The 72,089-nt window shown below is 40.0% G+C and overlaps 1 protein-coding gene and 1 pseudogene across 1 annotated transcript; one reads left to right on the top strand and one right to left on the bottom strand.

Annotated features, from left to right (window-relative positions):
- Positions 1–1,339, top strand: part of LOC104213693 (uncharacterized) — a 3,446-nt pseudogene extending 2,107 nt beyond the window's left edge.
- Positions 1,340–40,655: 39,316 nt separating this feature from the next.
- On the bottom strand, positions 40,656–53,071 carry LOC138871525 (uncharacterized). The gene is made up of 3 exons (XM_070149406.1): positions 52,826–53,071; positions 45,084–45,353; positions 40,656–40,691 (listed from the first exon to the last, which is right to left on the bottom strand). The coding sequence occupies exons 1-3, from the start codon at positions 53,069–53,071 to the stop codon at positions 40,656–40,658; spliced, it is 552 nt and encodes a 183-aa protein (XP_070005507.1).
- Between the last annotated feature and the right edge of the window lie 19,018 nt (positions 53,072–72,089).

Consider the following 72,089-nt stretch of genomic DNA (forward strand, 5'->3'; position numbering starts at 1 on the left):
CGGTGTGCACTATAATAATCTTCGCATATCCATTTGATAGTGCTTAAGCACTCGTATCTGCTTTGTGATTTTCTTAATTTTGATTTGCATGTTCCATCTTTGCTGCTAAGAAATTATTGATAGAAATTAGTATATCTTTGCTTTAGTACTATTAATAAAGGTGCAATCTTTGCTGCTGCTACTCGTTAGTGGTTGTCGTATGATGCATCTGTGCTTTTGTTGCGGCTGTGTAAAGTGTAATCTTGAATTAAAAATTCTGCTGCTGGGTTAGAAATTTTGTTGTGCTGGGCTGCTACTCGTTAGTCGTAATTCTGCTGCTCGTAAAGCCTTTGTAGTAATTATGAATAATAGAATACTCAACTTTGCTTACTGGATTCCCTTTTTGTATGGTTTTTTAGGCTAACTTTGTTTCTGGTTTGAGGCTTAATCCTTATCCAGGAATTGAATTAGGCCAAAGCTATGCTGATAATTTGTGGAGTGCAGCCTCTGATGCAGGAAGGCTTTAGTATATACTATGTGTAGTTACAAGCATATTTGACATTTTCATCTTTGGATGGCTAGGTGCCACTTATATGTAAACAACAATTGTGGTTGATGATAATTTTTTATTGAGTTCTGATGCAGGTATTCTGTTTTTGCTTCTGCAGTTTTGCTTGCTTAGGCTCTAAAGTCTTAACAGTGTTATTAGCACAACGTGATTCTATTGTTGTTTTCGTTCAATAGCTGTCAGACATAATATTGTTTAGGTGATGTTGTTTTGGTTCAGTAGTTATCAGCCATAGTAGGTTCTGCATAGTCGTATTTATATATGATGTTTTGAGCAGGTTGAAAATTTTGCGATAGTCATATATACAAAGGAAACTCTGCCGAAAAATTTAAGAATTTAGAGAATTTGAAAATTTTCGAGTTATCAAATTGGTCATTCAATTACTTTGTGATTAAATTATTAGCAGTCAAATTGTTAAGCATTCCTGGTGTCATGCCAAGATTGACACCCATGCCCACTTTAGCTAGTAAAGGCATATGAATATGTGATTGCATTAATCCTAGAGTAGACAGTACTGGAGGCATCATCATTTGAGACTCCATGTTTCTTGCATTGCTTATTAACTGAATTTGTGCTTGAAGCTGCTTTAAGTACTTTATGACTCAATTATCCTAAAAATTTTGTTTGATTATTTCTCATTGTCTTTTGTAGGTGCAACGATTGTGGATGAAAGCAGTGGCGAAGACGTTACTTGAGTGTTGTTGATCGTTGTTAGACTTTCTATTATTATGTTTAAGGATATATTTTGGTTTAGAACTTTTTGTATGCAAACTATCTATTTTGACTTTTGAATTGTTGACCAAATAATGTATCCATATTTTGTTTTTGTATATAGATAATGCTAGTTGGATATGGTGTAAACAATTTCATGGAACAGGAAAATATTTCGTATTTTGCTTCCATAAATATTAGAAATTATAATTTGTTGCAATAGAGAATATAACCGTTTCAATAGACCTATTAAATATAAGAGAAACCCTTAATAACCGTTCCAATATGTCATAATATCCGTTGCAATAGGGTACTGATAATTGTTCCAATATATCACAAAAACTGCTGCAATAGACTTAAAAAATCAATTGAATTATTATATCAGGACAATTTATAACCGTCCCAACAGAAAAGAAAACCGTTCCTATAGATAGGACAATGGTGCAGTCCAAACCGTTACAATATCCCTATTTATGAAGACGGTTTTCAAACTGCTGCAAATAACCGTTCCAATAGACCTATTGTAACGCCGAATCCCAGAACGCGTCCAAATCCGTTCCAATATACCTATAGGGACGGTTAGCCTATCTATTGCAACGGTTTTAGAAGGGTTGCCATAGCTGTAATTTCTAGTAGCGGTGATTTAACGAACTGAAGGAGGGAATGCAGAAGAAATTGATGGTGGACGATATTGATGGACAAGAATTAGACAAGCTGGAGCTGATTGACAATTTACAAAGACTTGGACTGAGTTACCTCTTCAAGGAAGAAATCTTTCAAATTTTGAGGAGCATACACCAACAACAACAAACAACAACGACCCAGTATAATCCCACAAGTGGGGTCTGGGGAGGGTAATATGTACGCAGATCTTACCCCTACCCCGAAGGGTAGAGAGGCTGTTTCCAGGCTGAGGAGCATACACCAAAAACAAATATTACAGCAGGAAGGCAGAAACGTAGTCTCGGGAGAATATTCATTATTATACGCCACAGCTTTGAAATTTAAACTCTTGAGAGAATATGGTTTTGATATCTCTCAAGGTACTTACTGTTCATCTGTGCATGTTTTGGGGTCCTTTTTTATGCTCTTAAATTCTTTTGGTTATATTATGTCTTTTAACATAGACCAGTAAGGCAATAGTCTAACATGTTGACATACACATACATACATGTGAAGATGCGTCTGCATTAATGATTAACTTTAATTACACTAAACACTCATATTATGTGATTCAGTTCTAGATAGACCCCTTCAAAATCAAGGGGTCAATATTTACCCCATTTATAGTTTACTTTTGTCCCGTTATACTTTTCGTCCAAATTCAGCTCCACCGTTAACAAACTGTTGAAAATTGTCCCTAGCCTTAACGTCCCTCCACTGTCCCCTCTCTAATATTTTGTCTATGTCAACAACCAAATTAGCATGTCCCTACAGAGGCGGATCTGGGATATTAATAGGATGGGTACACTATTTGTAAAGAGGTGAATCTAGAAGTTATATTTTATGGGTTTAATTTTACTCTCTTACCATGAACTCACTACACTTTTGAAATTATAGGTTCAAAATTATATTCTTATTGAAATTTTAGTAGTATTCACATATATATGTATACTCCATGTCGAAAAAATACTGTTCGGAGTGGGATTTAAACCGCCAATTTCATTTGTAGAGGTGCACCTAATAATAATTGCATTATAGGAGTCTTTGAGCATAGATGCACATACATATATTTAAGTAATTTTGAAGAAATATAACATTGTTATACATGATTTAGGCACAGGAGTATGTTTTCACGTGAACCCATATCCATTAACCTAGATACGCCTCTAGTCCCACTAATTTAAAATGACCCATCTTGGTTGCTGACATGGACAAAATATTAACGGGCTCGGGTGCCACACTAGAGGGACGTTATTCGGCTGGGGTCAATTCTCAAAAGTTTGTTAAAGGTAGGGGTGAATTTGGATAAAAATATAACGAGGGACAAATATAAACTATATACCATAGTATAAGAGTAAATCTGGACCTTTTCCCATAAATTAAATACTTACCCACCTTATCCTATAGAAATCCTGGGCTTACACCCCATATGAGCTATATTTGTAATTAAGTATATTAAAATATAATTATTAACAAAACTAAATTCTAAATAAAATGTTTTTTTGTATCTATTTTTATGAAATTTTTAAAAGAAAAATGAACATATTTTTTCTGAATTTCTTATTCACGCCCTTGATTAAAAAAGAGAACAATTTTTTTTTTTGAAACATGTACTTTCGAAACTCATGTATAAGAAATAAGCATAAATACTTAGAACCTATTTGGCCAAGTTTTTTTCAGCCAAAATTATTTTTTTAAAGCACCTTTTTCCAAAGTTAAGGTGTTTGGTCAAGCTTTTAGAAAGGAAAAAGTGTTTTTGAGTACAAACAGTTTTTGAGAGCATAAAAAATATCTTTTCTGAAAATCACTTTTGAGAAAAAATATACTTGCAAGGAACTTTTTAAAAGCTTGACCAAACACTAGTTGTTGCTCATACTTTTCAAAATAAGCCAATTTTAGAAACTTGGCCAAACAAGCTATAATAACAACAACTAGTAATAACTTTCTTGCATTTTAAACATGTAAGATATTTGTATTTTCATTTAATTATTATATCTTAACATATATTTAAAATATCTCATTTCAGTTTTAGTTTATTTATTTGTTCTTCCACTTCAAAATTATCTTAAACTAGAGGGAGGTTGCTCGTGCTATGCACGGGCCCAACATGTTAGGTTTTATGTTTATTTTTTCCTTCAAGTTCTCTGTAAAAATAGCACAAGCTAGACAGTTTTCCGACTGGTCATTCAAAAATAGCCAGCATTTGTAAAGTCATTGAAAAATACCCAATATTTTGCTGCAACACAAAAAATTCCAGCATAATATTCTGGAGATCGATGCACTTGTATATGAACTTCCAGCATATTATGCTGGAACTCCAACATGCGGAAAGTTCCAGTATATTATGTTGTACCGATATATTGTACTGGAGCTCCAGTATATTATACTAGAGTATTTTTCCGGATTTTGAATAGTGTTTTCGTTTAGATTTATCTTTACATGAAAAGTGGCTAAATTTCGATTACTTTTGAAACCGTGGCTATTTTTGAATGACCACTTATAAATTTGGTTATTTTTGAATCTCTCCCAAGTTCTCTACTAGCAATACCAGTATAGCCTTTTACATAAATGACAATATGTAGGCCCAAATATATAGTCATAAATAATGAACTTTTCTTTGTAAACCTTATGCACAGTAGGAAAATTGTCTATACAATACTTGTCAAAGACAACATAAGAACTCTATCTATCAATTATTACAGCCAAATATTTGTCACGACCCAAAACCTCTCCGAAGGAGTTATGATGGTACCTACTCTCTAAACTAGGTAAGCCTAACATCAACAGAAATAGCAATTAATATTCACTAACTTTGAATTAGATAACTCTGAACAGTTACAATTTCCAAAACCGGTAGTATAGGTCATAAGCCTTTCTAGGAGTAGTTATATATAATAAATACATCATTGTTCCCGAACAAGAAGGAACCAATGAAAATAAATACAATTGAAGGTCACTCTGAGGCCTGCAAACATAGCAGCAGGTTTACCTTGAGTCTCCACAGCAACGATCCGTACAACCGCTAACGATCAAATACCTGGATCAATACTAAAATATACAGAAGTGTAGTATAAGCATACCACAGCGGTGCCTAGTAACTATCAAGACTAACCTCGATGGAGTAGTGACGAAGAACCGTCAAAGCACCTACTGGTCTAGTAAATTGAACATGATATAATAATAACTAACAAGATAAAGACAACAAAGTAATGCCAATAGCAGAGAGGAATCAATCTACAAATAGTAGAGACAATAAAGGGAAACATGAATAGTAACAAAAGATAACCAAGTAAATTAACATCGATATAGCTGGGACACAAACAAGTAAAATGTGCTCAAATAAGGAAGGCGACGTTAACTCAATCAATCGCATCACTTCTAACACATAATTCCGACCATCTTAATCCACGAAGTCTCATATCAAAATTAAAACTCCCAAACCTTTAACAAACATGGCACCTTGTGCCCACATATTTCCATCTCACTTTGCACAATAAAATCCTCGTGCTACTCAGTACATAATGCCCTGTAACAAACGCAAATTAAGATGTTCAAGGAGTCTCATTTATATAACATAAAGTATATTACAGTTTCTAAACCAAGTAGGAAATCAGTAAGAAAAGATGAAGTTATTTTTAGAAATTATTTGAGTGAAGAAAATAACCTTTTCAAATAAAAATACAACATCGAATGAGTTATTGCCTTTAATGTAGAATTTATTAAATTAAAAATTAATAGAAATTTCTTTTTAAATAAAATGCAACCTCAAGCGGGTTAAGGAAATTTACTTGAGAAACCAATTGAAATAGAATATAACAATTATTAGAATTTGTATTATTGAAATATATATATACGACGAGTTCTAATTTAAAAGTCATACAAAGTAGCGTAATATTAATTCCTTTATTTTAAATCACCATATTACTAACAACTCCGTAGAGTAGGAGGAAATGAATCAATGTAGTAAATTTACCTAGAAAATTAATTCACAAGAATAATAGTATCAGGGACAAAACTCAGGAATGACGGCAAGTCAATAAATCAATGTCAATAACTCGATCTTCAAAACTCAGTAAAATCAGAAATACAAATTATCAAAGTCATGTACGAATGAACTAAAGTCAATATAGTAAAACAGAGGATACCAAAATACAAGATGTGTATATTCACCCTTATTACTCCTTATCAATCCACCCTTATTCCTCCTGTTGCGGTGTGCAATCCGATCCCACATGAAAATATCAATATCATAATAATAAATATATTATGTTGCACCGCGCAATCCGATCCCACTGGATAATATCAATTCACCATTATTCCTCCTCAATATATCACCCTTATTCCTCCTGTTGCGGCGTGCAACCCGATCCCACCGGACAATATCAATTCACCCTTATTCCTCCTCAATATATCACCCTTATTGCTCATGTTTCGGCGCACAACCCGATCCCACCAGATAATATCAATTCACCTTATTCCTCTTGTTGCGGCGCGCCCCGATCCCACCGGATAATATCAATTCACCTTTATTCCTACTCAATATATCACCCTTATTCTTGCTATTGTGGCGCGCATCCCGATCCCACCGTACATAATCAAAATCAACAACAATAAATCCACAACCTAATTACAAGAATTTCTACCACCAAGAATATGAGTACACATCAACAAGATAATCATCTAAAAATCAGGGGAATATTACAACCTTTACAAAAGCAACAAGACATGAAAGGCACGTGATAACTACACAGGCAACCATAACAATTTGGACATGTAGCATATTTGCATAAAGTCATAGAGGAACTCACAATTAAGAAGTATCAAAAAAATAAGGAGGGCAATCACTTCAATTAAGGCAAATAAGGGCCAAATAACAAGTAAGAGGTATAGAAGTGCTAACAATATTGTATAGAGCATATAGAGGTGAAACTAGCAAATAGGAAACCCAATCATATCAGAACACTTCCCACTTAGGAAGCATAAGGACCTAAGAACTCTAAAATGCAAAATTTTCACAAATAAGACCGAGTACGCACTCGTCACCTCGCGTGCACGAACAACAATTAGCATAGATGACTCAAATCCTATGGGGAAACTCCCCATCCTCCCTTCACATAAGGTTAGGCAAGATACTTACCTCAAAGAAGATAAACCGATACTCAACAATGAGCTTCTCGGGTGAAAAGACCTCTAGACGGCTCAAATCTAACCAAAATAACTTCAAAGTACAAATAAAACACATAAGAAACTATTCCGGATCATAAAGCCTCAATCTTTATCAAATTCTAAAAATCAGTCCAAAAGTCGACCCCCGGACCCGCACCTCAAAGCCTGATAAATATTTCAAAAACTGAATACCCATTCCGATACGAGTTCACCCATATAGAAATTATCAAATTCCAATACCATTTGGTCCCTCAAATCATGATTTTTTCATTTTAGAAATTTCCTTCAAAAACCAACATTTTCCTCAACCCAAGGCATAATTTAAATGATAAAACTAAAGATAAAATCATGCGATATAATCAATTCTAGGTGAGGAACACTTACCCAATCATTATTCTTGAAAAACCTACAAAGAATCGCCCAAAACCGAGCTCTAGAACTCCAAAAATGGTGAAAATGGCAAACCCTCGGATAGATTACAATTTATTCTGCCCAACTCTCAAAGCATCGCGAACGCAGAGGGATACTCGCGTTCGCGAAGAAGAAAGATGAAGGCTGCCTATATGTGCTTCGCAAACACGACAATACGTCCGCGAACGTGAAGAAGTAAGTCTGATGGCCCAAAGACTGCTCTTTACGAACGCGTGAACTAGTACGCGAATGCGAAGAGTGGAATGGCATAACTACGCGAACGCGTAAGGGGGACGTGAATGCGATGAAGGAAAAGACAGAGCTCCGCGAACGCAAGGAGTTAAATGCAAACACAAAGAAGGATTTCGAGGTAGCCAACAACAACACATCGTGAACGCGAAAGGCTATTCATGATTGCGAAGAAGAACACCAGAAGCAGAAAGCAGCAGTTCAAATAATGGGAAAATGACATGTTTAGATTGAAAATGGTAATTACGATTAAATTTGATTTTGTGGTTCTAAAAATACGTGATCTATTTTATGCTAGTTATTAGGCAATGGATGCTAAGTAGGAGATTAGGAATCAAGATTATAGCTTGAAAACGATGTAATAATCAAACAAAATGGCTGGAGATCTAGGCCTCGAGCTGGCGTATACGGGCCTCGAGGCCGAGTCAGATGCTCAGCTAGGAGCAATCAAGGGGGATTAACAGTTATGATAGATTTTATGGAAGCCTTTTATGATCAATAAGGAGCAATAAATAGAAATAATGAAGAACAATAAATAGAACACGATGAATATAAGCAATAAATGCAAGTAATGAGATCAAGAGAATATGTTAGAGAGCAGAGAGAATGTTCTTGTGTATTTAATATTGAGCATGAGATCCCCTACAAAATGACAAGGATCCCCTTTATATATGAGGGGGAATCCTTACATAGTACAAATGCATTTGTTACCAAGATACATGGTTGACATAGCTATTTAATGCCACGGTACGGGCTTGAGCTACCCAAATAGACTAGGTAAGCTTTTAGTCATATGCCTTGGGAACTTCCCACTTTTTTCACTATAATTATCGATCTACATTGCCATACAGTTGGACGTCGGTAGCCCTTCGGGTGTGAATCTCGACCATAGCCTCGAGCTTTTGGGAACGTGCTTACGAAGCATCGTATGACTGAAAAATATGACCCTCTGATTTTACCGTGTACAGATAGTCCCCACGTTTCTTAGAATGAAATGATAAGAAACGACTTCGATATCCATCCCCTCGACCTTCCCGCGGTGATGCCATACTCATGACGTAAGCCTTTGCGATAACTGAGGCATCCCATCGATTCACCTTTCCAGAACCATTCAGTGTACCTTTCCATAATCGTTCGATGTACTGCCAATTCATATTCTCCAAAGTGATAATATCGTCGGTGGTCGAGTTACCCAAAACGTATTTATTGCGCTTGCCGGTACGTCTTTTGAAGACATTGATTGTGTCGTCGGTTACGCTGCCACCCTTCCTATAAATGGAAGCCTTCTTGAATCAAAACCTCATTCAAATGTTCTTCAATCAGCCCTTTACCCCTTTCTTCTCTTCATCTTCATCCATTGTTATTTCCTATGTTTGAGGCCTGTGGCCGTAAGGTTACATGGCAGTGTCCTCATCTATTGCGCTATGGCCTCTTTCTAGAGCTTTCCCTTCCTGAGCGAGATTGTACTGATTTGTTGTTATTGCTATTGTTGTTGTTGGCCCGAGGTAATGAGAGATAAATCTTAAATTACCTTCGCACTAAAGGATATATGGACCACGAACTTCTACTCGTCTTCCCTAATTACCCGGTGCGGTGCCTCGCTCCTTTTGCTTTCCATGGAGTGAGCTGGTGCTATCTGCTAACTATTTCATCCCACACCGGTGCAACGTCTCAAGAAGTGGTTCCACAATAGTAGTGCTAGCGAGACCCATAATCACCAGATTTTTCACCCAGCCACTTCTTCATCTTTTACTGCTTCTTCTTCATCATCGTTTTCTGCTTCTTCTTTAATCTTGAAGATACCGTTTGGATGATTTAGAGGAGGCCCTAAGGGAACGGTTCTCGAAGACACTACCCCCGAGGATGTATCCCAGATAATGGATTAGGCTCGTAGCTGTTACATACATTTTTTTCTTTTATCTTTGGCTTCTCTGTTTTTGTGTAAGGACCCTTCGTGGAATTTTGTAATCATGTGTTTATGAATATAAAGATGTTTCTTCAATTTGTCTCTGATTTATTCTATATTTCCCTTTATCTGTGTTTGTGAATAATCTAAATGCATGACTATACTAATTGGCATGAATACCAAACCGGGGTGTAAGTGTTTCCCCGATCCTTGATTGGTTAATACGATATCTTGCAGAGCCGTTATCGTTCCTCGGGCTGAGCCCGAATTGAGTTTATACGAGCTTAGGCCGTCGGGGCCCCCAATTTTGGATCAAGTGAGAATAGGGCTTTGAAAATTTTAGAACGAAACTTAACCTTTTAGGACCTAGTGATAGCCCTCGAGGGGGAACTTGTTTGGCTATCTGGGAAAAAGATAACCTTTAGGATTTCGAGAGCAGTCCCCGAGCGAGAGTTCGCTCAAGCTTGGGCGACCTGGAAATTTGTTTTGAACTTAGAGTGAAGATTGCCTTAAGGCGTTGCAGATAGATCTCGGATGACGGTTCACCCGGATTTAGATGGTCCGTGGGCTAAAGTAATCGGGAGGATGGTTTTAACTCGACCCAAGGACTCAGATAGCTCAAGGACCGGAGGGTCGGGTAAATAACCCGTACTTTCAATAGCAGAAATCCTCGAGGTAGGGTACCACCTTGAGGTCAAGCCCATATGAGTAGGTTTGTAGAGCTTATCTTCTGTTTGACAGAGATCCTTGAGATCGGGTACCATCTCGAGGCTTGCAATGATGTCAATGGCTTCTTAGGGCCTATCTTCTTCTTGATAGAGATCCTCGAGATCGGGTACCATCTCGAGGCTTGTAATGATGTCAATGGTTTCTTAGAGCCTACATTCTTCTTGGCAGTGGTCCTTGAGATCGGGTACCATCTCGAGGCTCGTAATGATATTAATGGCTTCTTAGCACATACATTCTTCTTGGCAGAGGTCCTTCAGATCGGATAGCATCTCGAGGCTTGTAATGATGTCAATGGCTACTTAGAGCCTATCTTCTTCTTGACAGTGATCGTCGAGATTGGGTACCATATCGAGGCTTGTAATGATGTCAATGGCTTCTTAGAGTCTACATTCTTTTGGTAGAGGTCCTCGAGATCGGGTACCATCTCGAAGCTCGTAATGATATTAATGGCTTCTTAGCGCATACATTCTTCTTGGTAGAGGTCCTCGAGATCGGGTACCATCTCGAGGCTCGTAATGATATTAATGGCTCCTTAGCACATACATTCTTCTTGGCAGAGGTCCTCGAGATCGGGTACAATCTCAAGGCTCATAATGATATAGGGGTTTTTGATCCCCGAAATATCATAAGGCAGCGTTAATTGCATGACATGGTTGTGAAGCGACTAAGGCAATTTCGCCGGTACATCTTCCCAAAGCAAAAAATGGCTCAGTCAGCATTTTTAATTGGCCTTTGAGGTAGGCAGATAGTCGCCGCTTTCTCCACATATAGGGTTGTATTCCTTCTTTTGAGGATTCCGCTATTACGAGTAGTTATCCTCTTCTATAGAGTTTTTCTTTCCTGCATTAGGCCCTTCACTATTTCAACTTTGAAGCCTTCACTCAAATTCCCGCTCCAATTCTCTAGTTTTACGATAGTTATAGCTGCTACACCAGGGTCCGCTCGGCAAGGAGAGGGAATTCCGCCCTTGAAGGCTTTTTTAACCAAAATGCTCGGGGTCATTGGGAGTATGCCTCGAAGTTTATTTCTTTAATAGGATAGGGGCGCCTTGAGTCAGTGTGCGGATGGGGTTTTTTTTGAACGTGTACACGTACCCCTTTACGCTGGGCCCCCCTAATAGGGTTGTGCTCGACTTCTGTCGAAAGTAACATGTTACCTTGGCGTAGGTTCACCCGTTATTGATACCCAATTTTTTCCTATGTATTTTTATATACAAAATACTTTCAAAATAGCATATATATGCATACATAAGTATACCCAAGTGTTTTAGTATTTTTCCAATCTTTTGAAGAGTTTTTAATATCAATTTACTATCCATTTTAACAGCACAAAATCCATAATTATTTCTAAAATCATCAATGTTGGTGAATAATTTATTTTATTCCCATATTTATACCAAAATATAGATAAGATAATTTTTGTACATTTTTACAAATTTATTTGGTATTTAAAAGACTAAATTGCATATAATTGCAATTCTAGCCTACTTTAAGATTAATAGCATTTTATAATTGTAAAATTGGTTCCAGTATTTTAAAATTGATATTTATATATTATTAATTGGCTTAGTACTTTTAATTTTCTTTTTAAAATCATTTTTACTATTTTTTATAAAATAAAAGGAAAAACTGGCTATTTAACATTTAGCCCCATTCCATTTCAATTACAGCCCCATTTCATTTCAATTTTAGCCCTTAAATTGACCCAATCTAAACCCCAACCGGACCGGCCAATTTTTCTATTTGACCGAACCCATAACCCAATCCAAATGGCCCTACCCGATTCCCATCTACCCTTTTAGATCTAGGCCGTTGATCATGCAAATCAACGACTATAATTCACCCTTCCATAATTAAACTCAAATGACATACCCTAATCCTTCATTTCCATCTCTCAGCCACCTCTGAACTCTCAAACTCTCTCAGACTCTCTCAAAACGCTTCGGAACCCTAGCCTCCTCCTACCCCTTTTCAACCGCCTTTCACCGGAATCCATGGCTTCTCAAGCCATGGATGGTTGGTACTCACCCCCTCCACCATCAAACCATGGTTGTTCGAAGCTTCGAGGCCCGACTTCGATGGCTCTCTTTATATCCTTCTCAGATCTGCAGTTCTATGGCTTCTCCGGCCATGCTCCGGTATATTCAAGCATTAGGAGCCTCATTCTAACTCATCCGACTCAAGATCAGACCTTCTTCCAAGCCTTTATCATTTCTAGGGTTTCACCAAAACCCTAAGTTATTCAAGGTTTTTCTCTGCATGTTTTCTTAGATCTATGCTATATCTGTGTTCTACTGGAATTTTTAAAACGTTTTCCCCAATCTTCTCTTTCAATATTTGTTTCTCTTCAATTTAGGGTTTCTGAAAAAGTTTTAAAATGTTTTTTGAATCCTCTTCCTCTTTTCTTTGTGTGAATCTATCTATGCTATGTTTTTATGTTCTCTTTTCTACCTCACATGTCCTTATCTTGTGTTCTTAGGTTCGCCTTATTATGCATATTCTTCTACTGTGCTCCGTTCTTTCTTCTACTGGTTTCTATATTATGCTTTCACACATTTATCTTATGCGTTTGTTTAACACTTTGTTCCATTACTATAATATCTACTAAGCTCTTAGTTCTTATTTGCCTTCTTCTGGACTTTGTTTGAGTTCTTTCTAAACATGTTTCATCTACTGTTTCCTTAAGTTTATGCTACCTCTTTGCCTTCTGAACTTGTTTAAGTTCCAAGCTTTTCTTAAAACATGTTCTTTACGCTTCAAATCAGCTTTTTCACTATGTTTGTTTCGAACCTGCTATTTTACCTGTTTGTTTTCTCATGAGCCTATGAAAGAGACCTTTGAGACTGTTTCAGTTATTTGTCTTCTCGTTTGTGCATCTGATTCGAGTTGAAAACCCTAGGATTTGGGGTTTTTTGGCGAGTTTGATCTTATGTTTGGACTAGGGTTCTATTATGGAACCCTGGATTCTCTCGAACTAAGTCTGAGTCTATGTACTAAATTTGAGCCTCTGTGTTTGTGACTCTGAACTTTCCTATGCTAGATTCTTTCTAATTAGCATGATAGTTCTTTCTTGTTTGACATGTCTGTATGCTTTATATATGAGGAATTCTTCCTTCAAAAGAGGTTTTGCCAACTATCGATTGATTCTGAATTCCTTTTAATAGGGTTTGATTGATTGTTACTGATTTTCTTTAATTAAACCTTTCTTCACCTTTTCTGGTTGGATTCATTCATACCAAAACTCAATTTCTGATTTTACTAGCTGATGATTGATTGCCTTTCCTTATTTGCACAAACTGTGTTGCTATTAAACTCTTTCCTTACATAGTTTCTATGTATTTGCCCTTCTTGTACTACTTTGGAAAAGATTTTAATCCAATTCTTTCCTTAATTGTCTTCTATCCGTTTGAAATCAGAATCCCTTAACTAAAGGGAGATTCTGTGTGATTGATTGCAAACTATTCCCTTAGCTTTTATTACTTGTTTTCTGCACTATAAAAGGGGCACGACCTTTCTGCACTTAGACACCTTGATCCTTCAGTTCAACACTTCGAATTCAACACTTTACGCACACAACTCTCAAATATAATACTCTTTCAATACTCTACTCTCTTCTGAGATATTTTGTACTGTTTGCTTGCAATTTGGTTTACAAGACTTCAACTTTCACTTATTTGTTTCCCTGAAACTGGTATGCCTTAATTTCGATTTCAGCACCATCCCTATGTGTTTATTTTACAGTTGCTACACTCCTGTCTACTTTGCTATTCATGTTATGTATTGAATATGCTACTCTCTCTTTGCATCTGTTGTTTGTTATGAACCGCCTATACCCCCACCCCCTTCTATGTGTTTGAGTTAAGGTTCATGGCCTGACAACATCCAAATTGCTGCTTAGGTCTGAACCTGATCCTCAATGGATCCCAAGTCTCAAAATGTGGCTAATAGGCTAGTCAGGGTGTGCCATCACTCCTGATTGCTGGGCACGACCACCAGCCTGCCATGGCTTCCCCTAATTCCCCCTCTATGCACTTACACTTACTCTTACATTCTAAGTTCTGCCCCCATCTTATGAGCCTTGCTTTGGGACCTTGAGTTCCCTCTGAACTTGGACATCTGTGGGATGACATTTCCACACTGCACTATACTCTTAATTCTGCAATATATTTGGGTTGTAAGCACTTCCCGGAGTCCATTTGAGGCTCTTGAGGAACTTTAACACATCCCAAATAAGAGTAGGCTTTGGAAACCTAATCCTAGAAGTTGGTTCACCTCATATTGTTGGACTTTGAGTCTGAATTAGGCTCCTTGGTTGTAGCTTAATTTTTGATGTAATTTTACTTTTCTTAATTCATTCTGGCCTGTAATATATTGGTATAACTTATGGGGTTCTAGTGAAGATGGTAGGGTCACTTCTGTATGCAAAGGATAAACAACATGCTCATGGGCATTACTATTCACAAGTTCTGCACTTTCGCATATCATATAGAAATCTTGCCTATAAGTTTTCTGTATATATGCATGTCATATAGAAATCCTGCCTATAGGTTTTCTGCATCTATGCACATCATATAGAAACCCTGCCTATAAGTTTTCTGCATTCATGCACGACATATAGATACCCTGCTTATAGTTTCCGCACTTCTGCATTTTTTATCTGTCATTAGGCAAACGGTTATAGGTTAAAACAATAATCAACTGCCTTCTAGATACCATGTCCATAGGACTCCCTGCACTTTTATAATCGTCTTAAAATCAACAACTTCAAGAAATCATGCCTATAGGAGTAACCAGTTGAATCTGATTCGTTTATTTCATCTACAAGTCTAAAATCAGTAGTAATGTCATCTAACATCTGCAGAACTTATGTGTTTTTCCACAATCAGTAAGCCTTCTTTAAAATCGGAGTAAGCATTGTTAGATATCATGCTTATAAGTTTCACCTAGGCAAGCCAGTAGATAATTGATTAACTGCATCAGTCTTTGATAAATTACAACCAGGGAAGGCTAATTTGGACTCCTCATCTGAGAAATATGTGATGAATCAGCCTATCCTACGCTTTAATTTAATTCAGACCATAACTAGTACTTGTAAGTCATGCTAGCCAATTTGTCTCTTTAAGTGAGGAGGCCTATTTGAACCCTTTAAACTGTTATGTGTTCTCCCCATACCTGCCTTATATGTTTTGATTGTCGCCCTAGAATTTTATCCTTTTAAGACTCTGGAAAGCCAAATTTCCCTTCCCTTTAGGACTAGTAGTCCTAAATGCCTCCGAGACATATAGAATTGGGGCGGGTACTAGCATGCAATAAGTAACGACACCATTCTTCGCTTTACTACCTTAACGGGGTGGGAAGGGTAGATATGGATATGATGACCGGTGCGCTAATACAACGTGCAACCCCTCTCCTGAGGCGCGATTGCCGGGTATTTCATTGATATGATCCATATTGTTTGTAAACCTAGGACTCCCTTTCTTTTAACTTGTTTTATTGTCCGAAAAATATCTGCTTTCCTTATTCTCTTCAAACTTTCAATTTGCTTGCAATAATATGTGAAAATCCCCTTCTATTTGAGGCCCTTAATTGCTTATTTGATTATGTGAAGTCACAATTGTAACATGGCCGGGAACCACACTAGTGGATCTTGAGGGGTGCCTAACACCTTCCCCTCGAGATAATTTCCAGCCCTTACCCAAACTCTGGTTCTTCAAACTCAAACCCTTCTTAGTGTCCTAATGCACTTAATCATTAGGTGGCGACTTTTCAAGTTCCAAAACCCAATTCCCAAGAGGGAGTGAGTTGTCCTCCCAAATGTCACAAGCCCGATTTCGCAAGAAAAAGAGGGCGCGACAGCATGGCGACTCTGCTGGGGAATTTCTTTTAGGCTTTTACCAGTTCATGTTATTTGTGACTTTACTGCTTCTTTATTGCCTTTATTTAATGTCTTTATTTCTCTTCTATTACGAAACTGACTTGGCTCTTTATTTCTTTTCTCTAATGCTTTCTTTTACCGCTTTCCTCCAATACTGTTGTTATTATGCGCAATTATTGTAATCATTACTTTATGAACGTGCAAATACATGGCAGCTTGTTTCATTCTTGTAACTGCATATTCAACATCATATTCCACTCGTGCCAAATAAAATACCATAGCAATGCTTATAATGAGTGGTTGCGCCCTTTCGATATCATTACCCCTTAAATTTGGAAAGGCGTATTTGCGGTAAAACCAGTCGATCAATAGTGTAGTCGACGGTTCCATGCCTTTCCCTCTTGAGTTGTCCGCTCAAGGGTACCAGTCTAATACCTTATAGAAGCTCTACTCTATTCAATTGTGCATGCATCACTGTCAAAACCTAGCCGAGTCAGTTATGTTGTCCACATAATGACTCTTTAAGATAGCCTTGTCCAAAGTCCATTGGGTTTCCTGGGAACCCAAACGGACGTTACCATATTCTGTGCATTTATTTGAGAGCTAAATGCTGCTTATACTAATTATTGATTTAAATAGTCGAGTCCGGCGGGGTAAGGGTCTAACACTTTGTTTTGCAGAAATGAGGCACGAAGTCCCCAGATTTGGCATGGTCACCAACATCTACCCGAGGTTGCTAAGATGGTGGGAGGATCTTTACTCCAGTGATCAGGCTCTTGTCCTGAAATACCTAGGAAATTTGCCTTCTCTCCTGGAGGTCCAACCCGACAACAAAATCATAGAAGCTGCTACTCTGTTCTGGGACTGTGATAGGTCTATGTTTCATTTCGGGGAGATTGAGATGGCACCTCTGCTCGAGGAAATATGAGGATTAGCTGGTATTTCGTGGGAGACTCCGGGTTTTCTTATGCTAGAAAATCGCAAGGGTAGGGGTTTTCTCAAAATGATGGGACTAAAGAAAAACACAGACTTGACCTATTTGAAGGATTCCTACATTCCTTTAGACTATCTGTACGAGAGGTACGACCATAGTAAGTCCTACCACACTTACCCAGATGAATTCGCCCTCACCTCATTGGGGCATATCCAAAGAAGGGTCTTTGTCTTTATGTTCTGCTTCTTGGGGATGATAGTGTTTCCTATGAAGAAAGTAAGGATTCACACCAGGCTAGCTATGGTCACTAAAACCTTAATGGAGGGAATTGGTGGGCAACCCTTTAACATAGTGCCCATGATCGTTTCAGAAATGTACCGAGCCTTGGAAAAGTGTTAATAAGGAGCCCCACACTTTGAAGGCTGCAACTTGCTACTCCAGCTCTGGCTCATGGAGCATATCCAAAGGGGTGAATATCGGCAAGAGATTCAACGGAGAGACTGGGACGATCATATAACCTTCCATCAACCAAGGCGAATGAACTACATGCCAGACATGTTCGCTCAGCCAGAAGATGCCAAAGGATGGGTGGAGCTATTTGAAAATCTGACTGAGGATCAAATACAATGGATGTTTGAATGGTTCCCTACTGACGAGTTCATCGCCCGATCCAGGGACGCGCCGTTTCTGATACTGATCGGTTTAAGAGGAACCTACCCGTATTTCCCCCTCCGGGTCATGAGACAGGCTGGTAGGAAGCAGGTTATACCAAGGGTCGATAAGATGAGTCACTTCCGAGCTGATTTCCAAGCTGATGACAGTCCTTATAAGTGCCAAACTCAGCATATGTGGCATTGCAATATCATCATGGGAAGAGATACTATCGAGCCAGACAGATACCACGCTGGTTGCACCCCATACTATTCAGGATGGCTGGAGGATAATCACAATGGTCTGGGCCAACCTGGGTTTATTCGAGGTCACAGGATCATCGATGAAAAGGCTAAAGCATAGGTCAAGTACAACCAATTGCGCAATTGGATTGAAAACTGCCAGAATTTTGAGGGAAGCGAAGGAGGACACTTGGCTAGAGCCTATTTGCTGCTGGGACTGCGTGAGCTAGTGAAGCTGTTCGATGGAGCTAAAGATGCCGAGTCTGGGGAAGGTCCTTCTGGGACCAAGTAGTTAGGAGTTTTTTCTTTTGCTTTAAAAATGTAATAAGGCCAACGACCATTAGTGACATTTTATTTTTTTCTACTATTTTAGTGTCATTTTGGGATTCGTCTTATTTTTATCAATAAAATGAGGCATTTAGCGTTATAAGTTCTCCAAATCAACTTGTCGCTAGGCCTACCTCGGGCACAAAAAGTCTCCCAAATTAGGACATGATTTATTTTTTTCAACTATGTGTTTAAATATTGCAACGTTTTCTTCTCCTAATCCGCACTAACTTGCTACCCTTTTGTTTTTATCTTTTGTTTATTCCCCTCCCCAAAGGTTAGTTCATGAACTCTGGCATCGTCATCATACTCCACAAGATCTAAGGGCCCTCCACCTCCTCCTCCTCCGAGTCCTATCAAAAACAAGAACAAGGGAAAGATGGAAGATTTGAGCAACATCAGAAAGGAGAACTCAGTTGAAAGTGTAGAGGTTCCTCAGGGTATTCAGGTTTCCAAGGAAAGTGCCTCCCAGCTCGAACATAAGTTATTGAAGTTTCAGGAAGAACTGGACCAAGTTTGGAACTTGGAGAATTTGTCATTTTCCCTCACTACCCCAAATGTCAACTTTACCAACACTCAAAACCCCACACCTCCACAAAGCATCCCGAAACCACAAAACCAACCCGCTCTCCATTACCACTGCAACATATGCCACACTTCAAACAACACCCTACTGCTCATTCCTGAACCACTAAACTCCACAAATGATCATCCCCACAACACCCCAATCTATGTGGAAACCACACCACACTATACTCAACCTATTTCAAGCACACCAGAGTCTGACTCTCTTATCAAAAATCTGGCCGCGGAACTCAAGAAACTGACTAGCCGAGTTCAGGGTGTCGAAGGAAGCAAGGAGATTGAGGGACTGAATTACAATGACCTTTGCATTCAGCCAGATGTCGAACTTCCTGAGGGGTACAAACCTCCCAAGTTCGAGATGTTTGAAGGCACATGGGATCCCAGAGTCCATTTGAGGACGTACTGCGACAAGCTGGTCGGAGTAGGAAGGGATGAAAAGATTCGCATGAAACTCTTTATGAGAAGTCTGACAGGATCAGGTTCAACGCGGAAAATGCACCAAACGTGTTCTACATCCAGAACTTAAAGAAGAAACCCTCGGAGACATTCCGTGAGTATGCTACTCATTGGAGATCAGAAGCCGCTAAGGTCAGACCGACTTTAGAAGAAGAACAAATGAACAGGTTTTTTGTCCAAGCTCAAGACCCACAGTACTATGAAAGGTTAATGCTGATTGAAAGCCAGAAATTTTCTGACATCATCAAGCTAGGGGAAAGGATCGAGGAAAGTATCAAAAGTGGTATGGTCACTAACTTTGAAGCTTTGCAGGCTACCAACAAGGCTCTACAGTCTGGTGGCACGTCCAAGAAAAGGGACGTGAGCGCCGTGATGGTTGCACAAAGAACAAAAACCCCAATTGAATACCAAACCTACCCGATACCTCCACTCACATATCAACCTACCCCAAATTACCAAGCACCCTCGCCCTCCTACCAAGCTCCACCACCTAGTTACCAATCGCCTCTGCTGCCCACATATCAGCCCACTTCGCCCAGATATTCCCAACCCGCACATGTCTATCAAGCCTATAATACTCAACCCTCTCACTGTCAACTACCTCCCATCCGCCAAAACTTTCCTAGACCCCGACCAAACTTCGACCGCAGACCCCCCAAACAGTATACCGCCATTGCCGAACCTATCGACCAACTGTATGAAAGGCTCAAAGCTGTTGTTTACATCACCCCTATCCCTGCCATAAACCCTGAAAACCCATCCCAATGGGTCAACCCAAACAAAACCTGCGCATACCATTCCGGCATAAAGGGGAATACTATTGATGAGTATCGCTCTCTGAAGGATAAGATCCAAGCTTTGATTGACAACAAGATCATCATAGGAAAGGAGCCAACTCTGAATGTCCGCAACAACCCTCTGCCTGACCACAAGGGTAGGGGCGCTCACATGATTGAGATAGAGGATGATTGGGACCCCAAAGGATCGATCGGATTGATCGCTGAAGGTGATGAGCCAAAGGAACCAATGGTTACACTTAATCCGATTGTGGTCCAGATCCAGCCTTCTGAAAATGCTGAAGTAGACATGTCCATACCACTTGAGTTTGAAGCACCTTCTTCTATAAAGACGCCAGGACCTATTGAGGTCGAGTTTGGGTCTCCAAAGACACTTGTACCATTCAAAGTGGCTGTGTTATCATCTAAGGCAAAGGTACCCATCCCGGTGGCTATGATAGCCGTAACACTGTTCCACCCAAAGGCCATACCATGGGATTACACCGCCTAGGCGAGAAGGAAAGGGAAAACCAAATATGTAGAAGCAATTGCAGCACAGGGTATGACAAGAACCGGTAGAGTTTATACCCCAGAACACCTAGCCGAGTCCAGTAAGCAGGCTTCTGGATGACTAACCATCACTGAAACTGGGCCTGATGATCTCTGGAGAAAGATACAAGCCAAAGAGTATTCGGTCATTGATCAGTTGAACAAAACGCCAGCCCAGATCTCTATCTTGGATCTGCTACAAAGCTCTGACGCACATAAGAATGCCTTATTGAAGGTACTGAGCGAGGCATATGTACCCAACAACATAACAGGAGGAGAAATGGCAAACATGGTGGGGCAAGTATTGGAGAGTCACAAAATCACTTTCCACGAAGATGAGCTGCCACTTGAAGGGCTAAGCCACAACAAGGCCTTGCACATCATTGTGTAGTGCGAAGATCATTTCATCACCAGAGTCTTGATTTATGGAGGGTCCAGCCTTAATATTTGTCTATTGGTAACTCTCAGAACATTGGGAAAGAGCCTGCATGAGATCAAGGATGGAGCCATCAATGTCAAATCTTTCGATGGATCCCAAACGTCCACTATTGGGGAAATCAATTTGTGTCTGCAAATAGGACCGACTTGGTTCGATGTTGATTTTCAAGCGATAGACGTCCCAGCATCTTACAACTTGCTATTGGGATGGCCCTGGATCCATGCCGTTGGGGCTGTGTCATTAACCCTACATCAAGTAGTGAAATTCAAGTGGAACCACCAAGAGGTAATTATTGATGGCGACAGTAGCAATCCCATATACAGTCGCCAGACCATCCCAACAATCGGAAGAAGAAGGAAGATAGGCGGAGAAACCTACCATCACATTGAGCGAGTCAACGCTGTGGACAAGGACAAATGGTGGGATAGCGAAATTGAAAGTATACTGAATTGGTGCGGATATGAACCTGGCAAGGGACTTGGCAAGAATCTCCAAGGAATCGCTAAGCCTATCAAGTTGAAAAAATACGGTACCACTCTTTGTCTGTGATATGAATACACTTGGGAGGAATTTAACCGCTGGTCACCACCATGGCGCAGTCTATACTACCCATTGGAGAATCCAATACCTCGCTTGGAACAGACTTTCCAGCCCGCCAATGTCATATATGGGTTGGGAGAAGAGGAAGCACTAGCAGCGACAAGGAATTTGTTTTTGGAAGATGATAATATGGACTGTTGTGTCATTTTCGCGGAAGAAGGGGGAGGAAATCCCTTCTATACAGGCTGTGAGCCAAGGAGCATGCCTCAACAATTGGTGCATCGGAACCACCAAGGTCGGGAAAGCTTCAGGCATTACTATTACTTATATTGATGAACCGATGATTGTGACGTGCAACGAGGCAACGCAAAAAACGGATATGGACTCAAAAGAAGATGATATACCAGAAGAGGTTGTTAAAGAGGTTGAGGATTTTGTGAATAGACCTAAGACTAACCTGGACGAAACTTATATTGTCAACCTGGGAGATGCAGAAAAAGTCAAAGAAACACGAATCAGCGTTCATCTGTCACCATTAGAAAAGAAAGAGTACATGGAATTTCTAAGGGAATACGAGGACATATTCGCCTGGCCTTATGATGACATGACTGGTCTCAGTACATCTATTGTAGCTCACAAACTGCCAACCGATCTGACATGTCCACCAGTAAAACAGAAGCTCAGGAAGTTCAAACCTGACATGAGTTTGAAAATCAAGGAAGAAGTCACCAAGCAAGTCAAAGCCAATGTTCTCAGGGTAGTAGAGTATCCAACATGGTTAGCCAATATTGTGCCAGTGCCAAAGAAGGATGTGAAGGTTAGAGTCTGTGTCGACTACCGCGCCAGTCCGAAAGATAACTTCCCCTTGCCAAACATACACATTCTAATTGACAACTGCGCCAAGCATGAACTGTAGTCGTTCATTGATTGTTTTGCTAGGTATCATCAGAAATGGATGGATGAGGAAGACGCGGAGAAAATAGCTTTCATTACACCGTGGGGGATGTATTGTTACAAGATGATGCCATTCGGGTTAAAGAATGTTGGGGCCACCTACATGAGGGCCATGACTGCTATTTTTCATGACATGATACATAAAGAGATCGAGGTATATGTAGATGATGTCATCATCAAATCCAAGAGAGCCAATGACCACATGGAAGATCTGAGGAAGTTCTTCAACAGACTAAGAAGGTACAACTTGAAGCTGAATCTCGCCAAATGTGCATTCGGGGTTCCTGCCGGAAAACTACTCGGGTTCATTGTGAGTCCTAGAGGAATAAAACTGGATCCATCAAAGGTCAAAGCCATCCAAGAATTGCCATCAGCGAAGAACAAGAAAGAGGTTATGAGTTTCTTGGGAAGTCTTAACTACATTAGTCGGTTCATAGCTCAATCCACTGTTATTTGTGAGCCAATCTTTAAGATGTTGAAGAAGGACGTCGCTACCAAATGGACTGATGATTGTCAGAAAGCCTTTGATAGAATCAAAGAATACCTGTCAATGCCGCCAGTTTTGGTCCCGCCCGAGCTGGGTAGACCTCTATTACTCTACCTTGCAATATTGGATGGAGCTTTCGGTTGTGTTCTGGGGCAGCATGATGAAACGGGAAGAAAGGAGCAGGCCATCTATTATCTCAGCAAGAAGTTCACCCCGTACGAGGCCCGGTATTCTCTATTAGAACGCACCTGTTGTGCCCTGACTTGGGTAGCTCAGAAGATGAGACACTATTTCTATGCCTATACCACTTACCTCATATCAAGAATGGATCCTTTGAAGTACATCTTTTAGAAGCCCATGCCCACTGGTAAGCTAGCCAAGTGGCAAATCCTGCTGAGTGAATTCGACATTGTTTACGTGACTCAAAAGGCAATCAAAGGACAAGCACTAGCAGATCATCTTGTTGAAAATCCCGTAGATGGAGAATACGAGCCTCTAAAGACGTATTTTCCTGATAAAGAGGTATCTTTCATAGGAGAAGACATTGCAGAATCCTATGACGGTTGGAGAATGTTTTTCGATGGAGCAACAAATTTCAAAGGAGTTGGCATAGGAGTAGTCCTAGTATCAGAAACCAGTCAACATTATCCGGTATCTGCCAAGCTCAGGTTCCCGTGCACCAACAACATGGCCGAGTACGAAGCCTGCATCTTAGGGCTCAAGATGGCCATTGACATGAACATTCAGGAATTGCTAGTGATCGGAGATTCAGACCTATTTATACATCAGGTCCGAAAAGAATGGGCAACCAAGAACTCCAAGATACTCCCTTATCTGCATCATGTACATGAATTGAGGAAAAGGTTCACAAAGACAGAGTTCCAACATGTTCCTAGAGTTCAGAATGAGTTTGTCGATGCATTGGCTACCCTATCGTCCATGATACAACACCTCGACAAGAACTTCATTGATCCTATTCTGGTAAAGATCTATGATCAGCCAGCTTACTGCACTCATGTAGAAGAAGAAGCAGATGGAAAACCTTGGTTTCATGATATCAAGGAATATTTGACGAAAGGAGAATATCCAAAACTCGCAAATCCTACTCAGAAACGCATACTTCGGAGATTATCCAACAACTTCTTTCATAGCGGAGGAATCCTGTATAGGACGAATCCTAATTTGGGTTTATTAAGGTGTGTCGACGCAAAGGAAGCGTCCAGGCTATTAGAGAAAATTCATGCAGAGACCTGCGGTCCGCATATGAACGGCTTTGTCTTTTCTAAGAAAGTACTCCGAGCTGGTTATTTTTGGATGACTATGGAAACGGACTGCATCCAGTATGTCCGAAAATGCCATCGCTGTCAGATACATGCAGACATGATAAAGGTGCCTCCAAACGAGCTTACTGCAACAAGCTCGCCATGGCCGTTCGCTGCTTGGGGAATGGATGTTATCAGACCTATCGATCATGCCGCATCAAACGGGCACAGGTTCATTCTAGTGGCAATTGATTATTTCACCAAATGGGTTGAAGTAGCATCGTACAAAGTAGTGACTAAGAAAGTGGTAGCAGATTTTGTCCGCGACCGTATTGTTTGTCGGTTTGAAATTCCAGAGTCAATCATCATTGATAATGGTTCCAATCTCAACAACGACCCGATGAAAGCCATGTGTGAAACCTTCAAGATCCAACACAAGAATTCTACAGCTTACAGACCTCAGATGAACGGAGCTGTAGAAGCCGCCAATAAGAATATCAAGAAGATACTAAGGAAGATGATAGATAAGCATAAGCAATGGCATGAGAAGTTATCATTTGCTTTATTGGGATACCGCACCACAGTCCGCACATCAACCGGGGCAACTCCCTATATGTTGGTTTATGGTACAGAAACAGTCATTCCTGTCGAGGTAGAACTTCCCTCCTTAAGAATCATACGGGAAGCAAAACTTGACGATGCATAATGGGTAGAGAGTCGCTAAGAGCAGCTAACTCTTATAGATGGAAAGAGAATGAGTGTAGTTTGCCACGGCCAGCTCTATCAAAACAGAATGTCTAGAGCCTTCAACAAAAGAGTCAAGCCGAGACAGTTTACACCGGGACAGTTGGTGTTAAGGAAGATTTTCCCGCATCAAGATGAAGCCAAATGGAAGATCTCTCCCAACTGACAAGGTCCATACATGGTTCACCGGGTTCTAACCGGAGGAGCCCTCATACTTGCAGAAATGGACAGTGAAGTTTGGCCGAAGCCGATCAATTCAGATGCAATGAAGCGATACTATGTGTAACTCTTACGATTTCCTGCATAATGTATTTGAACTACGCCTGACCTGATTTTCATTTAAGAGGGGATACGTAGGTAGCCATATGGGTTCGGTCATAATTCAATAAAATTTTCATTTCCCCCCGCTATTGGAAACTAGGGCAGAATTTTGAGGAGGACCCTCAAAATTCCGAAGTGATTTCAACCATTTGACGCAAGCAGCCGTTGGAAGAAGCAGCCTGATAAACTGGGGTAGAATTTTGAGGAGGACCCTCAAAATTCCGGAGCGAGAGAGTTGCAGTATCTTGACCACGTCGCTGTCGTCAGTTCATCTAAAGAAAACTATTCTTAATTATGTATTTATTGTCACATTTCCTTACTAAATCATGCACGTCTGTTACCAAAATTTCTTCATTTAGCAATGCTACCCCAATGATACGCCCAATATCAGTGGAACAGAGCCGAGAAGGTCAAGCAGAGCCAGCGAGAATACGAACTAACCTCCCCTCTTTACAAAACTCACAATTTTTCTTTGAATGCAGACACTTGAGTTGCAAAATCATCAAATATACTATACACTCATGAGACTCACATTGCTCAGGAATATAACTCTCAGAACTGTTGCACTTACTCACAGCTGCCATCCGCACATAGTGCTCCCAACAGACACAATATCCCCAGCAGTCGCAATGTCTCGATCCGCTATCGGCTAAGAAAATTCTATCATCATTTTGCCCTTTTACTCCTTGCATAAGGCTACCTTTCTGCCTTCCGAGACTAAGCATTGTCTCCATCTGCATTCCTGCATTACATAAGGCTACCTTTCTGCCTTCCGAGACTAAGCATTGTCTCCATCTGCATTCCTTCTTGCATAAAGCTACCTTTCTGCATTCCGAGACTAAGCATTGTCTCCATCTTCATTCCTGCATTGCATAAGGCTACCTTTCTGCCTTCCAAGACTAAACATTGTCTCCATCTGCATTCCTCCTTGCATAAAGCTACCTTTCTGCCTTTCGAGACTAATCATTGTCTCCATCTGCATTCCTCCTTGTATAAGGCCACCTTTCTACCTTCCGAGACTAAGCATTTCCTCCATCTGCATTCCTGCATTGCATAAGGCTACCTTTCTGCCTTTCGAGACTAAGCATTGTCTCCATCTACATTCCTACATTGCATAAGGCTACCTTTCTGCCTTCCGAGACTAAGCATTGTCTCCATCTGCATTTCTCTGCATTGCATAAGGCTACCTTTCTGCCTTCCGAGACTAAGCATTGTCTCCATCTGCATTTCTCTGCATTGCATAAGGCTACCTTTATGCCTCCCGAGACTATGCATTGTCTCCATCTACATTCCTGCATTGCATAAGGCTACCTTTCTGCCTTTCGAGGTTAAGCTCTACCTCCATCCGCATTCCTGCATTGCATAAGGCTACCTTTCTGCCTTTCGAGGTTAAGCTCTACCTCCATCTGCATTCCTGCATTGCATAAGGCTACCTTTCTGCCTTCCGAGGTTAAGCTCTACCTCCATCTGCATTTCCCTACATTGCATAAGGCTACCTTTCTACCTTCCGAGACTAAGCATTGTCTCCATCCTGCATTGCTCTGTATTGCATAAGGCTACCTTTCTGCCTTCCGAGACTAAGCATTGTCTCCACCCTGCATGGCTGAAATATTGCCACTTTATCGCTCTTGCATCGGCTAAAATATCGCCACCTTTTATTTACGTCTTGTATCGGCTGAAATATCGCCACCTTTTGCTTTTCATGGGCTGAAAGATCGCCAAATTGTCCAAAGGCATCATTGTTCGGAGGCACCATTTGCATAGCCCGAGAACGCCATGCCAAGGCCGGAGGACCTCATTTTATCTCTTGCATATCATTATTCAAAGGCATCATAGTTCGGAGGCATCATTCTCATAGCTCAAGAACATCATTTCATAGCCTGCGAATCCTTTATCATACGCTTCATGGCCCAGGACGTCATGGTCCGAGGACGTCATCCTAACCGTCCGAGGACAACATTCATGGTCCAATGGGAACTTGCATAACGTTTAAATTTATGCACAATATATGCTCACTTGCAGGTAAACCGGCTAGCAACGGCCGTCTCAGCAGGGGCGATCTTGCTCCAGTTCCCGTAGCCTATCAGACTCTGACTATCCTTCTCAACCCAAACATCGCGTTCGCTTTTTGAAATCTCTATCGGTATATTCCGCCAATGGATCCTGAACTACATATGGCCTGATTCCTGTAAGACCAGAGATATGTAGGCAGCTCAGGAACCAGAGCTCGGTCAAAATTCTTCAAATCGTTTCATTCGGTCAAAAATTGGCCATCATATCTTTACCCAACAACTCTTTCATCCTTCCCATGTAAAGAGGGGCAGCTGTTGATACTCAATTTTTCCCTATGTATTTTTATATAAAGAATACTTTCAAAATAGCATATATATGCATACATAATCATACCCAAGTGTTTTAGTATTTTTCCAATCTTTTGAAGAGTTTTTAAAATCAATTTAATTTCCATTTTAGCAGCACAAAATCCATAATTATTCCCAAAATCATTAATTTTGGTGAATAATATATTTTATTCCCATATTTATTCCACAATATAGTTAAGATAATTTTTGTACATTTTTACAAATTTATTTGGTATTTAAAAGACTAAATTGCATATAATTGCAATTCTAGCCTACTTTAAGATTAATAGCATTTTATAATTGTAAAATTGGTTCTAGTATTTTAAAAATGATATTTATATATTATTAATTGGCTCAGTACTTTTAATTTGCTTTTAAAATTATTTTTACTATTCTTTACAAAATAAAAGGAAAAACTGGCTATTTAACATTTAGCCCCATTTCATTTGAATTACAGCCCCATTTCATTTAAATTTTAGCCCTTATATTGACCCAATCCTAACCCCAACCGGACCGGCCCATTTTTCTATTTGACCCAACCCATAACCCAATCCAAACGACCCTACCCGGTTCCCACCTACCCTCTTTGATCTAGGTCGTTGATCATGCAAATCAACGGCCATAATTCACCATTCCATGATTAAACTCAAACGACCTACGCTAATACTTTATTTCTACCTCTCAGCTGCCTCTGAACTCTCAAACTCTCTCAAAACTCTTCGGAACCCTAGCCTCCTCCTACCCCTTTTCAACCGCCTTTCACCAGAATCCATGGCTTCTCAGGCCATGGATGGTTGATACTCACCCCCTCCACCATCAAACCATAGTTGTTCGATGCTTCGAGACCCGACTCCGATGGCTCTCTTCAGATCCTTCTCAGATTTGCAGTTCTATGGCTTCTCCGGCCATGCTCCGGCATATTCAAGCATTAGGAGCCTGATTCTAACTCATCCGACTCAAGATTAGACCTTCTTCCAAGCCTTTCTCATTTCTAGGGTTTCGCCGAAACCCTAAGCTATTTGAGGTTTTTCTCTATGTGTTTTCTTAGATCTATGCTATATCTATGTTCTACTGGAATTTTTAAAACGTTTTCCCCAATCTTCTCTTTCAAAATTTGTTTCTCTTCAATTTAGGAGTTCTGAAAAAGTTTTAAAATGTTTTCTGACTCCTCTTCTTCTTTTCTTTATGTGAATCTGTCTATGCTATGTTTTTATGTCTCTTTTCTACCTCGCATGTCCTTCTCCTGTGTTCCTAGGTTCGCCTTATTATGCATATTGTTCTACTGTGCTCCGTTCTTTCTTCTGCTGGTTTCTATATCATGCTTTCACACGTTTATCTTATGCGTTCGTTTAACCCTGTGTTCCTTTACTGTAATTTCTACTAAGCTCTTAGTTCTTATTTGCCTTCTTCTGGACTTTGTTGAGTTCTTTCTAAACATGTTTCATCTACTGTTTCCTTAAGTTTATGCTACCTCTTTGCCTTCTGAACTTTTTTAAGTTCCAAGCTTTTCTTAAAACATGTTCTTTACGCTTCAAATCAGCTTTTTCACTATGTTTGTTTTGAACCTGCTATTTTACCTGTTTGTTTTCTCATGAGCCTATGAAAGAGACCTCTGAGCCTGTTTCAGTTATTTGTCTTCTCGTCTCTGTATCTGGTTCGAGTTGACAACCCTAGGATTTGGGGTTTTTGGAGAGTTTGATCTTATGTTTGGACTAGGGTTCTATTATGGAACCCTGGATTCTCTCGAACTAAGTCTGAGTCTATGTACTGAATTTGATTGTTACTGATTTTCTTTAATTAAACCTTTCTTCACCTTTTCTGGTTGGATTCATTCATACCAAAACTCAATTTCTGATTTTACTGGCTGATGATTGATTGCCTCTCCTTATTTGCACAAACTGTGTTGCTATCAAACTCTTTCCTTACATAGTTTATATGTATTTGCCCTTCTTGTACTACTTTGGAAAAGATTTTAATCTAATTCTTTCCTTAATTGTCTTCTACCCATTTGAAATCAGAATCCCTTAACTGAAGGGAGATTCTGTGTGATTGATTGCAAACTATTCCCTTACCTTTTCTTACTTGTTTTCTGCACTGTAAAAGGGGCACGACCCTTCTGCACTTAGACACATTGAACCTTCAGTTCAACACTTCGAATTCAACACTTTACACACACACCTCTCAAATACAATACTCTACTCTCTTCTGAGATCATTTGTACTATTTGCTTGAAATTTGGTTTACAAGACTTCAGCTTTCACTTATTTGTTTCCCTGAAACTGGTATGCCTTAATTTCAATTTCAGCACCATCCCTATGTGTTTATTTTACAGTTGCTACACTCCTGTCTACTTTGCTATTCATGTTATGTATTGAATATGCTACTCTCTCTTTGTATCTGCTGTTTGTTATGAACCCCTTATACCCACACCCCCTTCTATGTGTTTGAGTTAAGGTTCATGGCCTGACAACATCCAAATTGCTGCTTAGGTATGAACCTGATCCTCAATGGATCCCAACTCTCAAAATGTGGCTAATAGGCTAGTCAGGGGTGTGTCAGCACTCCTGATTGCTGGGCATGACCACCAGCCTGCCATGGCTTCCTCTAATTCCCCCTCTATGCACTTACACTTACTCTTAGATTCTAAGTTCTGCCCCCATCTTATGAGCCTTGCTTTGGGACCTTGTGTTCCCTCTGAACTTGGACTTCTGAGGGCTGGCATTTCCACACTGCACTATGCTCCTAATTCTGCAATATATTTGGGTTGTAAGCACTGCCTGGAGTCCATTTGAGGCTCTTGAGGAACTTTGACATATCCCAAATAAGAGAAGGGTTTGGAAACCTAATCCTGGAAGTTGGTTCACCTCATATTGTTGGACTTTGAGTCTTAATTAGGCTCCTTGGTTGTAGCTTAATTTCTGATGTAATTTTACTTTTCTTAATTCATTCTGGTCTGTAATATGTTGTAATAACTTATTGGGTTCTAGTGAAAAGGAGAGGGTCACTTATGTATGCAAAGGGTAGACAATATGCTCATATGTGTTACTATTTACAAGTTCTGCACTTTCGCATATCATATAGTAATCTTGCCTTTAAGTTTTTTGTATTCATGCACGTCATATAGAATCTTGCCTATAAGTTTTATGCATCTATGCACATCATATAGAAATCCTTCCTATAAGTTTTCTGCATTCATGCACGGCATATAGAAACCCTGTCTATAGTTTCTGCACTTCTGCATTTTTTATCTATTATTAGGCAAACGGTTATAGGTTAAAACAATAATCAACTGCCTTCTAGATACCATGTCCATAGGACTCCCTGCACTTTTATAATCGTCTTAAAATCAACAACGCCTAGAAATCATGCCTACAGGAGTAACCAGTTGAATCTGATTCGTTTATTTCATCTACAAGTCTAAAATCAGTAGTAATGTCGTCTAACATCTGCAGAACTTATGTGTTTTTCCGCAATCAGTAAGCCTTATTTAAAATCGGAGTAAGCATTGTTAGATATCATGCCTATAAGTTTCACCTAGGCAAGCCAGTAGATAATTGATTAACTGCATCAGTCTTTGATAAATTACAACCAGGGAAGGATAATTCGGACTCCTCATCTGAGAAATATGTGATGAATCAGCCTATCCTACGCTTTAATTTAATTCAGACCATAATTAGTACTTGTAGTCATGCTAGCCAATTTGTCTCTTTAAGTGAGAAGGCCTGTTTGAGCCCTTTAAACTGTTATGTGTTCTCTCCGTACCTGCTTTATATGTTTTGATTGTCGCCCTAGAATTTTATCCTTTTAAGACTCTGGAAAGACAAATTTCCCTTCCCTTTAGGACTTGTAGTCCCAAGTGCCTCTGGGACTTATAGGATTGGGGCGGGTACTAGCATGCAATAAGTAACGACACCATTCTGCGCTTTACTACCTTAACGGGGTGGGAAGGGTAGATATGAATATGTTGACCGGTGCACTAATACCACGTGCAACCCCTCTCATGAGGAGCGATTGCCCGATATTTCATTGATGTGATCCATATTGTTTGTAAACCTAGGACCCCCCTTTCTTTTAACTTGTTTTATTGTCCGAAAAATTTTAGCTTTCCTTATTCTCTTCAAACTTTCAATTTGCTTGCAATAATATGTGAAAATACCCTTCTATTTGAGGCCCTTAATTGCTTATTTGATTATGTAAAGTCACAATTGTAACATGGCCGGGAACCACACTAGTGGATCTTATGGGGTCCCTAACACCTTCCCCTCGAGATAATTTCTAGCCCTTACCCAAACTCTGGTTCTTCAAACTCAAACCCTTCTTAGTGTCCTAATGCACTTAATCATTAGGTGGCGACTCTTGAAGTTCCAAAACCCAATTCCCAAGAGGGAACTAGTTGTCCTCCCAAATGTCACAAGCCCGATTTCACGAGAAAAAGGGGGCGCGACACCCGTCATTTTGGAGGATAGTGTTGATGATTAGGTTCTTTGCGGAAGAATCATGGCTTGAATTCACTCTTAGTCATCTCATCAGGCTATATTGGCCTTTTCACCATTGAGGTCTCTGACCCTACGATGCCTATCCACCACGCCTTTCATAGTTGATGATCAAGAAGATGGGGATCGAAGATGGATGAGCCTATTCGTTCGACTACGAGCTGTCAATATTATCCCTGTGGAGTTTTTGCCATTTCCCGAGGAATGGAATTTTACAAGTAAGTGATATACTTGTGCCTTTGTAGTTTTGCTTATAGCATAGGCGAGTTCCGCAAATGCGCCTTCCTTCCCTTTCTGTAGTAATTTCATGGACGCCACACGAGGTCTCCGACCTGACAGATTGGGCTTGGAAGCTGGCGACTCACTCGACTTATAATGAGCGTAAGTGCCGAGTTTTTTCTAGGATGGATAGGAGGCCAAACACCACGGTACGTGCTATGTGATTTGCAACTTTTTTGAAAGGCACTTTCTTTTTACGCATACTAACCCAGGCATCGGGGAGTCCTTTGAGGCGAGACCGTGCCCTCTCGGAGAGGGAGAATGATTGCCAGCTTCTGGGCTACAAGATGATAATAATAAGCAAAAAGGGCCTTTGCAGGGCGACGGTGCTCATAGCAAGACGAGTCCAGGTCGGGGGCCCGGAGAGGATGTGTCGGCTGAGCCTGCTGCGCCCGAGATCTCTGGCTTTAGAGAAACGGTTCCACCTCTATTGTCATCTTCTTTTCTAGTCGAATGCACCTCGAGAAATGAGGCTTTTCAGCCACCGACTACTTCTCCCATCGAAGGTACTTCGAGAGATGTTTGAAACTAAGCGCCGCATACACTAAGCGATTATGCCCAACCGAGCGGTTCTACTAGGATAGATGGAGCTATACTAGTAGATGTGCACTTAAATTTCAAGGAAGCTCAACGGCTTTATTCTGAGGTCATTGCAGGGTATGTTGCGCCTTGGGGCATTTCTTCTGTCTTCAGTGTACAGTTGGTATCTCTCTTTATTCAACTTTGACTCATTTGCCGGAAACCTGCTAGGATATACCGAGCCTGAGGGAGACTCCTAGTTGGTCGTCTTCGACCCTTATCTTTAATTGGTAATGGTTGTGGATGTCCGACCATGTAACAGCGGGGTATTCGACTAAGTTCTGCTTCAGCTGCTTCGAAGCCACTGAGCTTCGTTCGTTCAAACCATGAGTGAAGGGCTTCACCGCCCAGTCGTCGGAGAACGGTGGTAGTTCTATTCGTTCCATTTGAAAGTGAGATACGAATTCTCGTAGCATCTTGTTCTCCTTTGCTTGATTTTGAAGACGTCGGATTTCCTTGTAGCTACTTTGATGGCACCGGTATGTGCCTTTATGAAAGAATCTACCAGCATGGCAAATGAATATATCGAGTTTGGGGCCAGGTTGTGATACTACATCATCGCCCCTTTTGAAAGTGTCTCTCCGAACTTTTCAGTAGGATGGACTCGATCTTGTCGTCCTTAGGTCATTGCCTTTCACTGCACAAGTGTAAGCAGTGACATGCTCGTTGGGGTCCGAGGTTCCGTTGTACTTCGGAAGGTCGGGCATTCTGAACTTCTTTGGAATGGGTTTCAGGGCCGCTTCTTGTGGGAATGGCTTTTGTACAAACTTCTTCGAATCTATCTTCTTCTCACCCGAGTTGATCCTCTTTGTGAGGTCCTCGAGAATTTTTATGATGGCGGGGTCGGCTGCCGACCCGTTGTTGCTTGATCTTTCTGGTACCTGCTCGGCTCGGGGAGCCATTTCTCGAGCTACCGTGCTGGGAGTCTTTCGGCGGCATTGAAACTGAGCAATCGCCAGATGTTGTACTTGTAACATTTCGAACATGACGTGAAGGCTAACCCCTTGTTCTTCCTGAGCCGGGGTTTTCTTGACTTCCTGTTGATCTCCTTGATGTATGCTACTATTAGTGTGAGAGCTTATATCGACGTGTTGGGCATCGCGTGAGACCGCGTCCACGGGAATTGGTTCTGGTTCATTCTCATGGTTTCGTGGTGGTACACCAACACCTGGAACATCCACACCATTCTCTACATTGCCCCCAAGATTGTTGTTTTCACGTGCATTTACTGAGTTAGACATTTTGACCTGAAATCAAAGATCTTGGATAAGAAAAAGTGTGAAAGATAACTTGCGTTATGTAGTAAAACCAGCAAGAAAATAATCACTATTATTTTTACCCCCACGGTGGGCGCCAAACTGTTTACCTTGAAAATGGTAATTACAGCTAAATTTGATTTTGTGGTTCTAAAAATATGTGATCTACTTTTATGCTAGTTATTAGGCAATGAATGCTAAGTAGGAGATTAAGAAGCAAGATTATTGCTTAAAAACGATGTAATAATCAAACCAAATGGCTGGAGATCTGGGCCTCGAGTTGGCGTATGCGGGCCTCGAGGTCGAGTCAGATGCTCGGCTGGGAGCAATCGAGGGGGGATTAACAGTTATGATAGCTTTGAAGGAAGCCTTTTATGATCAATAAGAAGCAATAAATGAAGAACAATAAATAGAGCACGATGAATATAAGCAATAAATTCAAGTAATGAGATGAAAAGAATATATTAGAGAGAAGAGAGAATGTTCTTATGTATTTAAAATTGAGCATCAGATCCCCTACAAAATGACAAGGATCCCCTTTATATATGAGGAGGAATCCTAACATAGTACAAATGCATTTATTACCAAGATACATGGTTGACACATCTAATTAATACCACGGTACGGGCTTGAGCTAGCCAAATAGACTAGGTCAGCTTTTAGTCATATGCCTTGGGAATTTCCCACTCTTTCACCATAACTATCGATCTGCATTGCCCCGCGGTTGGACGTCGGTAGCCCATCGGGTGTGAATCTCGACAATAGCCTCGAGCTTTTGGGAACGTGCTTACGAAGCATCGTATGACCGAAAATAGGACCCTCCGATTTTACCGTATACATGACCCGTAGCACACCCGGACCCCGTCTAAACACACAAACAAGTCATATAAACAAACACGAGCTCGCTCGAGGTCTCAAATCACATCGAACAATGCCGAAACGACGAATCACACCATGAATCGAACTTAGGAACTTTCCAATCTTCCAAGTTCCAAAACTCGTGCCGAAACCTATCAAACCAGCCTGGAATGACGTCAAATTTTGTAGGCAAGTCCCAAATGACAAGACGGAGCTGTTTCAACTCTCGAAATCGCATTCCGACCCCGATATCACCAAAGGCAACTATGGGTCAAACTTTTCCATTTTCCAAACTTTAACTTTTTCAACTTTTGCCAAAATGCCTCAAATTACCCTACGGACCTCCAAATCTGAAGACGGATGCATGCCTAAGTCCAAAATCATCATACGAAGCTGCTGACATCGTCCAGAACTCATTCCGAAGCCGTTTACTCAGAAGTCAAATCTCACTGCTTAAGCTTCCAAAACTAGATTCCTTCTTCCAATTCGACTCCGAATCATCCGAAAATTAAATTCAACCATGCACGCAAATCAATACACATAATATGAAGCTGCTCGTGACCTTAAACTGCTGGACCGAAAGCAATTTCTCAAAACGACTAATCGGGTCATTATAATATTGTAGATATAACACCCACAAAAATAGGAACTGTTTGTGTCTTCAAGCACATCATAAATACATTCTAATCCATTATTCCCGTTAACTACAACTGCAATGCGAAGCTTAGTAGTCAGTCTTGCCATTCCGGAAACAACAACATGGAAGGAGCTTTACATTACATGACCTTCAAAATGCAAGTAAACACCAATCAACTATGGAAATATAGAGATACTTTAAATCCAACTGACGAACAGAATCCCTATAGATGATAAAATCTTATCATAAACAGATAAAATTCAAGAATTACAGTGGAGGAAATAAAAAGAGATAGTGACATAACTATACTAAAGTAAAGCATGTGAGATTTTATTATTTCCTTTAAAGCCACTCCAAGATGGACAATATTACAGGGAGGAGGCAGTTGGTGAGTAGGAGGAAGGTTCTATTAAGAACATACTTTTAACAAAATCAACTGAATGATGAAGGGTAATGAAAGACATAACTCCAGATTCAACTTATCAATTCATCACAATATTGCCAGGAAAACATAAAAAGTAAAAGAATGAAGAAGTCAGACACTGTTGATTCCCGATAATCTATCCCAAATTCTTGATCAGTCACATTAAAAAGATACTTATTCTTTTCTGCCCGAAAAGGACTAACTTAAAAAAGGAGGAAAAAAGGGTCGATGCAATAAATGCTTAAAGATCTTTGAAACTCTTTTCTGTTTTCACTACTTCTGTCCAAGTAAAATAATCAAACCAAACAGTAAAGTTGAATAAGGAATTAACCTTTAATCCAGTTAAAATAAAATCTCCAACAAACACAAACTACAGTACAACTCTGCTTCGTCCAGTGAATATCAGCAAAACTGTAATGTCAATTTTTCAAGACCCTAAAGTCATATTACAATATACTACATTTTATAACTATTGACAAATTTATATGATAGTAAATGCATTTACCGAATTCCAGAAGATCCACACGGAGAAGGTTCTCATAAAGATAACTAAGGTGTTCATTTTTCTCTAATGTGTCTTGATTTGCAAATTATTTTCTTCATAGAAATAGCAATAATGTATGCACCCTCTTATATAGTAATCAAACTCTTATGTATGTTTTGACAAACATTAGACAGTATAACATTTTTGTGACGACCCAGTTTGTCGTCTTAAGAATTAACGCCCCGATCCTCTATTAACTGCTTTCTCCAAGTTTATTTCTGCTATATTGATTGTCGGGAAGTTCGGTTTTGAGTTTCGGAGAGTTTTGGGACACTTAGTCCCTAAATGAGAGATTCAGTGTTGAAAAGTTGGCCGTAGTCGGAACAGTGTAAAGACAGCCTCAGAATGGAAATCTGATGGCTCTGTTAGCTCCGTTGGGTGATTTTGGACTTAAGGGCGTGTTCGGATTGTGTTTTAGAGGTCCGTAGCTAATTTAGGCTTGAAATGCCGAAACTTGAATTTTTGAAGTTTCCGGTTCGATAGTGAGATTTTGATCCGAGGGTCGGAATGGAATTCCGGAAATTGGAGTAGCTCCGGAGTGTTTAATGTGACGTGTATGAAAAATTTCATGTCATTCGGACGAGGGTTGATAGACTTTTTGATCAAAAGCGTATTTTTAGAGTTTTTGAAGTTCTTAGGCTTGAATCTGATGCTAAATTGGTGTTTTAATGTTATTTTGAGCGTTCCGAAGGTTGGAACAAGTTTGAATGATGTTATGGGATATGTTGGTAGGTTTGGTTGAGGTCCCGAGGGCCTCAGGTGTGTTTCAGATGCTCAACGAACCATTTTTGGACTTGGAGAAGGATCAGATTTTTGTTGGTATTTATTGCAGACTATTCTTCATCGGGATTGCATAGGGAGGATCGCGATCGCGAAGGCTTAGATGAGGCAGAGGGAAATTTACTCTTCGTGTTCGCGTGAGGAGGAATGCGAACGCATATTTATGGGCATTGCTTAATCGCGAACGCATGGGCTAGGCCGCGTTCGCGTAGAAGAAATAAGGCAGCAGTGGAATTTAGTGTTTCTCTACACGGTCGCGTGAAGCCAACCGTGATCGCGTAAGTTTGAGGGAGAGAAAGCATCGTGTTCGTGGATGGGGTTCCACATTCGCATAGAGTAAATCTGAGGCGCGTGGGTTTTGCTCTTCGCGATCACAACAGGGCTTCCGCGATCGCAATGAATGTATTGCCTGGGCAGATTTTAAAACACAATAACGAGGGTTTAAGCCATAATTCATATAATGGATTTGGGAGCTCAGGAGATTGCGATTTTTGAAGAGATTTTTACCTGGGCGATTTGGGTAAGTAATCCCTACTCGGTTTAAACTAATTTTCATGAATCTACACTTAAATCTATCCTTTAATTTCACAATTTGTATGAAAATTGGGGGAAAGTTCTTAGACCAAGAATTTGAGTTTTGATTGGGGATTTGACATTGGATTGGGATAATTTTGGTATGGTTAAACTCGTGAGAGTGTGAGGATTCTGGAAATATAAATTTTACCCGATTCCGAGAAGTGGACCCGAGGGGCATTTTGGTCATTTTACCTGCGTATTAGGTTAGAATTTCTTTGTAGAATTAGTTACTTGAAGTGTTATTTACATTATGCAATTGAATTGAGTATATTTGGGCCATTTGGAGTCGAGTACTTGTGGCAAGAGCGTGGTTTCAGGTTGATTTTGAGCATGTTCGAGGTAAGTGGCTTGTCTAACCGTGTGTGGGGGACTTTTCCCTTAGGATTGATATTCTGATAATTGAAATGCCTTGTACGTGAGGTAACGACTGCATACTTGTGCTAATTGTTGAAAATCCGGTTTTCATTAAGTAACTTTAATTGTGTTTTCCCTTTCTATTTATTCTACTTGCACTTTTAAACCTGCTGTTATTTATAGAAGCATGTCTAATTGACTTAATTGCTTTAACTGCCTTATTTGTGTTATGTGAAGCATGTTAGGTTAGAATTGTCTGTGTTACCTTGTTATGAAGTTCAGTTTATTTGAGTATTCCTTGTGCCATTGTTGTGTGTTTTACTTTGGGACTACGGGACGACATCCTGCGAGATCCCCTGTACGCATTTATGATTTAAGCTGAAGTGCGAGATGTCGAGAGATCCCCAACACATATATTGAGGATACCAAGAGATCCCTAGCATATATGGAGGATACCGAGAGATCCTCGGGATACCAAGAGATATCTATCATATATTGAGGATACCAAGAGATCCTCGGGATACCAAGAGATTCCTAGCATATATTGAAGATACCGAGAGATCCTCGGGATACCATGAGATCCATGGAATATATTGAGGGTACTAAGAGATCCTCGGGATACTGAGACATCCCCGGTTATTTTCTTGTGATTGTTTCGCCTTTGTTTCAGTTATTGAATTCCTTGATTTCCTTTATTAAGTTCTTATCATTAGTTTTCAACTGTACTGCTTATTTTATACTGTCATGTTTTATATTCTTTATTTTATCTCAGTAGGGCCTTGACCTTCCTCGTCACTACTCGACCGAGGTTAGGCTTGGCACTTACTGAGTATCACTGTGGTGTACTCATGCCCCTTCTACGCATGTTTTTCATGTGCAGATCCAGGTACTTTCACTCTGTCTTATTATCGTTCAGGCGAGACGTTTCTATAGAGACTTCGAGGTATATCTGCCGCGTCCGCAGTCCGAGGAGTCCCTTTCTATCTTTCTGTAATAGTATAGCCCTTCAGTATTCCTTTTTTGGTTAGACATTTCTAGAGTTAGAGCTTATTATGTATCTCTTAGCTTGTGATTCATGGGTTTTCGGGTTTTGGGAAAATGTATTGGTTTTAAGAGATAATATTGTGTATGCTGAGCGACACTTTTAAACGCTGTTTTATTACTCTATTTCTATTTAAAATAGTTTTCTTTCGCAAATTTAGTTTATCTTCCACATTTTAGGCTTACCTAGTCGTAGAGACTAGGTGCCGTCACGATGGTTCACGGAGGGCGAACCGGAGTCGTAGCAATTTTGGGTCTTTAGCCACCCCTACAAAGTGTTGCCTAAACTATCAAAAAGTGTGACATTTGAACAAAGGCCACACTTTTCGACCTTAAGCAACTCTTTTTGGAGGGTGGCCTAAAGTACCATAACCTCTTCCCAAGGCCATGCTTTTAAAGTGTTGCTTTAAAAGTCATGCTTCAAAAGTGTGGCCGATAAGGTATAAAAGCCACGGTTGTAGCATCTCCTATGGCAACGTTTTGCATGACCTAAAGCTACACTTTTGAAGTGTAGATTTGTTGCCTTATAGGCCATACTTCTGAAGTGTGGCTTCTAAAGCAAAGATTTTGAAGCATCGTTTTTGTAATTTTACATGCCATTTTACTACTCTCTATTGCCACATTTTGAAGCGTGGCAATTGTCAATTTCTTTTTCTAAATATTTATGAGCCATAAATGTTGTAATCAAATTTATTTCACGCATAGACATTATATTCTCACGCATTAAATTAGATAATATATAGCAATAAAATAATAATTTCATATGCTTGCAATAAATCTCAAAAAAGAAACATATTTTGTGTATATCCGTACTAATAAAGTAATGTTCCAATATACGCACAAGCAAGGAACTCTACAAAAATGAATGTATTCATATAGTTTCATGACTAATAAATATCACATGTATCAAAAAATCTTCATCATTCACTTCAGAAGATCAAATTGAGCGGATTAGTTATCATTTCCAGTTGCATCACCAGCATTTTCCTACACATTAAAAATGAAATTAAAAATTAGAAAGAAACCAATATATTAGTATGCACTATTTTGAAGCAATATTCGACTTACTAGGAACTTATAAAAATATGACAAAAACTACAACGTAAACGGACAACTTTATTTTTTGGGTTAAGATATCTATCTCATTACTAAAAATAAGTTGGTGTGATTACAAAAAGCTTCGTTTACAAACTTCTTTAACTATGTATGGTGCTTATGAAGTCAAATTTATTACTAACAACATCAACATCTTCAATTGGAAAACACAAAAATTTAACACGCAAAAGAGCCCATAACAGATAAAGGAATTAATTCTTTAAATGACCATCTAAGTTATGAAAATAACCCACTAAAGTCACTTTAAAATTTTTCTTACCTATAAAGTCATCTAACTCTAGCTTTGTATCTTAGAAACTAAATACTCCTGAAAAATCCTATATCTCTCACCAGATTTATAAACTTCAAATCAATATCTTGCTTGTATCTTGCAGGTAGAAGAGCTGAAACAACTTGAGAGAGTAAAAGTACTAGAGCATGATCTCTAAATGCAAAACAAGAGATTCCAAGCATGATTTTCAGAGATAAATATTATAAATTGGTTCTTAAAAATTTAAGATTCGTTCATGCCTAAGTTTCAAATTGCTTAGAACTAATTAAGCCTTGCAGTATAGATATACACCAATAATGCCAAGACAAGAACATTAGAGTATATATAAATTCATTTAAACACAAGTCAAACTATACAAATTCAAGTAATTAAAATAGGATTTTCTTACAAACAAATCAAGTTGGTCACATCAGATCATAGTAAATGGCTGTGAAAAGTAAAACATGAGATTTTTCGGACAAGTTCTAGATTAAAGAGAACATCAGCAAACTAATTATCATTGATATATACACAAAACAGGAAGAAACAAAAAGGCGAAAGTTATCATGCGTCGAATATTTTTAATCCTGATCTAGCTCATAAGATATGTTAAACTTTACTTGATAATTAAGAATTTCATATCACCAAGCGAAAGTGATTTATTGAGTTGTTTTTCAATTTAAACATAGAGAAATGCCTAACCGTTGATTTTTAAAGCTAAAACTAGCATTGAGATAAATGTAAGGAATTGAGGGCTAATCAAAAGCAGGAAGAAAAAAAAGTTACAAATATTAAAATAATATCAACAGTGACCTGCTTGCAATTGAGAATCAAGCACACTTTGAATTGTTTTAATATTCTGAAAGCAAATATTTTAGAAAAGCATGTTCATATAAGTTAAGCTGAATTGTTTATTTTGAGGTTATGGAATACAAATATGTCACGACCCTAAATCCGGACCCGGTCATGATGGCGCATCTCATGAAGATAAGGCCAGCCAGTTAAACCCATTTCCATTTTTAAACAGTTAAACAATACGAAATGGCCTAAGCATGAATAAATAAACCAAAGTAGCGGATGATATTATAAATATACGGAAGAACACTCAACACAGCCCGATACCGGGGTGTCACTAGTCATGAGCATCTATAAAACCTAATACAAGTCTGAAAAGTCTACAAACTATTACAAATGTCTGATAAGAGATAGAAATGGTAAAGAGGGAGAAACACGGGACTGCGGACGTCAATAGCTACCTCGTGGACTTCGATATCTGCTGGGAGCTCTCAACTCGCACTGGCAGGATCCGCAACGCCTGAATCTGCACACGGGGTGCAGGGAGTAAAGTGAGTACTCCAACTCAGTGAGTAACAAATGTAAATAAAGTCTGAAAGCAAAAAATCGCGAAAAGCACAAAGCATTCTATAATGAAGCAGTAAAACCATTTAAAAATCAGTGAATCAGTGAAAGATAGGAAAAAATCCTTTATAGCGAATGTAATTTCATGAAAATCCTTTTTCAACAATTAAGCAGGTAATGGACAATTAATTAAGAAAATAAACACATAAAGGTTCGCCCCTCGGTCACAGTATTCACAATTCCACCATTCGGGCAACATCTCAGAACAATACCAGCCCTTCAGGCTCAATTTCACATCACAATAGGTATCCGCGCTCACTGGGGTTGTACAGACTCCTGGAGGGGCCCCTTACGGCCCAAGCGCAATATAAAGCCACCTGGTGGGATCATCACTAGGCCCTCGGCCTCATATCAATCAAGCCACCTCCTGACATACATATCTCAGGCCCTCAGCCTCATAATCAGTATCAAATGTTTCCTCATAACATAGGCCCTCGGCCTTACTCAGTCAAAAATCCTCATAAGCCACTCGGGGAGTAGTAACACATGTTTCTCAGCCCAAAATATCATTTAAAAGATCATGTAAGTGTTAAAACAAAGTAAACATGGCTGAGTACGAAAACAGTGAAATATAACATGACTGAGTTCAAGTATAAAGTCAAAACAACGAGAAAATACCAGTAAAAATCCCCGAAGGATTCAAATAGTTGGCACAAGGCCCAAATATGGCGTTCAGCCGAAATCATGATGATAGCAAATAGATTTCAGTCAAATACATGGTAAAATAGTCATTTGGGTTGGACTAAGTCATAATCCCCAACAGTGCACGACCTCACGCTCGTCATCAAGCGTGTGCGTCACCTCAATATAGCACTACGATGTGCAATCCGGGGTTTCAAACCTTCAGAACATCATTTACAATCATTACTCACCTCGAACCGGTCAAATTTCTAGCTCGCGATGCCTTTGCCCCTCGAATCGGCCTCCACTCGCATCGAATCTATCCAAAATCAGAACGAGGACGTCAAAATATGCTAAGGGAACGAAGCCCCAGTGAAAATAATTAATTTACAACACAAATCCCGAAATTACCAAAACCCGACCCCCGGGCCCACGTCTCGAAATTCGATAATTTTTACATCAATAGATTCCTCATCTCCTCATGAGTTCATACATATCAAAAGTTCTGAAATCCGTCCTTAAATGGTCCTTCAAATCCCCAAGCAAATGTGTAAGTTTCCAAGCCCTAGTTTCCCCAATTTTGACCCTTAATTTCCATGATATTTAGCTCTAACCCGTGTAATAATAGCATAGGAACAAATTTTAGGTCCAAATTCCTTACCCTAATGAAGTTCCCTTGAAATCCCTCTTTCCAATCCTCCAAAAAGCTCCAAAGCCGAAGTCAAAAATGGTGAAATAGCTCAAATTTTGTGAAGGCCACAATTTATACTTTCTGCCCAGTAATTTTCGCATCTGGAGCCAAATTACTGCTTCTGCGGTACCACATTTGCGGCCAAATAATGGCTTCTACGGTTCTCACTTAACAGCTAAAGCCGCATCTGCAGTCAACCTTCCGCATCTGTAACATCGCCGATGCGGTCACCCTAACCGCTCTTGCGGTCGGTGCTCATCAGGCCCCTTTTGCAACTAAACGCCCGCATATGCGGCGTCATACCTATGGTCCCAAATCCGCAGGTGCGGAAATACCAGAAGTAGCAAATTCAGCAGCTGCAACATAGTCTCAAACTTCCTATCAACCATCCGAAATCACCCCGAGGCCCACAGGACGTCAACGAAAAGCATAAACATATCCTAATACTTTATTCAAACTTGTACCAATCTTCAAAACACCTCAAACAATATCAAATCAACCAAACCACATCGGATTCAAGCCAAACTTTCTAAAATCTTCCGAATATCGCTTTTGATGAAACATCCAACCCAACCATGTCCGAATGACCTCAAATTTTGCACACACATCCCAAATAACCCAACAAAACTACTGCAACTCTCGAAATTCCATTATGACCCCTATATCAAAATCTCGCCTACCAACCGGAAATTGCCAAAATATCAACTTTGCCAATTCAAGCCTAAATCTACTCCGAACTTCCAATACCAAACCATTGAAACTTACATCTGAGCCCTCTAACACATAAGTCAATATCCGGTTGACTTTTCCAACTTATGCTTCCTCAAAAGAGACTAAATGTCTCAAACCTTACTAAATATATTCCGGATTCGATCCACCAACCCGATATCACATAACACGGATGAACAAAGCATAAAGAAGCAGAAAGAGGGAAAATAGAGCGGTAATTCATGAGACGACTGGCCAGGTCATCACATCCTTCCCAACTTAAACAAATGTTCGTCCGCGAACGAATCAAGAAACATACTTGAAGCCTCAAACAGGTGAGGATATCTGCTTCGCATCCCCTGCTCGGTCTCCCATGTGGCCTCCTCCATGGGCTGACCACTCCACTGCACTTTCATTGAAGCTACATCATTCGACCTCAACTTTCGAACCTGATGACCCAAAATAGCTACTGGCTCCACATCATAAGTCAAATATCATCCAACTGAACCATGTTGAAATCCAAAACATGAGACGGGTCCCCAATATACTTCCGGAGCATAGAAACTTAAAATACCGGATGCACACTCGACAAGCTCGGTGGCAAAGCATGCTCATAAGCCACCTCCCCAATCCTCCGAAGCATCTCAAAAGCCCCAATGACCTGTGGACTCAATTTCCCTTTGTTTCCAAATCTCATAACACCCTTCATGGGCGAAACCTTCAATAGAACCTTGTCACCAACCATGTAGGACACATATCGAAACTTCCTGTCAGAATAACTCTTTTTCCTTAACTGCGTTGTACGAAGCCTCTCCTGAATCACCTTCACCTTCTTTAAAGCATCCTGCACCAAATCAGTCCCCAATAGCCTAGCCTCACCAGGCTCGAACCAACTAACTGGAGACCTACACTGCCTCCCATACAAAGCCTCATATGGAGTCATCTGAATACTCGACTAGTAGCTGTTGTTATAAGCAAACTCTGCAAGCGGTAGAAACTAATCCCTGTCGACGCCCCCTTTTTCTCTAACCGTGGGGTCAGAAACCGGGTATACGACATTGGGAAGGACAACTCTATTCCCTTTCGAGAATTAGGTTTCGAAATTTGAAGAGTCTCCACCTAATGATTATAGTGCATTAGGACACTTTTTTTTAGAAGAGTTTGAGTTGGAAAACCAGAGTTCGGGTAAGGGCGAGAAATTATCTCGAGGGAAAGGTGTTAGGCACCTCTCAAGATCTACTAGTGTGGTTCCCGGCCATGTTACAATTATGACTTTACAAGTAAACAATCAAGACTCAAATAAGGATTCACGTATAACATTGCAATCAGGCTGAAAACTTTCGAAGGTAAGTGGAGAGGGCAGAAATTTATAAAAAACGATTTGAATAGTTTTACAAGAAGAGATGAAAGTAAATAACGGGAGGGGAGTCCTAAGTTTATAATCAATATGGATCACTTCAATGCAATACCCAGCAATCACTTCTCAGAAGAGGGATCGCACGTGATATTAGCGCATCGGTCATCATATCCATATCTACCCTTCCCACCCCATTAAAGTGTTAAAGCATAGAATGGTATCGTTACTTATTGCATGATATTACCCGTCCCAATCCTATCAGTCCCGGAGGCATATGGGACTATTAATCCTAAAGGGGAGGTAGTTGGGGCTTTTGCGGAGTTTTCAAAAGGATAAAAATCTAGGCGACAAGCAATAACAGATAGCAGTTTAAAGGGAAACAAATAGCAGTTAGGGCTCAAGTCGGCCTCCTCATTCAAAGTAGCATATTATTTAGCATGACTTACAAATACTGGTTTGGTCTGTATTAAACTTAACGTAGGAAGGGTGGCTAATTTATCACATATTTTTCAGATAAGAAGTCCGAATTAGGTCTGCCTGCCGGTTGTAATTATCAAAACTGATGCAATTATAAAATTTTACCCTAAGGCTTGCCTAGGCATTAAACAGAACCTATAGGCATGATATCTATTAGTTTCGGAAATAAAGAAGTAAACTGATTGTAGAAAAAGAATTGTCAATTACAGGGACATAAGATCTGCAGGCGTTAAACATTATTGCTACTGATTTTAGGCTTATAAACGAGTTGACGATTCAGGTTTAGTTAACAACTCTTATAGACATGCTTTATAGGTGTTTCTGATTTGAGCACTATTATTGCTAATGCAAGAATCTTATAGGCATGTTGTTTACATGCAATTGATTAGGTATTTAAATCCTATAATAGGTTTTCCTAATGACAAATGTAGAATGCAGAAAGTCCTATAGGCATGGTATCTATATGAAGATGCAGAATGCAGAAAATCCTATAGGCATGGTGTCTATATGAAGATGCAGAATTTCATAAGTATAGTAATTCCCTATGAACATGGTATCTATATGAGAATGTATAGTTTCAAAGATTTGCAAAACTTTAGAAAAAAAAGTAATCCCTATGAACATGGTATCTACATGAGTGCAGAATTTTAGAAGTATAGTAATTCCCTATGAACATGGTATCTACCCATTGCATGCATAGTCCCCTACCCTTTTCCACTAGCCGACCCCAAATGTTTATTACAGACCATAATAAACAAGAAAAAATATATCAGAAATTAGAGATTCCAACCAAGGAGAGACTAATTCAGACCCCGGGTCTGAAATATGAAATAAACCAACTTCCAAAGATCAGATTCCAAAGCCTTTCTCTTATTTGGGATATGTCAAAGTTCCAAGGAGCTTCAAGAACCCCATGCAATGCTTACACCCCAAATATAATGCAAAATTAGATTATAGTGCAGTGTGGAAGGGCCAACCCTCAAATGTCCAAGTTCAGAGGGAACTCAAGGTCCCAAAGCAAGGCTCAAAAGAGAGGGGCAGAACTTAAGGTTCTAGGAATAGGTGTAGGTGCAATAGAGGGGAATTAGGGAATGCCAAGGAAGGCTGGTGGTCATGACCAGCAATTAGGAGTGCTGGCACACCCCTGACCAGCCTGTCAGCTAAAAATTAGAGAGTTAGGACCTATTGAAGGTCAGGTTTAGCCCTGGACAGCAACTTGGATGCTGCCAGGCTATACCTCAACTCAACACACCTGAAGGAATGGGGTATGAGAAATTGAAAGAGCCTAGGATCCAAAGGATCCAGCTTTAATCCATGGACAATAACTTTGTGTATTGCCATGTCTTAAACCATAGCTCAAGCACATAAAGGGGTATGGGGAATGGGATTCATTGCAGTAACAGATAGCAAGACATAAGCATACTATCATTGAAGTTGAACTCTACAAAACAGTAAAGTAGGCATGGACATAAAAACGGGTAAGTAAACACATTGGGGTTGATGCTAGAATCAAAACTAGGACATACCAGTTTTAGAAAAAACAAATGAAAGCAGAAGTCTTGAGAAAGCCAAAGTGCAGAAAGTTTTAGAAGGGGTTGTGAGAATTAGATGAAGCTCTGAAAATGTATTCCGTGTCGTGAAAAGAAAAAGAGTCGAGTATTTATATCTTGGAAAACAGGTAGAGAGTAAGGGAACAATCATAGCAATTATGGAACTATGTATTAATTATAATCAATCAACATAAGAACTTCCTTTAATTAAAGAGTTCAAACTCAAACAGTAATGGACAACAATCAGTTAAGGAAAGAGAATCAAGTAAACATCTTGTGTAAAGTAGGAAATTAGGGGTAAATACATAGGGGTTTAACTAGGGAAAGAAAATATTAAAATATACGGTTAGCCCAAATAAGGAAAGAACACAGTAAATCAATTAGTACCTAGTAAATCAAGGAATTAGGGATTCGACATTACCAATGAACCAAGTCAGAAAGAGAGGAAAGATTTTAACTTAAGAAAAATCAGTAGCAATCAATTAGGACTATTAAAAGGGATTCTGAATCAATCACAAGTTGGAAAGCCCTTTTACAGAAAGGTTCATCACATATAAAGAGCATACAAACACGTTAAGTATGAAAGAAAAATTGTCATGCCATCGCAAAATCAGTGGAAAATCCAGTAACAGAGTTTAGAAGAGTTCAAATCAATAGAGTAAAGAAACTAATTCAAAGCGTGATGAGAAAAAACTGATAAGAACAGTAGAAGGAAGCATGCTTAAGAAAATCCTTTTAGAAGAGGCTTAAACAAAGTTCAGTAGACGGGAAAAATACTAAGAGCACTTAAGAACACGATAGAAGAATACAGTAGGTGAAACATACAAGAATATAGTAGAAGAAAATAGTAGAACATAGTAGAAAAGCATACACGGACTTAGTGTAGAAACCACAATAGCAGAACATACAAGAACGGAATATAGAAAGCACGGTATAGGAACATACGTGTTAGAAGGAAAACATAAGAACACAGTAGAGGCAAATACATACAAAAGAAAAGGAGAAGAAAGTCAGATAAACACTTACGTATTTTCAGAAAACCTTAGATGGTACAAGAGGCTTCGGAAAGTAATTTTTGAAAGAAAAGTTAGGGAAATCGTTTGAACACTCAAGTAGAGCATAGATACACAACAGATCTAAAAGAAAAATCGGGGAAAACCTCGACGGGTTAGGGTTTCAGAAGAACCCTAGAAAAAGGTTTGAAAAGGTCACCGATCTGAGTCGGATAGGTCAGAATCAGGCTCAAAACACCATGGTATGCCGGAGCAAGGCCGAAGATGGCCGGAATCTTCAAATCGGTGAAGGTCTGAGTGAAGACCTTCGAGGTCTGGCCTCGAACCTTCGAGCATCAGGCATGCCAGAGCCGGGGGAGGTAAGTGTAGGCTGTCCATGGCCTGAGAAGCCATGGACTCCGGTGAAAACATGTTGGAACAAGGTAGGAGGAGGATAGGGTTCCGAAGGACCTTGAGAGAGTTTTGGGATTCAGAGGTGGCGTCATAAGGCAAATGGGGTTAGGGTTAGAGGGGTTAGGGGATTATAAAAGGAAAGGGTGAATCAGGGTCGTTGATCAAAATGATCAACGACCAGGATTTAAAAGGAAATCCGGACGGGTTAAAAATGGGTTAAGGGGTCGGGTAAAAATAAGAACTGGGTCGTCCGAATTTGAGTTTGAAATTGGGTGACTTTTAGGCTAAAATTAAAAAGTAATGGGGCTATAATTGAAATGAACTGAGGCTACATGTTAAATAGCCAGTTTTACACTTTTTTATTTATAAAAAATAGTAAAATGATTTTTAAAAAAAATTAAAAGCACCGAGATAATTAATAATATATAAACATTAATCTAAAAATGCCGGAAATGATTTTATGATTGCGAAACGCTATTAATCGTAATATAGGCCATAATTACAATTTTATGTAATTTAGCTTAAAAATATCAAATGAAATTGTCAAAAATATGCAAAAATCACGTTAATTATGTTTTGGTGTGACTATGAGGATGGAAATAAATTATTCACCAAAATGATAATTTCGGAAATAATTATTGGATTTTGTATTGTTAAAATAGACAATAAATTGGTTTTGAAAATCTTTAAAAATTTGGGAAAAATACCAAAATACTTAGGCATGCTTATATATGCATACATATGCAATTTTGAAAGTATTTTGAGTATAAAAAATATATAGGGAAAAATTGGGTATCAACAGCTGCCCTCTTTACCCGGGAAGGATGAAAGAGTTGTCGGGTAAAGATAAGATGGCCAATTTTGATCGGAAGTGGCGATTTGAAAGGAGTTTTGACCGAGCTCTGGTTTCTAAGCTGCCTACATATCCCTGGTCTTACAGGAATCAGGCCATATGTAGTTCAAGAACCATTGACGGAATATGCCGATGGAAATTTGAAACGGACGAATGCGATGTTTAGATTGAGAGAGGTTTCTGAAAATCGATAGGCTGAGGGAAACGGAGCGGGATCGCTCCTGCTGAGGCGGCCGTTGCCAGCCGGTGTACCTACAAGTAAGCAATAAGAGCGTATATCGTGTGTAAATTTAAACGTGATGAAAGTTCCCACTGGACAATGAATGCTGCCCTCGGATGGTTAGGATGACGTCCTCGAACCATGACGTCCTGGGCCATGAGGCGTATGGTAAAGGATTCGTAGGCTATGAAATGATGTTCTCGGGCTATGAGAATGGTGCCTCTGAACCATGATGCCTTTAAATAATGATATGCAAAAGATAAAATGGGGTCCTCAGGCCATGACATGGCATTCTCGGGCTATGAAAATGGTACCTCCGAACAATGACGCCTTTGGAAAATTTGGCGATCTTTCAGCCCATGAAATGCAGAAGGTGGCGATCTTTCAGCCGATGCAAGACGTAAATAAAGGTGGCGATATTTCAGCCTATGCAAGAAAGTTAAGGTGACGATCTTTCAGCCGAGGCAAGAAAATAAAGTGGCGATATTTCAGCCATGCAAGAAAATAACGTGGCGATATTTCAGCCATGCAAGAAAATAAAGTGGTGATATTTTAGCCATGCAGGATGGAGATAGAGCTTAGTCTCGGAAGGCAGAAAGGCAGCTTTATGCAGATGATGATGGAGGTAGAGCTTAACCTCGAAAGGCAGAAAAGTTGCCTTATGCAATGCAAAAAAAATGCAGATGGAGACAATGCTTAGTCTCGGAAGGCAGAAAGGTAACCTTATGCAGAATGCAGATGGAGACAAAGCTTAGTCTCGAAAGGCAGAAAGGTGGCCTTATGCAATGCAGGAAATGCAGATGGAGGTAGAGCTTAACCTCGGAAGGCAGAAAGGTAGCCTTATGCAAAATGCAGATGGAGACAGAGCTTAGTCTCGAAAGGCAGAAAGGTAGCCTTATGCAAAATGCAGATGGAGACAAAGCTTAGTCTCGAAATGCAGAAAGGTGGCCTTATGCAATGCAGGAAATGCAGATGGAGGTAGAGCTTAACCTCGGAAGGCAGAAAGGTAGCCTTATGCAAAATACAGATGGAGACAGAGCTTAGTCTCGAAAGGCAGAAAGGTAGCCTTATGCAGAATGCAGATGGAGATAGAACATAATCTCGAAAGGCAGAAAGGTAGCCTTGTGCAATGCAGGAAATGCAGATGGAGGTAGAGCTTAACCTCGGAAGGCAGAAAGGTAGCCTTATGCAATGTAGAGAAATACATATGGAGGTAGAGTTTAACCTCGGAAGGCAGAAAGGTAGCCTTATGCAAAATGCAGGAAATGCAGATGGAGGTAGAGCTTAACCTCGGAAGGCAGAAAGGTAGCCTTATGCAATGCCGAGAAATGTAGATGGAGGTAGAGCTTAACCTCGGAAGGCAGAGAGGTAGCCTTATGCAATACAGAGAAATGCAGATGGAGGTAGAGCTTAACCTCGGAAGGCAGAATGGTAGCCTTATGCAGTGCAAGAATATAAAAGGATGATTAGTAGTAAGATCTCTTAGCTGATAGATGATTACGACAATATGACTGCTGGGGAGATTGTGTACTGATAGCAATTGCGGGCAAGTGATGATTCTGAAAAGTTGCATTCTTGGGAAAGTATGCGTACATAAATATACCTGACGATATTGCAAGTCGAGTGCCTGCATCCAAAGAAAATCGGGAGTTCTGTGAGGGGAAAGGTTAGTTCGTCTTCCCTGGGCTCTTGACGTTGTGCGTCATTGGGGTAGCGTCGCTAAACAACAACAATTCAGATAATAGTTATGCATGATTTAGTAAATATAACATATATAATCGAAAATAGTTTTCTTTAGATGAACCAACGACTGCGACGTGGTTCAAGACATTGCAACCTCTTTTTCTCCGGAATTTTGAGGGTCCTCCTCAAAATTCTGCCCCAGTTTGCTGAGCGGACATTTCTGACGGTTGTGCTGAATGACTAAAAAACATCTTTGGAATTTTGAGGGTCCTCCTCAAAATTCTGCCCCAGTTTACTGGGCTGGCGCTTCTGGCGATGCATGAACTAAAATTAACTTCGGAATTTTGAGGGTCCTCAAAATTCTGCCCAAGTTCCAATAGCGGGAAAAAATGAAATTTTTATTAAATTGTGACCGAACCCATAGGGCTGCCTACGTATCCCCTCTTAAATGGGAATCAGGTCAGGCGTAGTTCAAATTACATCATTAAGGGAATCATAAGCGGTTACACATAATATCATTTCATTGCGTCTGAATTGATTGGCTTCGGCCAGACTTCTCCATCCATCTTTGCAAGAATAAGGGCTCCTCCAATTAGAACCCGGTGAACCATGTACGGACCCTGCCAATTGGGGGAGAACTTCCTCTTGGCTTCATCTTTATGTGGGAATATTTTCTTCAACACTAGCTGCCCCGGTGTAAACTTCCTTGGCTTAACCCTTTTGTTGAAGGCTTTGGACATTCTGTTCTGATACAACTGACCGTGACAAACTGCATTCATCCTTTTTTCATCTATAAGGGCTAACTGCTCGTAGCGACCTCTTACCCATTCTGCATCGTCCAATTCTACTTGTTGTATGATCCTTAAGGAGGGAATTTCTACCTCGACGGGGATGACAGCCTCTGTACCATAAACCAGCATGTAGGGAGTTGCTCCAGTCGATGTGCAGACTGTAGTGCGGTATCCCAATAAGGCGAATGATAACTTCTCATGCCATTGTTTGTGCCTTTCGACCATCTTCCTTAGTATCTTCTTGATATTCTTGTTGGCTGCTTCCACAACTCCATTCATCTGAGGCCTATAGGCTGTAGAGTTCTTGTGTTTGATCTTGAAAGTTTCACACATTGCTTTCATCAAGTTGCTGTTGAGATTGGAACCATTATCGGTGATGATTGATTCTGGAACTCCAAACCGACAAACAATGCAGTCGCGGACGAAACCCGCCACAACCTTCTTAGTAACCGCCTTGTATGATGCTGCTTCGACCCATTTGGTAAAATAATCGATTGCCACTAAGATGAACCTGTGCCCATTTGATGCGGCAGGCTCGATAGGTCCGATAACATCCATTCCCCAAGCGACGAATGGCCATGGTGAGCTTGTTGCAGTAAGCTCGTTTGGAGGTGCCTTTATCATATCTGCATGTATTTGACAGCGATGGCATTTGCGAACATACTGGATACAGTCTGTTTCCATAGTCATCCAAAAATACCCTGCTCGGAGTATCTTCTTTGCTAAGACAAAACCATTCATGTGCGGCTTGCTTGGTAACCTCTTCTTTGATTTTCAAACTCATGTAGGGTTTGAATTTCCTGAGCATCTGCTTTACTGGCGGGCATGTTGGATCTGTTGGTAGTTTGTGAGCTACAATGGATGTGCTGCGACCAGTCATATCATCATATGATCAGGCGAATATGTCTTCATATTCCTTTAGGAACTCCGTGTACTCCTTCTTTTCTGATGGTGATAAGTGAATACTGATGTGTGTTTCTTTGACATTCCCTGTATCTCCCAAATTAACGACCTCAGTTTCGTCCAAGTTAGACTCAGGCCTATTTTAAAAATTCTCAACTCCTCTGACGACCTCTTCTGGTATATCATCCTCTTCTGGGTCCGTATCCGTTTGTTGCGTTGTCTCATTGCAAGTCGCAATCGTTGGTTCATCGTCAAGGCAAGTAATAGTAATGATGTGTAAAATAAAGTGAATGATAGAAAAATAATAAGAGCGAGATATATAATAAACTGTAATGCTTCAATTAAATTCATAATTATTTTGAATATCAGAGCTCTTTTCAAAATTAAAAGACAATGCAGAAATAAAATCAGCTAGTAAAAGGTAAAAACGTGATGCATGGTGCTTTTGTTTAGCCTTGCTACCCCGAAGCTTTCCGGGCCCTGGTGGTTCTGATTGACCAATTGCTGAGGAGTTCTCCTCGGTTCACAGCTTGTATAGAAGGGTCTTCCTCCCCTTCCTCCTCGAAAATAACACAGCAGTCCATATCATTGTCTTCCAGAAACAGATTCCTTGTTCCGGATAGGACTCAGATGAGGAGGAGCTGGAGGGCCCTTGGATCTCGTACTATATGATGATGGTGCCAGAATGCACGAACTAACCTTTAGGAAGTGGAATAAAAATAAAAATAAAAGAAAAACAAAAAAGTAACAAGTTAGTGCGGGTTAGGAGAAGAAAATGTTGCAATATTTAAACACATTGTGCAAGAATATAAATCACGTCATAATTTGGGTGCCTCGTTGTGCCCGAGGTAGGCCTAGCGACAAATTAACTCGGAGAACTTATAATGCTAAATGCCTCATTTTATTGATAAAAATAAGACGAATCCAAAACGACGCTAAATAAAACGTCACTAGTGGCCATCGGCCTTATTACATCATTAAAAGCAAAATAAAAGACTCCTAACTACTTGGTCCCAGAAGGACCTTCCCCAGATTCGGTTTCTTTATCCCCCTCGAACAGCTTCACCAGCTCGCGTATTCGTAGCAGCAGATAAGCTTGGGCCAAATGTCCGCCTGCATTCCCTTCAGTGTTTCGACAATCTTCAATCCTTTTGAGGAACTTTCCTTCTAGCTCCACTAGACCCCGCTCCAAATACCCTAGTCGCTTGTTGGCGCTGACAGCCATATCCTTCCATTCCTCGATCAACTTCTGATGGGCTTCTTGTATTTCCCGATGCTCACTTTCACACTCTCGAATCCTTTTGCGTAGTTGATTGTACTTATCCCGTGCTTCAGCTTTCTCGTCGATGATTCTGTGTCCGTGAATGAACTCAGGGTGACCCATACCATTGTGATTATCTTCCAACCAACCCGAATAGTGCGGCACGCAACCAGCATGATACCTGTCTGGCTCAATAGATTCTTTCCCCAAAAAGAGCTTGCAATGCCACATGTGTTGAGCTTGGCATTTGTGAGGGCTATCATCGTCCTAGAAATCAGCCCTAAAGTGACTCTTTTTGTCGACCCTTGGTATGATTTGCTTTCTTCCAGCCTGCCTCACGGCTCGGAGGGGAAAGTAGGGATAAGTTCCTCTTAGACCAATGAATATGAGAAATGGTGCGTCTCGGGATCGAACACTGAATTCTTCCTTAGGGAACCATTCGACCATCCACTGTACCTGGTCTTCTTTTAGATTCTCGAATAGCTCCACCCATCTTCTAGCGTCTTATGGATGGGCGAACATGTTAGGCATATAATTCATACGCCTTGGCTGGTGGAAGGCAATATGATCATCCCAGTCTCTGCATAAGATCTCCTGTCGGTATTCTCCTTTCTGGAGGTGCTCCATGAGCCAGAGCTGAAGTAATAAATTGCATCCCTAAAAATGACTGGCCTTTCGCTGACAGTTGTCCAGAGCCCGGTATATCTCAGCAACAATCATGGGCACTATACTGAAAGACTGTCCGCCAATTCCTTCCATCAGAGTCTTGGTTACCATGGCTAGTCTGGTGTGGATCCTAACCTTCTTCATAGGGAACACTATCATCCCCAGGAAACAAAACATGAATACGAAGAACCTTCTGTGAATATGCCCCAGTGAGGTGAGGGCAAATTTATCTGAGTAGGTGCGGTATGACTTGCTATGGTCGTACCTCTCGTACAGATAGTCGAATGGAATGTAGGAGTCTTTCAAATAGGTCAAGCCTGGGTTCTTCTTCAGTCCCATCACCTTAAGGAAACCCCTACCCTTGCGATTCTCTGGCATAAGCAAACCCGGAGTCTCCCAAGGAATACCAGCTAAGCCTCCTATTTTTTGAGCAAAGGAGTCATTTCAAGGTCCCCGAAGCGGAACACGGACCTGTCACTATCCCAGAACGGAGTTGCAGCCTCTATGATTTTGTTGTCAGGCTGGATTTCTAAAAGAGAAGGCAGATTCCCTAAGTATTTTCGGACGAGTGTCTGATCACTGGAGTGGAGATCTTCCCACCATTTTAGCAGCCTTGGATGAATGTTGGTTACCATGCCAAATCTGGGGATTTTGTGCCTCATTTTCAGCAAAACAGAGTGTTAGATCCTTACCCTGCCAGACTCGACTATTTAAACCAATAATTAACATAAAAAGCATTTAGTTCTCCAAATAAATGCACAGAACATGTAGGTGTCCGTTTGGGTTTCAGGGAAACCCGATGGACTTTGGACAAGGCTATCTTAATGAGTCATTATGTGGACAACATAACTGACTCGGCTAGGTTTGACCATGATGCATGCACAGTTAGACAGAGTAAGGTTTCTATTGGGGTATTAGACAGGTACCCTTGAGCGGACAACTCAAGAGGTAAAGGCACGGAACCGTCGACTGCACCGCTGATCGACTGGTTTTACCACAAATACGCCTTTGCTGAATTTAAAGGGTGATAATATTGGAAGAGCGCAACTACTCATTATAAGCGTTGCTATGGTATTTGTTTGGAACGAGTGGAATATGATGTTGAAGATGCAGTTTACAAGAATGAAACAAATTGACATGTATTTTCACGTTCATAAGATAAATGATTACAATAATCGCAGTGATTACAACAATATTGAAATAAAACAGTAAAGGAAAGAAGCTAAAGGAAAGAAAAGACATGAAGAGCCAAGTCAGTTTCGTAGTGAAAGAATAAAAGACAGTAAATAAAGCAATTAATGAGATAGTAAAAGTCACAAGCAACATGCAATGGTAAAAGCCTAAAGAAGATCCCCAGTAGAGTCGCCATGCTGTCGACGCCCCCTTTTCTCTAACCGTGGGGTCAGAAATCGGGTATACGACATTGGGAAGGACAACTCTATTCCCTTTCGAGAATTGGGTTTCAGAATTTGAAGAGTCGCCACCTAATGATTATAGTGCATTAGGACACTTTTTTAGAAGAGTTTGAGTTGGAAAACCATAGTTCGGGTAAGGGCTAGAAATTATCTCAAGGGGAAGGTGTTAGGCACCCCTCAAGATCCACTAGTGTGGCTCCCGACCATGTTACAATTGTGACTTTACAAGTAAACAATCAAGGCTCAAATAAGGATTCACGTATAACATTGCAATCAGGTTGAAAACTTTCGAAGGTAAATAGAGAGGGAAGAAATTTATAAAAAAACGATTTGAATAGTTTTACAAGAAGAGATGAAAGAAAATAAAGGGAGGGGAGTCCTACGTTTATAATCAATATGGATCACTTCAATGCAATACCGAGCAATCACTCCTCAGAAGAGGGATCACACGTGATATTAGCGCATCGGTCATCATATCCATATCTACCATTCCCACCCCGTTAAGGTGTTAAAGCGTAGAATGGTATCGTTACTTATTGCATGCTATTACCCATCCCAATCCTATTAGTCCCGGAGGCATATGGGACTACTAATCCTAAAGGGGAGGGAGTTGGGGCTTTTGCAGAGTTTTTAAAAGGCTAAAAATCTAGGCGACAAGCAATAACAGATAGCAGTTTAAAGGGAAACAAATAGCAGTTAAGGCTCAAGTCGGCCTCCTCATTCAAAGCAACAAATTATTTAGCATGACTTACAAATACTGGTTTGGTCTGTATTAAACTTAACGTAGGAAGGGTGGCTAATTTATCATATATTTTTCAGATAAGAAGTCCGAATTAGGCCTGCCTGCTGGTTGTAATTATCAAAACTGATACAATTATAAAATTTTACCCTAAGGCTTGCCTAGGCGTTAAACAGAACATATAGACATGATATCTATTAGTTTCAGAAATAAAGAAGTAAACTGATTGCAGAAAAAGAATTGTCAGTTACAGGGACATAAGATCTGCAGGCGTTAAACATTATTGCTACTGATTTTAGGCTTATAAGCGAGTTGACGATTCAGGTTTAGTTAACAACTCCTATAGACATGTTTTCTAAGTGTTTCTGATTTGAGCACTGTTATTGCTTATGCATGAATCTTTTAGGCAGGTCATCTACATGCAATTGATTAGGTATTTAAATCCTATAATAGGTTTGGCTAATGACAGATGCAGAATGCAGAAAGTCTTATAGGCATGGTGTCTATATAAAGATGCAGAATTTCAGAAGTATAGTAATTCTCTATGAACATGGTATCTATATGAGAATGCAGAGTTTCAGTGATTTGCAGAACTTTAGAAAAAAAAGTAATCCCTATGAACATGGTATCTACATGAGTGTAGAATTTCAGAAGTATAGTAATTCCCTATGAACATGGTATCTACATGAATGCAGAATTTCAGAAGTATAGTAATTCCCCATGAACATGGTATCTACCCATTGCATGCATAGTCCCCTACCCTTTTTCCACTAGCCGACCCCAAATGTATATAACAAGATTATTACAGACCAGAATGAACAAGAAAAAATATATCAGAAATTAAAGATTCCAACCAAGGAGAGCCTAATTCAGATCCCAGGTCTGAAATATGAAATAAACCAACTTCCAAAGATCAGATTCCAAAGCCTTTCTCTTATTTGGGATGTGTCAAAGTTCTAAGGAGCTTCAAGAACCCCAGTCAATGCTTACACCCCAAATATATTGCAGAATTAGATTATAGTGTAGTGTGGAAGGGCCAGCCCTCAAATGTCCAAGTTCAGAGGGAACTCAAGGTCCCAAAGCAAGGCTCAAAAGAGAACGGCAGAACTTAATGTTCTAGGAATAGGTGTAGGTGCAATAGAGGGGAATTAGGGAATGCCAAGGCAGGCTGGTGGTCATGCCCAACAATTAGGAGTACTGGCACACCCCTGACCAACCTGTCAGCTAAAATTTAGAGAGTTAGGACCTATTGAAGGTCAGGTTTAACCCTGGACAGCAACTTGGATGCTGCCAGGCTATACCTCAACTCAACACACCTGAGGGAATGGGTTATGGGAAATTTAAAGAGCCTAGGATCCAAAGGATCCAGCTTTAATCCATGGATAATAACTTTATGTATTGCCATGTCTTAAACCACAACTCAAGCACATAAAGGGGTATGCGGAATGGGATTTATTGCAGTAACAGATAGCAAGACATAAGCATACTATCATTGAAGTTGAACTCTACAAAGTAGTAAAGTAGGCATGGACATAAAAATGGGTAAGTAAACACATTGGGGTTGATGCTAGAATCAAAACTAAGACATACCAGTTTTAGGAAAAACAAATGAAAGCAGAAGTCTTGAGAAAGCCAAAGTGCAGAAAGTTTTAGAAGGGGTTGTGAGAATTAAGTGAAGCTCTGAAAATGTATTCCGTGTCATGAAAGAAAAAGAGTCAATTATTTATAGCTTGGAAAACAGGTAGAGAGTAAGGGAAGAATCATAGTAATTATGGAACTATGTATTAATTATAATCAATCAACAAAAGAACTTGCTTTACTTAAGGAGTTCAAACTCAAACGGTAATGGACATCAATCAGTTAAGGAAAGAGAATCAAGTAAACATCTTGTGTAAAGCAGGAAATTAGGGGTAAATACATAGGGGTTTAACTAGGGAAAGAAAATTTTAAAATATACGGTTAGCCCAAATAAGGCAAGAACACAGTAAATCAATTAGTACCTAGTAAATCGAGGAATCAGGGATTCGACATTACCAATCAACCAAGTCAGAAAGAGAGGAAAGATTTTAACTTAAGGAAAATCAGTAGCAATCAATTAGGCCTATTAAAAGGGATTCTGAATCAATCACAAGTTGGAAAGCCCTTTTACAGAAAGGTTCATCACATATAAAGAGCATACAAACACGTTAAGCATGAAAGAAAAATTGTCATGCCATCGCAAAATCAGTGGAAAATCCAGTAACAGAGTTTAGAAGGGTTCAAAGCAACAGAGTAAAGAAACTAATTCGAAGCGTGATAAGAAAAAACTGATAAGAACAGTAGAAGGAAGCATGCTTAAGAAGATCCTATTAGAAGAGGCTTAAACAAAGTTCAGTAGAAGGGAAAAATACTAAGAGCACTTAAGAACACGATAGAAGAATACAGTAGGTGAAACATACCAGAACATAGTAGAAGAAAATAGTAGAACATAGTAGAAAAGCATACAAGGACTTAGTGTAGAAAACACAATAGCAGAACATACAAGAACGTAATATAGAAAGCACGGTATAGGAACATACGTGGTAGAAGGAAAACATAAGAACACAGTAGAGGCAAATACATACAAAAGAAAAGGAGAAGAAAGTCAGATAAACACTTACGTATTTTCAGAAAACCCTAGATGGTAAAAGAAGCTTCGGAAATTAATTTTTGAAAGAAAAGTTAGGGAAATCGTTTAAACACTCAAGTAGAGCATAGATACACAACAGATCTAAAATAAAAATCCGGGAAAACCTCGGAGGGTTAGGGTTTCAGAAGAACCCTAGAAAAAGGTTTGAAAAGGTCACCGATCTGAGTCAGAGAGGTCAGAATCAGGCTCAAAACACCATGGTATGTCGGAGCAAGGCCGAAGATGGCCGGAATCTTCGAATCGGTGAAGGTCTGAGTGAAGACCTTCGAGGTTTGGCCTCGAACCTTCGAGCATCAGGCATGCCAGAGCCGGAGGAGGTGAGTGTAGGCTGTCCATGGCCTGAGAAGCCATGGACTCCTGTGAAAACACGGTGGAACAAGGTAGGAGGAGGATAGGGTTCCGAAGGACATTGAGAGAGTTTTGGGATTCATAGGCAGCGTCATAGTGCAAATGGGGTTAGGGTTAGAGGGGTTAGGGGATTAAAAAAGGAAAGGGTGAATCAGGGCCGTTGATCAAAATGATCAACGACCAGGATTTAAAAGGAAATCCGGACGGGTTTGAAAACGGGTTAAGGGGTCGGGTAAAAATAAGAACTGGGTCGTCCGAATTTGAGTTTGAAATTGGGTGAATTTTACACTAAAATTGAAATGTAATGGGGCTATAATTGAAATGAACTGAGGCTACATGTTAAATAGCCAGTTTTACCCTTTTTAATTTATAAAAAATAGTAATGATTTTAAAAACAAATTAAAAGCACCGAGCTAATTAATAATATATAAAAATTAATCTAAAAATGCTGTAAATGATTTTATGATTGCGAAACGCTATTAATCGTAATATATGCCATATTGCAATTTTATGTAATTTAGCTTAAAAATATCAAATGAATTTGTAAAAATATGCAAAAATCACGTTAATTATGTTTTGGTGTAAATATGAGTATGGAAATAAATTGTTCACCAAAATGATAATTTCGGAAATAATTATTGGATTTTGTACTGTTAAAATAGACAATAAATTGGTTTTGAAAATCTTTAAAAATTTGAGAAAAATACCAATATACTTAGGCATGCTTATATATGCATACACATGCTATTTTGAAAGTATTTTGAGTATAAAAAATATATAGGGAAAAATTGGGTATCAACAATCCCATGACCCTCCGAAATCAATGACACAAGCACGCAACATGTGCTCCAATATCTAAATAGTGCGCTCGGACTGCCCGTCCGTCTGAGGGTGAAAAGCTGTGCCCAACTCAACCTGAGTACTCAACTCTTGCTGCACATACCTCTAAAGCTGCGATGTAAATTGAGTTCCCCTATCCGAAATCATGGATACTGGGACACCATGCAAACGAACAATCTCCCGGATATAGATCTCTTCCAATCGCTCTAAAGAATAGGTAGTACACACAAGAATGAAGTGCATAGACTTGGTCAACCGATCCACAATCACCCAAATAGCATCGAACTTTCTCAAAGTCTGTGGAAGTCCAACAACAAAGTCCATAGTGATCCTCTCCCACTTCCACTCTAGAATATCCATCTGCTGAAGCAAGCCATCCGGTCTCGGATGCTCATATTTCACCTATTGACAATTGAGACACCGAGCTACAAATCCCACAATATCTTTCTTCATTCTTCTCCAACAATAGTACTGCCTCAAATCCTGATACATCTTCGCGGCACCCAGATGAATGGAATACCGCGAGCTATGGGCCTCCTCCAGAATAAACTCCTGAAGCCCATCCATATTGGGCACACAAATCCGGCCCTGCATCCCCAACACCCCATCATCTCTAATGGTCACATCCCTAGAACCATCATTCTGAACTCTGTCCTTAAGGACAAGCAAGTACAATCATCATACTGGCTCTCTCTGATGCGATCATATAAGGAAGACCGAGAAACCACACAAGCCAATACCCGACTGGACTTCGAAATATCTAACCTCACGAACCGATTGGCCAAGGACTGAACATCAACTGAGGTCTCTCCCCAACAAGAACATATTCCAAACTCCCCATACTCACTGCCTTTCGGCTCAAAGCATCGGCCACCACATTGGCCTTTCCTAGATGGTACAATATAGTGATATCATAATCCTTAAGCAACTCCAACCATCTCCGCTGCCTCAAATTAAGATCCTTTTGCTTGAACAAATGCTGAAGACCGTGATGATCAGTGAACACCTCACAAGATACACCATACAAGTAATGTCTCCAAATCTTCAATGCGTGAACTATGGCAACCAACTCCAAATCATGAATGGGGTAGTTCTTCTCATGGGGCTTCAACTGACAAGAAGCATAAGAAATAACTCTACCCTCATGCATCAACACACATCTAATCCCAACTCTCGAAGCATCACAATACACAGTAGATGAACCTGAAGCTAATGGCAAAACCAACACTAGAGCTATGGTCAAAGCTGTCTTGAGCTTCTGAAAGCTCTCCTCACACTCATCCGACTATACAAATAAAGTACCCTTCTGAGTCTACTTGGCCAAGGGCGATGCGATAGATGAAAATCCCTGAACAAACCGGCGATAATAACCCGCCAAACCAAGAAAGTTGTGAATCTTTGTGGCTGAGGACGGTTCGGGCCAATTCTGAACTGTCTCTATCTTCTTCGGATCAAACTAAATACCCTCGCCGGACACCACGTGCCCCAAGAAAGCCACTGAACTGAGCCAAAACTCACACTTGGAGAACTTTGCATAAAACTTCTCCCCTCTCAATCTCTGCAACACAACTCTCAAATGCTCTGCGTGCTCCTCCTAACTACGTGAATATACCAGAATATCATCAATGAAGACTATGACAAATGAGTCAAGATAAGGCTGGAACACACTGTTCATTAAATGCATGAACGCTACTAGGGCATTGGTCAGCTCGAAAGACATTACCAAGAAATCATAATGACCATATGAGGTCCTGAAAGTTGTCTTAAGAATATCTGAGTCCCTAATCTTCAACTGGTGATAACCTGAACAGAGATCAATCTTGCAGAACACTCTCGCTCCATGAAGCTGGTGGAATAAATCATCAATGAGAGGCAAAGGATACTTGTTCTTAATTGTTACCTTGTTCAATTGCGTATAATCAATGCACATCCTTATAGTGCCATCTTTCTTATTCACAAATAGAACTGGTGCACCCCAAGGTGACACACTAGGCCGAATGAACCCTTTAACATGGAGTTCCTGAAGCTTCTCCTTTAATTCCTTCATCTCCGCTGGTGCCATACAATACAGCAGAATAGAGATGGGCTGAGTGCCCGGCACTAGGTCAATACCAAAATCAATATCCCTGTTTGTTGGCATGCCCCACAGGTCTGCAGGAAACACATCGAGAAAATCCCTCAACTGGAACAGAATCAATACTGGGAGTCTCAGTACCGACATCCCTCATGAAGGCTAGATACGAAAGACAACCCTTACCAACCATATGCTGGGCTTTCAAGAATGAGATCACTCTACTGGGAACATAATCAGTCACGCCTCGCCACTCAATCCGTGGCACACCAGGTATAGCCAATGTGAATATCTTAGCATGATAGTTCAGAATAGCACAACACGGAGATATCCAATTCATGCCCAAAATCACATCGAAATCCACCATAAACAATAATAAAAGATCCACACGGGTCTTCAGACCCCCAATAGTCACCACACACGACTGGTACACACGGTCTAGAACTACAGTATCGCCCACCGGGGTAGATACATGAACAGGTAAAACAAGAAACTCACGGGGCGTACCCAAATAACGAGCAAAGTATGATGACACATATGAAAAGGTTGAACCGGGATCAAATAATACAGAAGCATCTCTATGGCAGACTGAAACAATACCTGTAATAACAGCATCTGAAGAAATAGCTTCAGGTCTGCCTGGAAGTGCGTAGAAACGGGCCTGACCGCAACTTGATCGACCTCCCCCTCTGGGGCGACCCCTAGCTGACTAACCTCAACCCCTAGCTGGATAGGCAGGTGGTGGTGAAGTAACTGGCGCTAAAGACGATGACTGACCCCTCTGCTGAGATGAACTCGTGAGATGACGAGGGCACTGCCTCCACATATTACCCTTCTCACCACACTCATAACAACTCCCAGGTACTGGAGAAGGGGACTAAAGGGAACCCCTCGCACCGAAGTGACTAGCAGATGCACTCAACATAGAAGAGCCCTGGCACTAAGTGATGATTGGCCCTGATGTGAACTGTGAGAACCATGACCCGATGACGCCCCACGATAACCTGGGTGAGCTAGCTGAGCATGCCTGAATGGATGGCCTTTGCCATGCTGAAACTAACCCCTCGAAGGAGTATCACTATAACTACCAGATCCTCGAGGCCTCTTGGCCTCCCTCTCTTCTCACTCCTGGCGACGAACAGACTAAATCTCACGGGCAATATCCACAACCTCCTCAAAAGTAGCACCAATCACCCTCTCCTTGGTCATGAGAATAAGAAGCTGATAAGTGAGGCCATCAACAAATCTCCTAATCCTCTCTCTATCTGTCGGGACCATCCAATTAGCATGATGAGCTAAATTGGAGAACCTCATCTCGTACTGCGTCACCGTCATCTCTCCCTAACACAACCACTCAAACTCCTTACGCAACTCTTCTCTGTGGGATTGCGGCAAATACCTCTCCAAAAAGAGAACGGAGAACTGCTGCCAGGTAAGGGGTGCTGCACCAACAGGCCTACGCCTCTCAAAAGCCTCCCACCAAGTAAAGGCAGCTCCCAAAAACTGATAAGTAGTGACAACGACCCCGCTAGTCTCCAGAATACCTGCTGTACAAAGCATCCCTCTGACACTTATCTAAGAAACCCTGGGCATCCTCGCCCTCTGCACCACTGAAGGTCAGCGACTGTGTGATGTCACGATCCTAAACCCGTACCCGATCGTGATGGTGCCTCTCGTGAAGACAAGGCCAGCCAATTAAACCCAATTCAATTTGAAAACAATTAAACAACATAAAAACAATCTAGAACGTGATTTAATGATAAATAACAATTAAGTGCGGAAGTAAAACCCAACACAGCCCTAACCGGGGTGTCACAAGTCACGACCATCTAACAATACGGAATCCTCAATTGTAACTATAGAGTGAAAATACTGAACTAAGGACATAAAGGAAAAGAGATAGGGAGGAGCTCCGGGCTGCGAACGCCAACAGCTACCTAAAGACTCCTCGAGATCCGCCTGAAACTAGAATGAATCAGCACTCGGGAGCGGGACTAGCTACGCCTGAATCTACACACGGGGTGCAGGGAGTAAAGTGAGTACTCCAACTCAGTGAGTAACAAATGTAAATAACGACTGAAAGTAAGAAAACATGTAAGGCACAAGGCATTCTATAATGAAGCAGTAAAATCATTTAGGAACAGCAAACCAGTGAAAAGTCAAGTAAAATCCTCTTTCACAAGTAAACAAGTAATTGACAGGTAATTAAGGTAAAGTAAACAAATAGAAGTTCTCCCCTCGGGCACAGTATCACCACATCCGCCCCTCAGGCAACATCTTAGAACAATAACAGCCCCTCGGGCTCAATTTCACATCACAATGGGTACCCGCCCTCACTGGGGGGTGTGCAGACTCCTAGAGAGGCCCCTTACAGCCCAAGCGCAATATTAAGCCACCTTGTGGCATCATCACTAGGCCCATGGCCTCATATCAATCAAGCCACCTCGTAGAGTACATATCTCAGGCCCTCAGCCTCAAATCAATATCAGTGTTTCCTCACAACATAGGCCTTCGGCCTTACTCAGTCAAAATGCTCACAAGTCACTCGAGCAATAGTAAAACACTGTTTCTCAGCCCAATCATCATGTAAAATATCATTTAAGTATTAAAACTGAGTAAACATGGCTGAGTATGAAAACTGTGCGAAAATAACATGACTGATTCAAGTATAAAGTCAAAATAGTGAGGAAATCTCAGTAAAAATCCTCGAAGGGTTCAAATAGTTGGCACGAAGCCCAAATATGGCATTCGGCCCAAATAATCAAGATAGCAATTAAATTTCAGTTAAATATGCGGTAAAATCATCAATCGGGACGGACCCAGTCACAATCCCCAATAGTGCACGACCCCACGCTCGTCATCAAGCGTGTGCCTCACCTCAATAAAGCACTACGATGTGCAATCCGGGGTTTCAAACCCTCAGAACATCATTTACAAATATTACTCACCTCGAACCAGTCAAATCTCTAGCTCGCGATGGCTTTTCCCCTAGAATAGGCCACCACTCGCGTCGAATCTATCCAAAATCAAAATAAGAACGTCAAAATATGCTGAGGGAACGAAGCCCAAGCGAAAACAATCAATAAATGGAGAAAATCTCGAAATTACCAAAACCCCACCCCTAGGCCCACATCTCGAAATTAGATAATTTTTACATCAATAGGTTCCTTATCTCCCTATGAGTTCATACATATCAAAAGTTCTCAAATCCGACCCAAAATAGTCCTTCAAATCCACAATTAAAGGCAAAAGTTTCCAAGCACTAGTTTCCCCAATTTTAACCTTTGATTTCCATAATTTCTAGCTCTAATCCATGAAATAATAACATATGAACGAGTTTTAAGTCCAAATCCCTTAGCTCAATGAAGTTTCCTTGAATTCCCTCTTTCAAATCGCCCAAAAAGCTCCCAAGCCGAAGTCAAAAATGGTGAAATAGATCAATTTCGCGAAATGAAATAACTTATATGTTCTGCCTAGGCCTTTCCGCATCTGCGGTCCTTCAACCGAATTTGCGGTTAAATCCTCCGCTTCTGCGGAAATCACTAATCCAGCCTAAACTGCATTTGCGACCATATTTTCGCATCTGCGACATCGCAGATGTAGACTCTTTACCGGTTCTGCGATCTCAGCTCACCTTACCACTTTTTTCTTCTGCGGCCAACTCTTTGCTTATGCCGCACCGTACCTGCCATCCCCAAACTGTAGGTGCGAAAACACCAAAAGCAGCAATTTCAGCAGCTGCAATAACATCTCAACCTCTCTATTAACCACCCGAAATCACCCCGAGGCCCCCCAGGACCTCAACCAAAAGCACAAACATATCCCAATACCTTATTCAAACTTGTTCCAATAAACAAAACACCTCAAACAATATTAAATCACCCAAAACACATCGGATTCAAGCCAAACTTTCTAAAATCTTCCAAATTACGCTTTCGATCAAAAACCCAACAAAACCACGTCCGAATGACCTAATATTTTGCACGCACATCCCAAATGACACAACGGAACTACTGCAACTCTCGGAATTCCATTCCGACCCCTATATCAAAATCTCGCTTATCAAGCGGAAATCGCCAAAATATCAACTTCGCCAATTCAAGCCTAAATCTACTACGAACCTCCAAAATTCATTCCGATCATGCTCATAAGCCACAAATCACCTTTCGAAGCTAGCCAAACCATCGAAGCTCACATCCGAGCCCTCTAATACATAAGTCAACATCTAGTTGATTTTTCCAACTTAAACTCACTCTAAAGAGACTAAGTGTCTCAAACCTTGCCAAATCCTTTCCGGATTTGATCCGGCCAACCCGATTCCACAAAACACGGATAACGAAGCATAAAGAAGCAGAAATGGGGGAAACAGAGCAGTAACTCATGAGACGACTGGCCGGGTCATCTCATGCGAGCACATGATTTTTGCCCTATATGAATTACTCCTACATAATCCCAAAGAAATAGATTTTTCTTTTAATAAGTTGCCATTTTAGGAATTTTTTTGGAATTTTCTTAATTATTTGCATTTTTCTATGCATGTTTAATTTTATTTAATTCATGAAAATACAAAAAATACTCTGCATTTGCATTTAAGATTTTTTCTACATTTTTAGGTTAATTAGTAAATTAGTTGTTTTGTAAAATTGAAAAATCACAAAAAATAACTCACTTTGCATTTTTAAGTTTTTAATTTTGAATTTTATAGTTTTTCTTTTAATTTAAGAGTTAATTAATTTTAATAAGTACTATGACAAGTAATTAGTTTTAATTTGATAAATAAATTTAGTTTAAGAGTTAATTTAAGATTTAAATTAATTTGAAAAGGAAAAGAAAATTTGAAATTAAAAGAAAAGAAAAAGAATCAAAGAAAGGGCTGATTTTTGGGCCAATTTTGCCAGCCCAAACGATTTTGCCCGAAAAACCGTTCCAGTCCAGGCCAAAATCACTCCCCAACCTGGTCCGACCTTCAGTCACTTATACAACTCAAAACGACGTAGTATGGGATTAAAACTACGTCGTTTTAAGTTCATTCACTTAGAACAGATCTTGGCTTTCCATTTTATCTAATGCAACGACCTAAAGAACTTCCCCATTTTTCATTATAATTGTCCAAACGACTAGACAAATTAACCTAGTACTCCCCCCTACTTCACTTCATCTTCTTCACACCCCTAGCGTCGCCTTGAAAAGTTTCCGCCATTTTCGCTGGCGTTTGAGCTCCAAATCATCTCAAAATTCGACCACACAACCCCCACTCACCCCTGACTCCCAATCCATCACCATATCCCCTCAAATCATCACCAAATGGAACCAATTCCAGATTTAAGAGAAAAGTAGACAAAAAAAAAGGATATCTTCCCAAAAACTAAAATTTTCCTTGAAAGATTAGGGTTGAAATTGGTTCTATTCGTCTGTTCTCAACGAGAACACACGACTAATGCCAATTTTGGCTCAAAATCGAAGGTTCGGAAGATCTTTGAAAAGACCACCGTCCACCCGTTTTTCTAGGTACTTTTCCAGCCACTTTTCTTTATTTCATTTTTCGTTTTTATCCTGATTCTCATCTTCTTCCGTTTCGTTCCTCTTCTTTCTTATTATTCTATTTTTTTGTTCAAATTATTTTTGCATGTATGCTAGTTTTAGGTTATCTCTTGTCAGCATTTTTTTTGATTTATTTGATTCTGTTTGTTTGATTTTGCTTAAGTTCCCTCCTCTTTTGTTTCCTTTTGAATTCCTGGCCTCAGGAGTTCATGTGACTTCGATTGGCCCTTTCTCTTGGTTTTTCTGTTGTGTTTTTTTTGATTTTCTACTTGGGCTCTGTCAACAGAGGCCCAAAGAGGTGGAAAGGTCTATCCAGGTTTGCAGGCCCTAGGGTTTTGGGTTGTTTATTGGGTCGACTTGACCCATATCTGGTTCAGGAGGGTAATTAACAAGCATTTGAAGGGTAGTTTAGGGAAACGCATAAGGGGAATCTTCATTAAATGATTTGGAAACTTCCTAGAAGGTGGGAAAAGGGACAGACTTAACAAACATAACCAAAATTCAGGGTTTAAAGTGAACAAATTGGAAATTGGGGAAGGGGTAATGGTTAAATGGCAGAATTATTTCTGTTGCCCTAAGAAGTTTCTATAAAAAGGCCTGTTTCTTTCTTCTCAAGGGGGACTTTTAGAGAATTCAACACTGAAAAACTTAGAAAAACGGTTGAGTTTTTTTTACTCGAAAAGTACTGAAAAATTGTTTGGAATATGATTTGATTTTGTTCTTTGAGTTCCCTGATAGTTAGGCTTTCTAAAAGCTCCAAAGATTTGTCCTCATCTGGGTTTTAGACTGTCGAAAGAAGCTAATTTTTGTTGAATTGTTGAGATAACTCTGCTGCTGCTGCTAATTCTTCATTCACTCTATTTTTCTCTTTGAATTCCAGGTATCTTTCAAACCATGGACAACAAGTGAAGTGTAAACATGCAATTCGTATGTGAAACATGATTGAATACAAGCTGTTATTGAGTTTTATTTTCCTTGTTTCTTCCATTTTTTTAGTAATTTATAATAGTTTAATCTTATGCATGTTATATTAGCCTTCTTATGTTGTGGATATGGTATTAGATGAATTACTGCTGGTTTTTGTTTGATTTCATAGAGAGTCTAATATAGTTCATAGACTCAAATTAGTTGTATGTTAATCTTGTGGGATTTTTTGCTACTGTCTTGTATTAGAGAAGGGTTTAGTCGAGGTTTAAATTCCATAGTCCTAAGTTAAATGAAAAACTCTCTTTGTTAGGTTTTGATCGTATTGGTTCAAGCTGTTATTGATTAAAAGGCTACAATTAATTAGTTTGTGGTTTTTTAGATGTTGGTTTGGTATCTGAACAAATTCAGTAACATGTTGATGTATTTTGATCTTCAGTTTGAATGTTTAGAGTATTTATTGTAAAAGCTACTATATAGGAATTCATGGTAGTAATTTCAGTTGTTTTAACGAGCAGTATTTCAATTTTTTCTGCATAATTACATCTTAATTAGATATTGCATTTTATGCCTTACTTTGCTGAAATTGTTTAAGTTTAATGGAGTTTGAGCCACTGAAGGGGCAATTTAGAGCCAAAGGCTCTTATAATCCAAACATCCATCTGTTCAGTAGGGATTCGATCTTGAGTTCCGCACCCTTCCTCGTTCTTCTCTTCACCAAGTTTGGGCTCATTTTGGGCCTGGACTTGAGGCCATTTGTAAATAGGAATTGCATGCCCTATGGTACTTGGGCCAGTTTCTTGGACTCAATATCTCATTTAACTGTTGTCAGCCCAGGCCTCTTTCAGCCAAATACTTGATTTCTTTTAACGCTCATCCACTAGTTATTAGGTTAATTTGAACATTAGTTTAAAATAAATTCAAATTCCTTTAAGCCTTCCTAATTAATTAGACTCTTTCAAATTAGGTTGAGGTATGCCATATTAGCCAAACATACAAATTTTGGCCCTCAAGAACTAAGTTAAGAAACCCTTTTAATAGAAGTAATTCGAGGCGTTCCATACCGAATAAAATCTCAAAACCCATGGCCCTCATTTAATTAATTTTAACTCTTTTTTTAAATCAAGGTGTGCCATCAATTGAATTTTCTATGGCCCTCGCAAACCTTTTTATTAATCTGAAATTTCGTAGTTGCTTTAGGCGCGCTATGTAATTTGGTCTTCTTTTATTTATTAAATTCGTGTGTGTATTTCATGTGACCCAATTTCAATTCTTAACAAAGTTAAATAAAACGTGTTGCGAACCGCGGGTGCATTTCATGTGGCATGGTTCAAGGCGTGTTTTTAAATAACGTTGAAGCTTCCTAAAAATAATTAAAAGCGGTTAATAAGCTAAAATGCACATAGGTTTTAAATGGGTAATTAAATCAGATAATTGAGCCAATAATAATAGTTGAGCGACCGTGCTAAAACCACGGAACCCGGGTAGTAAAAAGGAGGTGTGACAGCTCTGGCGACTCTGCTGGGGAGAAGAACCTAGAACTTCTTGTTCAGGGTTCAAGAATTCAAGCTTAGAATATTTGTTATAGTTCACTTTTATTTATTATCTGATTTTTATATGTTTGAGCTTAATGTGCTAATTGCCACTTTTTACCGCTTTGATATTGTTTGGACTGTATATAAATTGTTACGAATCCCTCCTCTCTTTGAGTCTTCTAAATCATCTGAGAAGTTTGCACTTCGTGTGACTTCTTTTCTGTTAGAGTTATATCCCAATTTTAGAACGAGGTTCGGACAAGTTGCTAAGTAGGCGAAGCTTCTGTATTCCCGATACGCTGCCCCCCTCGGCTTGAGCTATCCGCTCGGGT

The sequence above is a fragment of the Nicotiana sylvestris genome, chromosome 6, assembly GCF_000393655.2.
Source record: "Nicotiana sylvestris chromosome 6, ASM39365v2, whole genome shotgun sequence".
In the NCBI taxonomy this organism is placed as follows: Eukaryota; Viridiplantae; Streptophyta; class Magnoliopsida; order Solanales; family Solanaceae; genus Nicotiana; species Nicotiana sylvestris.

Bases quoted from the DNA above. Each gene is read 5' to 3' on its own strand.
- LOC138871525 (XM_070149406.1), bottom strand. From the start codon at position 53,071: ATGGTCGAAAGGCACAAACAATGGCATGAGAAGTTATCATTCGCCTTA. The intron at 45,354-52,825 runs GTTTGTCACGGT...GATTTGGTGCAG, and splicing joins ATGAAAAAAGGATGAATGCA to GATGCTTTAAAGAAGGTGAA. The intron at 40,692-45,083 runs GTATTTTAAGTT...TTTAATGTGTAG, and splicing joins GCTTGTCGAGTGTGCATCCG to GAAAATGCTGGTGATGCAAC.